This window comes from Microchirus variegatus (assembly GCF_963457635.1).
Source record: "Microchirus variegatus genome assembly, chromosome: 8".
NCBI classification, from domain to species: Eukaryota; Metazoa; Chordata; class Actinopteri; order Pleuronectiformes; family Soleidae; genus Microchirus; species Microchirus variegatus.
The window spans coordinates 3,931,546-3,992,087 of NC_139809.1; the positions used below are offsets into that span (position 1 = coordinate 3,931,546).

At 41.1% G+C, this 60,542-nt stretch overlaps 6 protein-coding genes across 7 annotated transcripts; 3 read left to right on the forward strand and 3 right to left on the reverse strand.

Moving 5' to 3' along the window:
* Positions 1 to 1,318: 1,318 nt before the first annotated feature.
* stra6 (signaling receptor and transporter of retinol STRA6) lies at positions 1,319 to 22,302 on the forward strand (the record flags this gene model as incomplete). Its single annotated transcript, XM_083893687.1, is given in 19 exon segments — positions 1,319 to 1,389; positions 2,401 to 2,467; positions 3,344 to 3,426; positions 4,681 to 4,814; positions 5,174 to 5,340; positions 6,698 to 6,823; positions 7,427 to 7,497; positions 8,794 to 8,873; positions 8,974 to 9,035; positions 9,244 to 9,406; positions 10,610 to 10,685; positions 11,099 to 11,232; positions 11,938 to 12,055; positions 12,198 to 12,299; positions 12,394 to 12,557; positions 15,782 to 15,919; positions 20,300 to 20,469; positions 20,472 to 20,512; positions 22,254 to 22,302. Coding segments are annotated over 19 exon segments (2,016 nt in total).
* A 719-nt stretch (positions 22,303 to 23,021) lies between these two features.
* islr2 (immunoglobulin superfamily containing leucine-rich repeat 2) lies at positions 23,022 to 26,002 on the reverse strand (the record flags this gene model as incomplete). Its single annotated transcript, XM_083893456.1, has 2 exons — positions 25,881 to 26,002; positions 23,022 to 25,172 (listed from the first exon to the last, which is right to left on the reverse strand). Exon 2 carries the CDS (start codon positions 25,161 to 25,163, stop codon positions 23,022 to 23,024), a length of 2,142 nt encoding a protein of 713 aa, XP_083749582.1. The 5' UTR covers positions 25,164 to 25,172; positions 25,881 to 26,002.
* A 4,381-nt stretch (positions 26,003 to 30,383) lies between these two features.
* Positions 30,384 to 40,490, reverse strand: sema7a (semaphorin 7A (JohnMiltonHagen blood group)). The gene is made up of 14 exons (XM_083893628.1): positions 40,375 to 40,490; positions 39,960 to 40,099; positions 39,342 to 39,386; positions 36,225 to 36,320; positions 35,437 to 35,539; positions 35,196 to 35,306; positions 34,458 to 34,600; positions 33,306 to 33,484; positions 32,559 to 32,667; positions 31,810 to 32,005; positions 31,489 to 31,601; positions 31,241 to 31,386; positions 31,049 to 31,107; positions 30,384 to 30,951 (listed from the first exon to the last, which is right to left on the reverse strand). The coding sequence occupies exons 1-14, from the start codon at positions 40,484 to 40,486 to the stop codon at positions 30,533 to 30,535; spliced, it is 1,971 nt and encodes a 656-aa protein (XP_083749754.1). The 5' UTR covers positions 40,487 to 40,490; the 3' UTR covers positions 30,384 to 30,532.
* Positions 40,491 to 41,808: 1,318 nt separating this feature from the next.
* commd4 (COMM domain containing 4) lies at positions 41,809 to 44,705 on the forward strand. Its single transcript, XM_083894082.1, has 8 exons — positions 41,809 to 41,835; positions 42,101 to 42,172; positions 42,257 to 42,322; positions 42,425 to 42,464; positions 43,205 to 43,324; positions 43,731 to 43,811; positions 43,928 to 44,104; positions 44,206 to 44,705. Exons 1-8 carry the CDS (start codon positions 41,833 to 41,835, stop codon positions 44,244 to 44,246), a joined length of 600 nt encoding a protein of 199 aa, XP_083750208.1. The 5' UTR covers positions 41,809 to 41,832; the 3' UTR covers positions 44,247 to 44,705.
* Positions 44,706 to 45,020: 315 nt separating this feature from the next.
* On the forward strand, positions 45,021 to 49,374 carry neil1 (nei-like DNA glycosylase 1). The gene is made up of 10 exons (XM_083893175.1): positions 45,021 to 45,061; positions 46,156 to 46,636; positions 46,719 to 46,838; positions 47,725 to 47,833; positions 47,938 to 48,031; positions 48,135 to 48,256; positions 48,700 to 48,727; positions 48,820 to 48,890; positions 48,969 to 49,158; positions 49,256 to 49,374. The coding sequence occupies exons 2-10, from the start codon at positions 46,182 to 46,184 to the stop codon at positions 49,300 to 49,302; spliced, it is 1,236 nt and encodes a 411-aa protein (XP_083749301.1). The 5' UTR covers positions 45,021 to 45,061; positions 46,156 to 46,181; the 3' UTR covers positions 49,303 to 49,374.
* Positions 49,375 to 49,455: 81 nt separating this feature from the next.
* Positions 49,456 to 57,255, reverse strand: man2c1 (mannosidase, alpha, class 2C, member 1). 2 transcript variants are annotated; one of them, XM_083894053.1, is made up of 26 exons: positions 57,076 to 57,255; positions 56,002 to 56,127; positions 55,797 to 55,920; positions 55,642 to 55,712; positions 55,390 to 55,567; positions 55,111 to 55,300; positions 54,744 to 54,850; positions 54,542 to 54,652; positions 54,336 to 54,428; positions 54,140 to 54,256; positions 53,955 to 54,050; positions 53,726 to 53,871; positions 53,329 to 53,452; positions 52,873 to 52,994; positions 52,701 to 52,786; positions 52,451 to 52,597; positions 52,275 to 52,354; positions 51,152 to 51,246; positions 50,966 to 51,070; positions 50,726 to 50,882; positions 50,504 to 50,647; positions 50,303 to 50,412; positions 50,148 to 50,227; positions 49,930 to 50,072; positions 49,736 to 49,839; positions 49,456 to 49,661 (listed from the first exon to the last, which is right to left on the reverse strand). In XM_083894053.1, the coding sequence occupies exons 1-26, from the start codon at positions 57,174 to 57,176 to the stop codon at positions 49,550 to 49,552; spliced, it is 3,069 nt and encodes a 1,022-aa protein (XP_083750179.1). In that variant the 5' UTR covers positions 57,177 to 57,255; the 3' UTR covers positions 49,456 to 49,549. The 2 variants fall into 2 exon arrangements, with proteins under 2 accessions (XP_083750179.1, XP_083750180.1); XM_083894054.1 differs by lacking the exon at positions 57,076 to 57,255 and adding an exon at positions 56,484 to 56,597.
* Between the last annotated feature and the right edge of the window lie 3,287 nt (positions 57,256 to 60,542).

Below are 60,542 nucleotides of genomic sequence, written 5' to 3' on the forward strand. Positions count from 1 at the left end.
AAGGAAAGCCGTCGCTAATGTTAATAATCAGTAAAATGGCAGTCAACATTAAAACAAACAGTCAGTGATCAAATATCTATATCTTTTCTGACCAACAGGGCAAAAATCCAAAATTAGATCAGCAAGAATCAAGAAATGGGTATATATGTGACATCTTTTTCGTAACACATTAACATTGTAAGTGATCTGTTTTCTGCAGCTCAGTTCAACGACTAATTATTCTAGCAATTCTAGTCCAAATGGAAAGTGGAGAAACTTGTTCATCCATCAGTGGTGCAACAGGTCTTTGTTTTGTTTTGTCAATTTGCCTACTAATAGTTTAAAGGTATTCTTTGTGGGAGGTTTTGGAGAGAAGTAATTGTTTGTTGTCAGATATTATTTGCATTTCAAGAACTGCCAAAAGAAACCATTGATTTGAAACTCAGATTAAATTCCTTTCCTCCGGGCAGTGTTTCTCACCTATTGTTAATCCATTTCTTTCTCACCGATCATGTTTACGCTGCATAGATTTCCTCCCATCGCTCATCGTGTTTGTTTAATCTCGATCAGTTTTTTAGCAAACAACGACTCTTACTGCATTTCTGATATTTGTCTGTCGAGATATTAGAATAGATTGACTAAATATGCAGGTAAGTCATTTAAAACACAAGTTCCAATTTTTAAATGAAAAGATCTGAGGTCTGCTGTGTTGAACTGTAACCTTTTCTCATATGAATCATGAAAAGTTGGGAACAATGTGAGAATTTCCCTGTTATCAGGGTCTGATAGGGGGAAACCTTGTCGCTGCGGTTACACACACACACACACACACACACACACAGTTTTATAACTTTACACACCTAACCTAACGTTCACAGACCACAGGTTCGGTAACAAAACTCCAAACGTTGATGTAATCCCAGTGAGCCACAGGTGGTCTTACAGATTGGCTGCCCAGATCTCAACATTTTTCCCTCCTCTCTCACACACTAACCCCCCCCCCCCCCCTCTCTCTCTCTCTCTTTCTTCCCCAGGCTCCCAGTGTGGTGGTGGTAGCCTGCAGCTGAAATCGGGCCTTTGCAGGGTGGAGGCAACACACGCTGCAGCCAGGACACTGTCACATTACTCTACAGTGGGACCTGGGCACCTGAGTGCAGACTGTGAGAGAGGGAAAGAGAGAGGCAAAGGCAGAAAGTAGGACAAACGCACAGACACGACAAACACCTCCTGAAAGGAGGACAACTTGGGAGACAACGCGTGAAGGGGACTGCAACTCTGTGTCGCCATTGTGAGACTTTGAAACAAGTTTAAAGAACAAGTTTGAAGAAGAGGAAGCACCATGGATACGGATTCCTTCGTGGACTACGAGTACCCAGACCTGGAACCTTATCCATCCCAAACTGAAGTAGAGTAAGTACATGCTTTCAATTCTAAGCTATACTTATTTCTGCTTTAATTATCTGCCTTGAGACAATCAGTTCATTGTTTAAGGTGTATTATTATTATTATTATTATTATTGTTATTCCAAATCACATTAAAAAACAACTTTGAGCTGCACACTTCATTGAGATATCAAGTGATACTTGGCACGCTTCACTGAGGCCAGTGTCAGTGCGCTATCTTGTTTCTGTTGTTATTATTTGTAATATTATAGTAGACGCCGTATCATTGTCATGTGTTGAGAGTTCTGATTGGCTGTTATGGAAACTCTAAAAATAAACAATTGTGTTAAAAAAACTGCCCTTTCCCACAACGGAGCAGGGTGCACGCAAGGACGGCTTTTGCTTGTTAGGAAAAAAAAAAAGACTCCCCACGTTGCCAATGAATTATTGTGAGTAAAACTGCTCTGTTTGGTCGCTGCAAAATACGGAATAAGTCATTTATCATCAGCAGCCGTGTTTTAATGAACCCTCTGTGAATGTAATATAAATTAAAGTTTGTAAAAGCTTTTTTTGCAGCCATAACATTCAAATGTCCTGTCGTCAAAACTCTTTCCCAAGTTATAAATTCACACAGTTTGGACAAGAAAAAAAAACGACACATCTTTGCACTCACAGACACAAGCACATTATTTTTCTTTAATAGTCTCCAAACTTCTTCATGTACAAGGCCTCCTCTGAATGTCACAGATATAATTATTACCCCATGATCAGGCATTCTTGCTACTTTATTTTTCGAGGAACGTGAACGCGGGGATTTGTTGTTTTCTGGCGTCAGGCTTTCGCTAATCTGTTTAAATGCAAATCTCTTCTGCTGCAGGACTTTAGCCAAAGTTTCCAGCCTCAAATGGTTTGTGATAGTGATGTGTGACAGGTTTAGTGACGTAGACTTGAGATCAGCTGAGTGAATGAAAGCCTCACATTGATTGTTTTCCCTCACGAATAAAAGTTTTATTCCTGTTTTTTTTTTTTTTTTTTTAGAATAATCCCACCATGTGACCCTACTGCTGATGACAGGCTCTACCATATATCCATCACTGCCATATCTGTAAGTCCACTCTCCTGGAGGATAAACGTCACCGTGTTGCACTTTTCTGTCATCTATTGTCATTCAATCGTTAGGTTCATCAAGTCAAAACCTCCTGTTTGATATAAAGCGTCATGTAAAGATGTCAAAACGGGCACAGATGAGCCATCACCTCAAGGCCAATTACACTCTTAGAAATAAAAGTGCTAAGTAGAACCATATAAGGTTCTTCGGCTTGTCCTCATAGGAGAACCCTTTTTGGTGACAGGTAGAGCCTTTTTCTAAAGGTTCCACCTGGAACCCTTAGTGTTACAAAGAACCCCTTTAAAACCCTTTATTAGGGTTCCCTTTATCAAAATGGTTCTTACTGGAACCATAAGGGTGTTACCAAGAACCCTTGCTTCTGAAAAACCCTTTCTGATTCTACCAGGAATGGTTCCAGGTAGAATCTCAGCCCTTGTAGAAGAACGCTTTTGGAACCCTCATTTCTGAGAGTGTATAATCTGTCAATTATACTCCATATTGGCCTATTAATGTGCATTTCTAAAGGGATTTTATGTTGATTCCCATATTGACACAGTAATTTCCTCTAGATATTCTAAGAAATTGGTCCGTACCATTTTTGCATTCCTCCCAACCTCGTGTTTCCTAAAACGTGTGTCACAGGTCACGACAGGTCATTGAACTCTCACTGGTCAGTGATCCTGAGTGACCACGCATTCATTCATTCAAACCACATCTATGCGGCTGCACTAATGAGACACCAATGTTTGGCCTTTTGTGGCCTCGGTTTCCCTCTCATTATTAGTCAGGAGCCGCGTGACGGCTGAACCCTGCGAGCCCCACAGCTGCTCACTGCTGTGCCGCTCATGCTAACTGTCGCATTTCCTCTCGTAGCTCGTTATCATGCTGGTCCTTGCAATCTTAGCCAGACGGACGAGGGTGGACAACAGTAAGAAAGGACTCCCGGGTTTGCTCAGGTGAGGCTCTGAACATGGTGACACTATTCATACAGAAACATATATATGTATATATAACTTTGTATTTACATTGCACCTTGCATTTCCATTGATAATTGTTCAATCTTCTGTTTGAAGATGAGCATGCAAACACTTTAAGTTATCAGTTACAGTGTTACATTTCAATATGTGAGAGCATAAGTGTGAACTTGACAATGTGTCGAAGCAAAGGCACAATACGCAATTTCTGCTGCTAGGATTCTCTCTCCCTCTCTCTCCCTTAAAGGTGCCATATTATGCAAAATCAACGTTTTTAATAATTTAAATCCTTATATTTGGGTCTCTGGAGGTCCTATCAGTCGGCAAAGTGTGAACAAAGATGTTTTTGTGGTCCTCCTCAGTCTAAGTACAGGAGATGAAACACGTGATGTTGACTTCCGCGCTCATTGGGACGTCACAATGCGCTAAATTCCTGGAATTGTTGTCTCGCGGTGCTCCTCTTTGTCCGTAAAACCTACGAGAGTGCTGGCGAGGGCAACGGTAACTGAAAACTAGAAGTTCGGGAAGTCCGCAAAAAGTTCTATTCTTGGCTCCACAGTGCAGCACAGAGTCCTCCACAAACTTCCAGCCTCAGAGGATTTATCTGTCCAGTGGATACATGTTATATATGACATCAATGTGCCTGCTAGAGCCTGCAAATTATCACTTTTACAAATGCTAACTGCTGTTAGCTTCCAGTAGCCTCTATTGCTGATGTCATTTCCTGTCCCTTAAGTTTCGTTTGACTTTACTTAAATGGAAACACTTCATCGATCACTACATTGATCCAAAAGGTGCATCTTTAACATTAGTCTTTTAATTTTTTTATTTACTTGATGCAGAAATGTTACATACTATATCTTTAATTTGCGATACCACAAAGTTATCAGAACTTTAGTTTCATCTTTTGGGTGGGTGCCAATGAAAAACAGCTTTCAAGCATGCTGAAGCTTCCGTGCATTAACAGTCTGTAACTGTAATTGATTTTTCTGTTGCAAACAGTCGAGGCATGCTGGGCCACGCTGACATGGACTGAGGCAGAAAAAGTATTTTTATTTAATTAGCACAGGAAAAAAACAACCATATTTGTGGAAAATGCTGAACAGGCTTAAAATAGAAGCTGAAATGTGTGGGATAAGACTTAAACAAAAAACCTTGCTTGTTCCGTTTTAAGTGTGATCATCTCTGCTCACTAAGGCCGCTCACGTGTGTGCTCTAAATACCTTGATTTCACAGTCCAGTCAACTTCCTGGACCATACTCAGCACAAGGGCTTGGCAGTAGCTGTGTTTGGAGTGCTCTTGTGCAAACTGTGGGGCCTGGTCATCTCACCACATCCCCTCCCCTTCACGACAGACACCGAGAACAAACGTGAGGAGGTCATCTTGGTTCATCTGACTGTAAATCTTCTCTAGCTGCAATGCCGTAATAATGTTGTTTTTTTTCCATCAATGTGATTTTTGTTAAATACAGATTGTGTCATTCTGTATAATTGGATTATTTCATTCCCCTGGCTGTTCAACTCAGGAGTAAGATTCACATGAAGCTTTTCCTTTCCCTGAAATTACCTTACATAAGTGTTGACTGTGAGGACTCGTTCCCCTGCTACTTTACACAATACCCAAATAGTAAGAGGTGGAAATAGCAGTTGTTTAGCACTGTGTGGATTTAAATCCCCTAAAACAGAAGTTATATCCCCTGTGATGCTCACACACTTGTTGCCTTTGCAGAAAACTGGGTGATTCTTGGAGTCTTCTACTATCCCGTGCTATACTACCCTCTCCTGGCATGCGGCACCTTGCATAATAAAGTTGGCTATGTTCTTGGCAGCCTCTTGTCATGGACACACTTTTCAGTTCTGGTCTGGCAGAAAATCGACTGTCCCAAAACACCTCTGGTAAGAAAAAGATAGTGTTTTATAAAAATAATATAAAAAGATCCAATTATTTATATAGCTTATATTTTTGATAGAGCAACAGATTGGTGAACAATCCAGAGTCTTGTCTGTCTGAGTTTTTTGGGGATTATTTCCCAGAGAAAGCTCACATTGTTTTGCTGTGTAAACCCATTGATTACCCAACAAAGCAGCTCTGTTGTAGGTGTATGAGATGTGATTAAAAAAAAACATATCAGGCCTTTCAGCTGGATTCATATGGATGAGGCTTTAAATCTTTCTCTGTCCCAGATTTTGTGTCAAATCCTCATTGTTCGGGTTTCCCCGTGCACTGAATACACGCGACTTATAATCATTAGTTCCACTGTCTGTTGGTCTTAATTAAGACGTTTTGTCACAGTTAATCAGTTTAGTGTGACAGGAAAAAAAAAAAGAGAGAGGCATCCGGGGCTCTATAGCACATTGTGTCATGGTTGTCTTATTCGTTTTAAATCTGCTGATTCAGGTGTTTTTATTTGGCTGTGAGAAGACACACTACACACTGCACAGGGACATTTCAGCTGACGTGTAGACAGATAGGGACACTTTCACGGAACGAAAAGAAAAATCACACGATAAAATATTTGCATTCGGTGCACAACATAACACAAGATTAACACATTTTGGCTGATATGAGGTCATCTATCTATAAAGCAAGTTGCGTGTGTCTGTCTGTGACAGGCATATCTCGCTGACCGTTAGTCAGATCGCCATAAGACTTTGGATATGGGTTGAGCATGGTCCGATGGTGTGCATCCTTTATTTTCATTTTTTTTTTGGAGGAATTTTGATTTTCGCTGATTTATCACGCTACACCAGGCAGGCAGCGGCTCATCAGCAGCAGCTGCGCTGTCTGGAGGTGTGAGTGAAGAGGCTGTCCTCGCGGTGGGTGAGACATTTTCACACGGTTCACCGCAGAACACGGTGTTATACTGAAACGACGAAGTCGGTGTCCGTTCACCAATACGAGAGCGCATATTTATTTCGCGTTAGCATACTACTACTTTGCGGCTAACTTGGCGAACCTGTTTCCAAAGGTAAGCTAGCGAGGCTAGGATTCGCATTGGCATCGGGCTAGATTGTCAGCCACGTTGGTGGCCAGTCAAAAAACAGCTAACTGCGCTAATGCTAGTCGAAAATTTTAAAAATTGAGTTGTGCCTAATGAGGTTGCACAGTGTTTGTAGTGAATACATACTTCCTACAAACACTGCACTAGTCTCAACAAAAGGGGAAAAGTAATTAGAGTCCACTTAACGTGTCAAACCAATGTGCTCTCCTTGTGACTTCTTTGGTTATTTAAAGTCTTTTATTCTTTTGCAGATATACAAATACTACTCCCTTTTCACCTCGCTGCCCCAAATAGCCTGCTTGGCCTTTCTTAGTTTCCAGTATCCACTTCTACTGTTCAAGGGCTTTAAGAGCAATGAGAAAGACGGCGTTACAGAGGTAAGTTTTGTTCTTACTGCACTTCCAGCCTGTGTGTTTCAGGATGAATGGCCCCGTTAGCACCAACTGTTCTGACTGTTTATATAAACGGTATTAATTAGCGACCTTTTGTGAATGTGAGCCTAAAATAGTTTATAAAAAGAGTTCTTACTATGATGCAAATTTCCCCTGAACCTTGTGCCTGTGAGAAACCTTTGTAAACTCGCTGCACATTAAGGGGCTTATTGTGGCCGTTCAATCTATTCTGAGGGAAAATCTGAAGTCCAACACAGCACATGCTGCTGGCTTAATCATGTTAAGTAGATTTGATGTAATTGGTTTATGTTATGTTCTTGATCAGATTATGAAATGGTTGCCTTGTTTTTTTTTCACGGCGGACGCACAATGCTGCGCTTATTCGACGACGATAATCTCAGAATGGGTGTGACAAAGCTGGATGTTTGATTTACCCCCACTCTCCTTATTATATTAATTTAAGTTTACACTTAAACGGTATCTAATCGCATAAAGGTGTTCAAGAGTGTGGACGCTGAAACATCTGTGACCCCCAACATTCGACAGTTATTATTTAGTTCCTCATGTGGTGATTGTTCTTTTTTTTAGGATCTAAACAGCAGCTACTACAACGACTATGTGAGGAAACTGTTCAAGAAGAAGAAGCCTGCTAAAATCAGGTGAGACTTGTGAATGGTCTGTATTTATATAGTGCTTTTCTAGTCCTAATAATCACCCAATCAGTTTTTACTATTCACCCGTTCACTCATACCGACTCATAGACTAGCAGAACTGGGGATTGAACCTCTACCACTGATCCACAGCTGCATATTATGCAGATTATGCTTTTATTTTTTGCTGTTTTTCATTCAGACCAGTTCTGTGTTTAAACACAGCTCATGGTGATTCTAACTCACTTTTATCAACATTGTAGCTGGGATTGAAAAGAAGCAAGACTCAGAGCAGGGATGTTGTATTCACAATCAGCAGCTTTTGTTTTTGGTTTTCATTTTTTGAGCCTTAAGCCCAATTTATACTCCTGCGTAAAGTGCTCTGCGTCGACGCAGAACCTGTCGAAGAGCCTCTGCGTCGTCTCCGGCTGCACGGAATATTTTTTAAGTGTCCGTCACTCCGTCAAGGGACAACGGAGACGGCAAGAGCTGCGATTGGTCCTCAGGACAGGCCGAGCTAAGCTGCTCTGTGCCGGCTCACAGTGAGCACCGAGCGTCCACAGAGGGCGGAGCTGAATACCGCCGACTTTGTCGCTGCCGAACTATAAATACGTCATATCTTAACACACACAGCACATGTTTAGACTCTAAATGGCCAATTTCTTGCCTCAAATTATCTTAAAACTGCGTTCCGGGACACAGAAAAGTGACAAACGGCCACTGTTTCAACAACAACAGTCTTTCTCCCTCGGACGCCATTGCTCACTGTAGCCAAAAGCACAACAACCTTGCGCAGCGACCCCTACTGATCGGGCGGGAAAATTGCAGCGCCTATCCGTAACCACGACGCAGAAGTATAAAGGCTCGAGTGGTCTACGTGGTGACGCAGACGGATAACGCATTACGCAGTCGGAGAAGTATAATGTGGCCTTTAACCTACAGAACAGGCTGTTGTTGGTGTGAAAATCTCCCACCTTCCTTTGTCTCTTTATTCCACACATAAAAGAAACTTTCATCGAAGGCCAGTGATGTGCAAAAAAAATACTCATTTCGATGACACAATCTGCTTGAAGGTGGCATTGAGAGGAGCTACAGGAAACAGATTGCGTTCTCTCTTCCTGTTAATAATGATTGGCACTTCATTTTAAGAACTCACTCACTTCCTGTCTTCTAAATATTTCCCTGTATTCTTAAAGCAGACTCTGTGAATAAGCACGCTGAAATAAGGCATTTTTCCTTTTTTCTTTTTCACTGCACGTTTGACTATCTTTTTGATGACGATTTGTTTACCTTTCACCTCACCAGCACGTCGAGCACCGAAACGCCCTCGCTCCCTCGAAGAATGATTGATGCTGTTAAATCATACATTTATACGCCAGAGGAAGGTAAACACTGGATTCTGGTTTCTTTCATGTCGCATCACACCTCCATCGTGTACGCTTTTCCTCAACACTTATTTTTCTTCTCTTTTTTTTTTTGGAGCAGCTTTCCGTTTCCCTCTGAAGTTGGCCATATCTGTTTTTGTGTCATGCATTACACTGTATCAGGTGAACATCATTTTGATCTTTATAATCTATAAATAAATATGCACTGTAAATGCATGTAGTAGTAGAGAAGGTACCTGGAACCAACCTGACCGTACATTTTGACACTTAGCATCATGCTAAGTGTCGCATAATTGATATTGCCAGGAAAATAACTTTTCCGGTAAGAAATGACTGATAATGACTTATTTGTCTTCTTGTTTGCTGACAGGTGGGTCTTCTCCTGATCTCAGCTGTGGTGCCTACGCTCCAGATCGCCCGCTTAGGAGTGGACGAAAACATTGCAAACGTTTTGGCCGGTTTCAAGATAGTTCTGTCTCCAGACAAACACGAGGTGGTCAGGATCGTGGTTTATTACATGTGGTGTGTAGAGGGTGAGTGAACATCGGCCGTGTGATAACATACAGGACATCTAGTGCAGGGGTGTCAATCTCATTTTAGTTCATGGGCCCACAAACAGCGCAAATTTGATCTCAAGTGGGCTCACTGGTGCGTCACAGTGCGCTAAATTCCTGTAATTGTTGTCTCACGGAGCTCCGCTTTGTCCGTAAAACACGCGAGAGTGCTGGCGAGGGGAAACGGTATCCGAAAACCGGAAGTCCGCGATAAGTTCGAATTATTGGCTGCACAGTGCAGCACAGAGTTCTACACAAACTTCCAGGATTTATACTAGAGAGATACTACTAGACAGAGTGTTCTGAACAGGGCTGTTTTGGCAGGGTGATTGAACTGCTGTGGTGCTTCATCCTTAAGGTACTTTGACCAAAGCATGTCACAAACATGTTCATTAGGACACCAGGGAACTAGTTTAACTTGGAGAAATAGGGTATAATATGGGACCTTTAAAGGGACAATGTGTAGTATTTATGGGTTTATATAACCCAAAATCCACTTTTTTATACATATTATGCTCCTGCATTGTCTAGTCGCTGTATAATAGTTGTTGTTTCATTTTCGTAGTGTTTCAAAAAGTCATGTAAAATAACATGGTCGCGGGCCGCGGTTGCATAGCCACTGTTAGCAGCGAGACGCCATGTTTCTACCGGAGCCTGTAAGGACAAACGCGAGAGAACAAATCAAGCGTCGCTTTACATGTAGCGGAAGTCCCGCCTCCTCTCTCTCCGCTTCGTCTGCTACGGCCGCGGTAGCTCCGCCCTCTCCCTCGCCTCACGAACCTCATCTGCTGACACGGAGAAAGACGACGAGGACGACATTTGACCGGCTGAGGATACCGTAGCGCTCAGGGAAGGGAGGGGGTGAGCAGAGCAGCAGGTCTTTGTTGTAAATTTCAGCCTCTCCTCTAGATGGCACTATAAACTACTTACTTCACCTTTAAATGAATTAATAACCTGAAATCTTCAGAAAAAAATTATGATTAGGTTCTAATCATAATGTGAAATTTCCACAATCTTGCGAGCCAGATTGGACTCCCTGGTGTACCAGTTCTTGCCCGCGGACTGTATGTTGGACACCCCTGATCAAGTGTATATCACTAAATATAAGCTGCACCTGTGGCATTGTTTTTAATCTCATAAAAAATACCTGTATCTCTCTAAAGTGCTGTATTTTCCTGGCAGTTTGCTACATCTCAGCGATGACCCTGTCTACCATCGTCAACCTGGTTTTGCTCATGCGGTCTATGGTTCTGCACCGGTACGTTCGACAACAATTTTCTATTGTAGCTTTGTTTTTTTGTTTTTTTTTAGAATAGTGAATGTGATTTGAATTCTGGTTGCTTCATTATAATGTGCTGTTGCACACAGGAGTTATTATAACGTAATGGAGTACTAATCATCCCGACAAAAAGAGCAGCATTCTCTCGGCGGTAACTGCTGCAAGAACTGAAAATGGTTATTAAGATAAGACATGAAATACTGTCCCATTACCATAAATTATGTCATATTAAAATAAATTGTTGTCCAAGTCGAGTATTGAATTTCATTTGTCTGTATCCCGGCTAAATTGCTTCTATAATTTACTATCTAATTTGTGCGTTTAGTGATAAATCAGTTTGTGTATTGCTCAGTCCTACATTTATTTTCTCTACTGTGTGTTTTATTTCATAGGTCAAACCTGAAGGGGCTGTACAGAGGAGATATCTATAATGTTTATAACTGCCAGAGAAGTATCAGGGCTTCACGGCCAGCACTTGTCTGCTGGATGGGATTCACCAGCTTTACGGCTGCTCATATCTGCGTCGGTACGATGACATACTGATTGGTTATTTTTGTTTGTTTTTTTTCAAAAGAGGTTCACGTTATTGGCCCCTTTTGTCACATATGTTTTATTTTGTACAGGTATAAATAAAGTGCCGCCCCTAAACACATACATCACATAATAGATCAGTCATTCCCAAAGACTGTGTAGGAGGAGATTTTTTTATTTTCTTACATTATGTGCTAACATGTAATATGTTGTCAGATTAATTTCTATGTGTTTTATATTAGATATAAGATGCAAAAAATACATTTCTTTCTGATTACCTATTCATAATATTATTTGGCTGAAATGGCATAGATGTTTTTCTTATGCACAGCTTTGCTCTTGACAAGACCATTTTTAAAAATGGGCCCAAATATAACATTTTGAAACGACCTGTATCCATAAGCTTCTGTTTTCTTTTCCATGTTCAAATTGGGTTGGTTTTTTCATAAATGTACTTAAATGCAGTGGAAAGTGGACACATTATGCAAAATCAACTTTTTAATCATTTAAATCCTTATATTTGAGACCCTATCTGTTGCCAAAGTGTGAAAAAAGATGACTCACTCATGTTTCTGTGGTCTGAAAACTGGAAGTCCACAAAAAGTTCTATTTTTGGCTCCACAGTGCAGCACAGAGTTCTACACAAACATCCAGCCTCAGTCAGAGAGTAATCCTTGAAGCTGTGATTCTTTCCCTGCAGGCATGATTGTCCAGACCATGGTGTTCTTCCTCTGTCTTCTAATTGCTGTCTTCCTCATCATCATACCTGTGCTGCACAGACAGAATCTGATTCTCTTTCACATCCTGTGGAGCATGTGGTAAGCAGCATCTCGTCTGTCTCTCTCTCGTTACCCTCCTTTATTTAAGGACTACATGACCAATGAGATCTGTCTCCTGTCATAAGAGCTCTGTTGCCATGTTATTGCATTCATTGTCTGACTGTTGACTCTGTCCTTTCAGGCCCTTCTGGCTGATGATTCTTTTGGCCGTGTTGATTCAACATATTACAGCCAGGTTTTGCTTCATCAAAAAAACAGCAGGCACTCGAGACTTACGCAACAGGTCATTTTTACCTTTCATTTTTGATACATGTTGCGTGCAGTGATAATTGCATCATCAAATCTGTATCTCTGATGCGTTTAATGCTCTCTAACAGGGGTAATCTGTTCCTGCTCACCTACCTGCTGTTTCCTGTCAACGTTCTGATCGGTGTGATCCTGGCACTCTGGCGCATGGCCATCACAGCCTTGTTCAACATTGTTCACTTGGGGCGTATAGATATCAGTCTTCTTAACCGCAATGTGGAGGCGTTTGACCCAGGTGAGCGAGATGTTCTGAAGCTGTCTAAAGGCCACATTATACTTCTCCGACTGCGTAATGCGTTATCCGTCTGCGTCACCACGTAGACCACTCGAGCCTTTATACTTCTGTGTCGTGGTGACGGATAGGCGCTGCAATTTCCCGCCCGATCAGTAGGGGTCGCTGCGCAAGGTTGTTGTGCTTTTGGCTACAGTGAGCAATGGCGTCCGAGGAAGAAAGACTGTTGTTATTGAAACAGTGGCCGTTTCTCACTTTTCTGTGTCCCAGAACGCAGTTTTAAGATGATTTGAGGCGAGAAATTGGCCATTTAGAGTCTAAACATGTGCTGTGTGTGTTAAGATATGACGTATTTATAGTTCGGCAGTGGCGTTATCGGCGGGGATCAGCTCCACCTTCTGTGGTCGCTCGGTGCTCACTGTGAGCCGGCACAGAGCAGCTTCGCTCGGCCTGTCCTGAGGACCAATCGCAGCTCTTGCCGTCTCCGTTGTCCCTTGACGGAGTGACGGACACTTAAAAAATATTCCGTGCAGCCGGAGACGACGCAGAGACTCTACAACAGGTTCTGCGTCGACGCAGAGGACTCTGCGTAGCCTACGCAGAGCACTTTACGCAGGAGTATAAATTGGGCTTAATGGTGCTTTTCCACTACATAGTACCGCCTCGCCTCGGCTCGACTCTATGTGGTTTGGTTGTTTTTCCATTACAATAAAGTACCTCCTCAATGTGGGGAGGGATCATCACAGCACGGCTGCATGAAACTGCTGTGAATTAGTTTGCTACAAGACACATACAAACTAGTGACTTGTAAAACAGTTGTTTCTATGTACTGAATCAATAGAATCAGTTAATTCAAAAGATTTGTTCAGTACTTCCTCCGTGACCAGAGCACACAGTCACTGAACTGAAATACAGCGGCAGGGTTTGTGATGCAGGTCGAAGCGTGTGTACGCAGGCTTTCAGCAGTGCTGTTGCTAAATAAACCAGACTCTTCTGTTAAATGATGAGATTTCTGACATTTCCTTCCTTGCTGTTTGAAATAACGCACGTTTTCAAGATTGTTAAAGGTACAATATACAACAAAATCCACTTTTTTATACATATTATGTGCTCCTGCATTGTCTAGTCGCTGTATAATAGTTTTTGTTTCATTTTCGTAGTGTTTCAAAAAGTCATGTAAAATAACATGACCGCGGACCGCGGTTGCATAGCCACTGTTAGCAGCGAGACGCCATGTTTCTACCGGAGCCTGTAAGGACAAACGCGAGAGAACAAATCAAGCGTCTCTTTACTTGTAGCGGAAGTCCCGCCTCCTCTCTCTCCGCTTCGTCTGCTACGGCCGCGGTAGCTCCGCCCTCTCCCTCACCTCACGAACCTCATCTGCTGACACGGAGAAAGACAACGAGGACGACACTTGACCAGCTGCGGATACCGTAGCGCTCAGGGAAGGGAGGGGGTGAGCAGAGCAGCAGGTCTTTGTTGTAAATTTCAGCCTCTCCTCTAGATGGCACTATAAACTACTTATTTCCCCTTTAAGTCTTTTTAACTGACCTTCAATTTTGGCATTGTTCGCTCTGCGAGGGCACTCTGACCAATCAACGGACAGCAGTCTGACAACATCACGAATAGTAATCAGCTCAGCTCACTTGGAACCGCACCTGAGCAGGTGCTAAAAAAAAAGTACCAGGTATACCAGGTACTATCGTTAATGGAAAAGCAAAATAGCAGTGCCGTGGTGAGGCGAGTCGCACTAGTGGAAAAGCACCATTAGAAGACCTCCTCCTCCTCCTCCTCCTCCTCCTCCTCCTCCTCCTCCTCCTCCTCCTGGCTCAGCTTTGGTGTAAGAGTAAATGAAAAATGCAAACCTACTATGATTCCATACAAACGGCAGCATGTAACCAGGTGATGAAGAGATATGGAAGAGAGTATTGAAAGAATATCATGCAAAGGCTACATTCAGAATTCCAGCCACAGTGAAGCTTGTGATATGTTAGATAAGACGATACAAGGCCTGGATGTGTGGCATGTGCGTAGAGTGACTGCTGCTGCTGATTTATCTCTGACAGGAAACATCATGTGATTGAGAGAGAGAGAAAGAGAGAGAGAGTGAATTTGCCCTTCACCTGATGTAATTATGGTTCTCCGGTCTTTGAAGCCCCCACTTTCTCCACAAACAACTGTTTTGAAAAATAGAATATTTATGCATTCAGATTCAGCGTTTATGTAATTTTGGCAGTAGATTGTCAATGTCATTATACCATAGATCTTTTCTAAATATATTTTTGCTGGGGAACCGCGGCTGTCGTGTGAAAAATAGGCGAGACGGACCACATATTGAAGTGAAAAATCGGATTTGAAAGTTGACAATTGGATTTTTATGTCCACACAGCTCTGAAAAAAACCTCACATGCGAGTCACATCAATTGAAAGAATTCACTTCAGCCAGGTACACAGCTATATATATTAACTATATATATATAATTATATATATATATTAATATATATAAGCTCTAAAAGGAAGGAGCTGATTTTTTGGGCCAGTTTTTGACAGAGTTTGCATCTTATTATGTATTGTTTTCATACAGTAATGGCATAATTAAGTATTTGGTATTGGTACTTGATAATGATGAGAACCAGAATGTAAGTTCTTGAACCTGTTCTGAAAAAAGCTTAAATCAGCATAAGAATGTACAGTGTTTTAGTATTTGTTCTGGGTGCATTGTGTATGTGTTCAGAATAACAAAAGGAAGTCACTGTCTTACATGATATGTTTATTTATTTCACATTCTTGTTGTTTTTTTTGCCTGTTGACATCTCCATTATTCATTGGTAGTAACGTTGTGCTTTTATCTTTGTAGACGTCGCTGTGACTATGTTTTTTACTCTCGCTGTGGAGTCTTAAGAAGGAACAATTTTCTAAGTGCAAGTGCACTTTTACTTATCCCACTTAAAGGCCAGAAATCGCTATCATATCCACTTTAGCCTGGTAGCGACTCTCTGCCTCTCAAATGATATCTCTATTCTGTGCCGTGCGAAGGACTCTAATTGCTCGTCCACCTCTGAAGCGGCTGCAGATTTAAGGCGTCTGTTGTCATGATAAGCAGGTGGTTGAAAAAAAAAAAAAATGCTGTGAGATTGTATGACCATTATGTGTGATTGCCTCAAAGCCAACATAGGGTGCAGTCCTATGTGTTTATTGCTTTTTCCCCCCCTGTGTCTGTCTGCAGCCTACCGCTGCTATGCTCATTATCTGAAGATTGAGGTGAGCCAGTCTCATCCTGTGATGAAGGCCTTCTGCGGGATGTTGCTCCAGTCTGTGAGCCAGGAGGGGAACAGTGCACAGAGGTCGAGGGATGCTGAAGAAGGTCTGTACTGCAAAACTTACTCCAGATCGTAGGCTACACACTCATTAATTCATGCATCGGTCCATGGTTTAGTTTAGTTTATTTTTGTCTGCACAAAGATTTACATTGCTGCTTTTCTATATTACTATGTTAAAATGTACAGTATATACAAATGCAATAAGAATGTGCAATATAGAGTGTCTTACATCCTTAGTTCAGCACAACCTATAGGTAATCAGATAAAAACAGAAAAAAACAATCCACCAACTATTTAAACACACCTGAGCAAAAAGTACTTAAAATGTTTCAAATAAGATTGAATTTGTGAAATTAGTTTTTATGAACAAAAAGAAAAAACGTCTATTTTGTGACCTCTGCACAATTAGTGCTACTTTATATCACTACTAAACGTGTGATATATAAAACGAATCATAACTTTGACTCAGCAACAACAAGATGGGAAAAAAAAACATTTTTAAAAGCCTGAATATGTGACCTATAAACACACATCCCCAGGATGTCCATATAAGGAGTTGTGTATTATTCCCATGGCAAATTACCATGGGTGCACGTGTGGCACAGATCTGTGCCACGTGAGCACTGAGGGTTAAGCACACTAACCCATTAGGCATAGGGATAAGGAAATGTGTCAAGTGAATAAACAAATTAAAATACTAGGAGCAGGAGAAATTTCCCAAGGATGCCCTCTCCAGTGACACTCAAAGAATTTTAAAAATCCGTTAAGGGAATCAAACTGGACAGCTTGAGACTCCAGGTTGAGGGGGCAGAGTAACAAAATCTCTCTTTGCAAAGCTCTGTGCCGACAGAGTTGACAGTAAAAGTGATGAAGCCCTGGGAACATAGGCTATGACTGCACTGAGTATGTAACATGTGGGAAGATAAAGATGTGGGCAGCAGGCCGAGGACAGATTTGTAAATGAAACTGCTGACCAGAGAACACAAAGGGCAATGGTGTGTGAGCGACCAACAGCCTGTAATGAATCTTAGTGCAGCACGATAGACGGCGTCCAACAAGAGAAGACATTGAGGCATTCATGTCGACAATATCTCCATAATCGAGAAGAGACGAGAAGGAGGCAGCAACAACATGCTTCCTCCTTTGTTTCTGAAGAAGAAACCTAATTTCACTTTCAATTTCCTTAAAGCGGAACTAGACCGGAAGTTCCTATTATCGCTGTTTTTTTTGGTGTGTATCTGCGTCATTACCTTGTTTATGAAGCCTGACGGTTCGAAACAAACAGTTCAGCCATTGCTGAGAACGTTGTGTTTTATTGTAATCTCGGGGCTCAACGAGATCACTGAAAATCCCGTAATAGTTACGTAAGCAGCGGTTCTCCTGAACAACCGATCGTCCTGCTCCGGGCACTAGTCCGGGCACATCCGGTTGCGTACATTGAACCGCAGAAGAAGAATAACGTCCGTTGTGGAGGTGTTTCACGAGCAACAGTGTCTTCTGACTCTGGGTCTGACTCCGGTTTAAAGTCATAAAGGGACTGCGGCGGGGAGTCGTGACGAAGCTATTTTTAAACAGTGTTAAAAACAGTGTTTAAAACAATGTTTTGATAATGAGGAGCAGTGCATCCGCCGTTCCAGAGGGGGGCGCTGCACTTCTGAGAATGGATGTGCTGGATAGTACTGGCCAATCACAAGACTCTGTCTTCTGGGGGTGAAAGTTCACTCTGAAATCTTGCAGCAGAAAAACACTGTCAGAAAAGAGGATTTCTATCGGCTAGTTTACAGCAACTAGGAGGTTTTTGACCATAAAAACAAGTTAATATATGTAAGTAGACCTCCATAACTAACATTTATGTGCAACAGGACCACTCTATGTCACCTTTAAAAGATAATCAATGTTTTTAAATGAGAGGAAAAGCTTTCATCAATTGTCATGTGGAGGTTTTCATAAGAGGCCACAAGCTGAAGATAGGTTTTCTAAGCAGATGCAAAGGAAAGGAAGAATTGCTGGCACCTTCCTCTTTACCAGAAAACAACGTTATCTTGGTTTTGTCAGCTCATCTAAGACGGAACAGTTGAGACTGAATGATGTCAAAAGCTGACTGCAGACGTTCAAATACAGGGGCGACGGTGCTTGCGCACTATTGACACAAACAGTGAAAAGAGTGGGTCCTACGACTGAATCCTGTGGCACAACCTTTAGTAATGTTGAGAAGGCTAAAGAAAGACCAGAAAGACTGCACACATTGTTTTTACGATTGGAGCGATCGTTTGACAACAGCAGCTCATATCTTGCATCTTCTGACATAAGATCTCAAAAACAACATATCACAAAACATGGCAAACTTCTTACTGACCAACAGCATTTTAAACATCTGGAGCAGGACATTCTTAGTCCTACTATTGCACTATTGTCTTATCTTACATACTGCACTACTGTCCCCCCTGATATTTCCCTAAATGTTTTTTCCTACCACATTTATTGTATATATTCTCCTCCCCTTTCAACAAATCACATTGTTTGCTTAGTTTGTTAAAAAAAAAAAAAAAATTGACATTAACATTTTGACAAAAACATAGAAAGATAAACAATTGAAAGATGGTATTGAATAACCATGTTTATGATAGTGTATGTGTTGCTCACTGCTTTAGGTCTATGTCTTTGCCAGGCCTTCACAGCACATGAATTCATTTGTTTCGCAGATCAATTTGTTGATTTTATTTCATTATTTTAATCACAATAATCAAAGAAATTGATATTGTTAGTCCTTTGCTTGAAAAGGTCGATCACATTCCACATTAAAGCCAGTGAGGCAGCTTTAATTTCTCTTGAGAGGTTTGGCGCTCAGCCGCGGGGTCACAGTAATCATATCATAACAATTCGTTCTCTCATGAAAGAAATAAAAGCTCGACTCCGCTGATTTAATATGTCAGGGGCAAATTGAGTTTTTGTAGAATAATTTACAGACGCACTGCTGGTCTCCAATCTGTCCAGTGTGTCATAAACACATCAGCTGCCTGTGCTCACCTGAGCCTCTGTCACCAAGAGACAGTGGAGTCCTATAGTGTAGAATAAATGTTGTTGAAACAACACAAATTATAGAAATGATAAAGAAAGTTGCCTAAAGTATAAACATTGGCTTTAAGTCTGGTCACTGAACCTCGTGGTGAAGCGCTAAACTGTGGTGACCTTCACATTCTACAAAGTATGTTAGTCGTGTTTGTTTGCGCAGTTAAGCTTCCACTTCTAAATCCAAAACGCACACCCTGGCTTATTTGAAGGTTAAAAAAACAAAACCACTTTTATTTGTAAGCGATAATACACTTACATAAATGTCGCATTTTAGACACTGGACCTTTAAAGTAACCCAATATCTCTTGTTATTATCACAGTGGTGATTAGAGGGAGCTAAGCAGCACCTTGTTGCATCTGTGTTGCCAGTATTGTTTATGTCCAGTATTTGTGCGCAGTATCATAACACAGTGGGTTTATGGGTTAAAACACTTCTGTTCTTGGCTGAAATGCCTGACAAACAAATACTTGATTTTTAGGACAGACCTCAGCAGTAATCTATACATCGTCTTCAGTAGGGAAGTCACATGTCGTCTCTGGTGTTGTGTCAGGACAGCAAACATCCAGTTTTTGTTGACGCGCTCTGCTGCAGAACCATCGATAACAGACAAATGAAAGGGCAGCCTTTGCAATTTACTAATTGCATTGTTTCAAATTGCAATTTTGAGCCCTAAACATCGCTGTAAACAACCTGAAGGTCCTGGAGGAGAGACCTCTACTCCACCTCCACCACGTATTTGTCCTGCTAACGTCACAGATGCACATTTATCACGAAATAAGCACCATGTAAGCGCAATGTACTAAATGTATCGTCATGACGATATCATTGTATTGCATTTTGAATTATTTTATTTATTTATATTAGTACACACCATTTATATTTGAATGTACTGTTTTTCTATATATTTTGTTTTAAACCATGCAAAGCAAATGAATCTGTGTACATTACAGTCAAAGCTTAGGCTACTGTAATTACAAATGCACAGGAGACGTTGCTTGTTTGCCTGTAAAGAACAACACATTATCTGCAATAATGTATTATAACGATTAGTTCTGTAGCTGAAGCTGATTCCACTGGTTATCTTATAATAGCCTGTTTCATATTCATGCAGCCCAAGGGGCTTAAACATCATGTGTGTTAATAGGGAGCCCAATGTGCTCCAACCACGCTCTGAGGATTAGAAACGTGATTGCTGTTCTATTCTAATGCTGTCATTAGTATGGAGCAGGTCCTGGGTGGCCATTCCTGCTACAGTTTTTTTTTTTATAAACTGTTTCTGTTCTTGAGAATACACATGACTAATAATGTATATGTGTGACATACCTTTGTGGCTCTCATGAAATGTCCCCAGGGATCCAGCTGGTCCAACAGGAGAAGATACACTACAAAATGTCCAGTGCCAAGAGAGCCCGCGGGCACTGGCGTCTGCTCTACACCCTGGTCAACAACCCGTCTCTGGTGGGTACCAGGAAGCACTTCCAGCGTCAGACCGCAGAGAGCTTCCTGAATGGAAGCCTGAACCGCGGTGCCCAAAAGGATCCAGCAACCAAGGAAGCAGCTGCCAGTATTTGAACATGAATGTGACTCTGACGATTAAGGATTTTACTCTAAAGTCTCTTGGGAGAATTCTGCAGCCACAGTATTTGTCCCACGTCACCTACTGCAGATGTGTGTGTGCATTTTGGCAAAATTGAGTGCACCCACAGCTCAGTGTCTCATGTGCAACAAGCCTTTTGTTTCCTGTTTGTCTGTGTGGAGATTGTGTGTTTACTTTGTGCTGTTGTTTTCCCCCCTGGCTGTTTTCTGTATGAGAGCCACAGACTCGTGTGTGTGTGTGTGTGTGTGTGGGGATCTGCTCTCCCAACTAAAAAACACTCACCATTAAATCCTTTGTTTACATCATGTTATATATTTAAATCTATGGGATAATCACAGATGTTTTCCAACGTGCGGTAATTATCGTATCGCGCTAATGATGCAGAACGGCTGCTGGACACATGGATGTGCAGTCAGTATTTATATATGTAGACCCTTTCACTATCCATCCATGACTTCAAAGAACTAACTGTGTTCATCTAGTGGATGAATTTTAATTTTGCGTAATTAAAACAATAACCTGTGGATTCGGAACTGTCGGATTATTTGTGTTCTGTTTTATGTGTAGCTGCTATATACTGTCTGGTTTTGTGATATTTGCCATATCACATATTTTGGATGTGCACTGGCATTTTTTTTTTTTTTTTTTTTTTTTTTGCTTTTAAGTGATAATATAAATCAAGATAACACTGAAATGTACTCTTCTTACAGTTCTATTATTATGGGATATATTTAATGTACTGCAGTGTCGACCACGTGATCTGAACAGGGCCGAAAATAAAATAGAGGGGGGGAAAAAAATGACTTCATCTTTAGAGGAGGAGTTTTCACGATTTAGATCTGACTGTGTCAAAAACATTTTTGATAAAGACGAACCGGAAGAGAGTCAGTTACATGTCACTCATTCTGAAACTGTGGATTTTAAAGATTAGACTGTGATATTGTGAAATATGGCCTAAATTATCTCACCCTTAAATGATGTAATGCGCCACACAAAGAGAACGCATAGGAAAAGGAGCAGATATTATTTTTTTCGACAACCACACGTATATCAGTTTCTAATGTTTTTACAGAATTATTTTACCCGGATTATATTTTCCCCCAGATTAGTCTCTTAATTCCTGGGAGTAGCGATCAATGACAAATCCACTCTGTATAGTTTAATTTCTTTTATTAATTCCACTTACATAAAATGATATCAAAAAATCTGTAAAGGTCACTGTTTTTTTTTTCTCGTTTTACATCGTATTTCACAAAAAAACTCACTACGCATCAGATTACAAAGACAGTGAAGCCCGTTTTTTTTGACGCACACGCGCGTCCTCAGTGTCGAAGCTTCGTTTCATTTACCAGTCGTAAAAATAATAATTTTAAAAAAGACGATCATTTAAATTCACGTAGCTTTACATCACATCAGGTCGACAGCAACATCTAAAGTTACCTAGACACTACACTAAGAAACAAAAACACACATGGAAATACGCGTGACATGCCATGGACACGTTCATTGGAAGAAAAAAAAAAGGCGAGAATAAAGCAAGCACCCGTTAATAATACAATAGGTTGGAATAATCGCACGTTTTAAAGCCTTAACATTACGTGAAACGACAGTGTGTTGTTGGCAAATAACTCGGGTTAATCCGGGTTATTCGGTCAAAAAAAACAATACAGCTGAGAATAAAAGTCCCGGTTTTTTTGTTTTTTTTTAGGACTTGCAAGGACATCGGGCAGGACGCAGCTGTGTGCCATGATGAGTAAAATATCATCGCTGATATCATCATTAATAGTATGTCAGTCTGCTGCTTCAGTGCCGCGGCTGAGTGGAGTCGGAGCGCTCGACACCTGAGAGGATGCTGGCCTGTGTGAGATTTTAAAAAAGGCTCATCCACAGCCTGGCGCGCACACACACACATACATCCACACGCGTGCGCACGCAGAGAGAGATTACAAATAGTGCTTTTCCCTGATGTTTATTGTAATGGCGTTAAAATACATGGCACCTTTTTTTGTGTCTCGTTGCCTTTTGTGCTCTCAAAGACTGTGATTCAAAAAAAATGTCTAATGCCACGCGTGTCTGTGATTACGCGCGCCTTCACCGTATAATACACGCACATTTTTGCGCTGATGCCCGGTGCGCGTCCCCCGCAGAGAAGGAGCGACTCTTTTTTCCCGCTTTTGTGTCCGTCTCGAGGTATGATTAACTACACATTTGTGCTTCAACATCATGTCACTCGGTTTAACCTTATACAGTAGACTACAAATGTTACATGAATCCACTTCCTCAGTATTTGTGAGGTGATAAAAAAATAAAGGAAAAAAGTATTCATAAAGAAAAAAAACAAAAAAAAACAACCTTCGGTTATATCAGGCGCAATGTAATTCACGTGTGGTGATGGTGGTTGGGTGAGTTACCTGCTTTATTAAAAAGTAAAGTATTTTACAGTAAACCCGCAGACGTCAGCGGCGGCGCTCACAGCTCAGCGGCTCGGCTGCTTGTAGTTGCCGTTGATCTCCTCCGAGATGTTGACCGCCTCTGCTCCCAGAGGTAACCTGTCACTGTACTCCGAGCCCACCTCGAACTCCTCCGGGTTGGTTTTGGACGAGGACCCGGGGATGGACTCGGTCACCACGCTCCCCTCCGCCTCCCCCTCCCCGTCTCCCTCCCCTCCCTCCGCCTCTCCTTCCCCCTCGCCAGACTCGCTGGGGTCGAAGGTTTTCTCTGACTCCACAAAAGACGCCCTGGGATCGAAATCTCCGCCCATTTGTTTCTCCATCTGATCCGGATTCTGAGCCTTCATGATCAGCTTGTAGGTCTTCCCTTGATACTTGTATAACAAATGGCAGCACGTGGCGCCCAGTAAGGGAACAGTGGCCAGACCCAGTAGGAAAATGCTGACGACGACGATGATAAGCAGGGAGGGAATCTTCTTCCTGGTTGTGAAGACTACTTGGACTTGGCAGTCCTGCCCCCCATAGGTGAGACAGAGTGTGTAATTGGTGCCAGGCTTCAAACCGTGGAAGTGATAGGCATTCACCCCCTCCTCTATGTTGGACCACTGAACAATAGAGTGTCCACTTCCTGTGTTGATGCAGAGGTAGAGCATGTCCAGGGTGGATTTAGCAGACGAGGGCTGGTACAAACCTACAGTCTCTTTATTCACTGTTTGCTCATTTTCACTTTGACTCAGGTGAAGGTTAGATTTGCTGCTGGGAAGCTGCAGGGGATTCAGCTGCACTTTGGCCTCCGTCTCCGACACTTCCAACGCAATGACGCCAAAATCAAACGTGTACTGCTTCAGGTCGTCCAGGCTCAGGTTGAAGGCGTGGTTGGAGATGTATTCACTGCTGTCTCTCACGCCACACTTACTCGCAAACGTGGGGTGTTTGGAAACGGTGCCGACCTGCTCCGTGTCGTCACTTTTGCCCGATGAAGCGTCAGGACTGTTCTTAGTTTTTTCGTCAGGTTTGCCCCAGTTGACCACGTTGTTTCTCGTCTTGGACTCTGTGGGCTTCTTACCAAACGGAGCGATTCTGTCCAGAGTAGAATCCGGCACTGAGTTGCTTTTATGTTTTTGGGTGGCTGCCATAGCCACTCTAACACTGCTCTCTGCTTTACCTAAATCATTGACCGCAGAGCAGCTATAATTCCCGTCCTCCCTTTTACTCATTCGTGGTATGATGAGAGTGCCGTTTCTAAAGACGAGGAATTGGTTATTGGTTGTTTTATCATTAATAGGCTGATCATTTATCTCTCCAGACGTTGGCAGGGGGAAGAGATAGTTTTGATTTCCTGCAATCACCTCCCAGTTGACTTGCGGTGCCGGGCTCCCCTGTGTCTCACAGTTTAAGACGACCATGACGCCCTCATTAACCTCTGTGTTCTCGGTGTTGGGCTGGTAGGTGATAGTGACAGTGGGGGCTCTACAGTCCAGTTTGGGAATCTTCGTAACCATCGTACCCTTCAGGCTCTCCGGAGCCTCGCACAGGACTGAGTTTGGCTCGGGGACGGAAATCTTAGTTGTTGAGATCCAGTCACTCAGCCACTCCAGGCTGCAGGAGCACGTGAAAGGGTTGTTGTAAATCTGAAGGTGGGACATGGCGGCGAGAGCACTGAAGGTGCCCTGCACAATGGTGGTGAACTTGTTATTGTTGATGCGCAGCGACCTCAGGTCCTTGAGAGTGGAGAAGGCGTCCTTTGGAAGGGTCACCATTTCGTTGTTGTTCATCTTCAGCAGCTGCAGGGCAGTGAGGTTGCGCAAATCCTCCCATGGAAAGTGCACAATTTTGTTGTAGCTGATGTCCAGGTTGCGGAGCTGAATCAGGGGAGCCAAGGTGTCCGTCTCTATGGTAACGATTTCATTGTGAGCCAGCCACAGAGAGGTCACCTGAGTGATATTCACGAAGCTTTTGCTTTTCAGTAGTTTGATCTTATTGGCAGACAGGCTCACGGTGGTAACGTTGGAAGGGAGACCCACGGGAACCGCCAGCAGGTCCTTGTAGGCACAGTCAGCAAACTGATGGGCAAATTTATCCTGGCAGCTGCAGAGCTCTGGACAGCACTGCACCATGCCAATCACGGCCGTCCACAAAGCCAGAAGCACCAGGAGCCTTCTCGCCATTTTCTGCACCTGCAAGTAACAGTGACTGAGACATTAGCCAAATATATGGTTTAATCTGATGTTTACATGTCCATTATGTGCATTAGAGCAGCAGGGAATGCACTATGCACATTTTTTTTTTTTTTTTTTTAATCTCATATCAACCAAAATGTGTTTTTCAAAAGCACCGTGGAAACCATGCATGTTATAAACTAATGCACACAAAGAGAGCAGAAAACAACAACAACAACAACAACAACAACACAAGATGAATAAAATTACACAAAAGCATCATGTGCAAAAGTTTGGATTTCCGCACAACCACCACCTCTGCTTATTCTGGTTCACGTGCACTTTACAAAGCGTGCACATACAATATGATGTGTCTCATATTCGCAGGAGCGCCTTTTCACATGAATATCACTTCACAGTGCAGACAAACTGACGCTGTGCGTCACGATAAAAGCTTTCATTTTTGTTCCATTTTTTCCCCTTTCTTTATTAAATTAAACGAAACAGTTAAAACTATATTATTATTATTATTATTATGCATCAATGCCCTCAGTATCAGTTTGCACAGCACTGCAGTTTTCCGCACTTGTTCAGATGTCCTTGCGACTCTGCCCTTCAGCTCAGATATGACTTATGTCCTAGATCTGTGTCCAATGCATCTATTTATTAATACAGATTTTTATTCCGCTGTATTAAACGCCTCATTGATCGTAAACATCGTCTTACCTGTGTTTGTGATTACTTCAATTCCTGTGTCTTTTAAACGGAGTTGACAATCCTCTGAAACAAGTTCGATAATAGGAGGAGGAGGGAAAAAAAGTCCAATCTTCATATGTGGTGGATCCTTTCACATGACATGTGCAGTCGTGGGCAGCGTGGGTGAATCAAGGGCGGTGGAGGGAACATATTTTTTCCCGAAGAGTCGCTGTTGCAAACGAGCGGCGCTTCTTTCTTTTTTTTCACCCTCCTCCTCCTCCTCCTCAGTAGCAGCAGCGAGTGTGGGCTCCACTGCGCGTCCACGCCGCCGTGGAGCGAGAAAACTAAACCGTGAACGCGCAGCCTCTCCCATCTCTCCCCTCACTATTAAAGATACAGAAGCTCCGGCTCGTCCTCCGCCCTCAAAGAAAATTCATAATTGAGCAGCCCATGTTTAATTTAATAACCCGACCAGAGTCTTTGACCTCATTCGGTTTGTCTGCTGTGTGCATTGTCTTTAATTACACTATTTAATAGTTTACAAACGCACTGGCGCACACAGTTGCAACAGTTTTCTGCAACAGCCTGGATTAGAACTAACATATGTGTAATAGCAGATATGTTATTGCAACAATATGTGACACTTTATTCATTTTAACTCAGTGAATGATTGAAAATAATCTAAAAAAAAAAATGTTTCTGGTAAAACACCAATTCTGTGACACATTATGTTGTGGATACAAGTGTGTACATTTCTATTGTTATTTCTAATGCACGTGTTCAGTTTCATTTAAAATTGCCTATATAGATGAGGGTTTTTATTATTTTATTGGTCATTATAATTCCTTGAGTGTGAACGTTGGTGTTTGAGGAGACGTTTCCTGCTGAAATGCTGCCATCGTGTGGTGTGTCCAAGTATGTGCTCATTGTGTCCTTTCATTCAAGGCAAAAACTCAAAAGTATTTAGCTGTTTGCCCCAAGAAATATATGGAAAACCTGGTATTTCACGCAATATTCAGTGATTACAACCTCAGCAGGAGCAACCCTTTTCCAATTAATGTACATACGATCAGGTACGGTAGCCTTTTTTTTATAGCATTTTATGCAAATATGATGACGTTGTTTATTATTATTATTGTTTTGTATTGTATTGTATTCTTGTTTATTAGACATGAAAACTAAGCCAGGGGTTGTGGGGACATAAAGTAGTAGAATTTGGCAGGGGTGCCAATCACCAAGTTGGTGCACTCTCCAAATTAACTGTTAAAAAGAAAACTCAAAATGTCAAGGCAACTTGCTGCAATCAATTTTTTTTGTTTACAGCCCAATAAAAGATTGCGAGTTCATTAAAAGTTCCGTCATCTAATATCATTTTGTTAGACAAGTTGAGTTGTTGCGCCAACAATTTTCAATACATTTTTTTAATTATCCGAACAAGATTAGTTAGGCAGACTGTTTGAAAAGAGAATTTTGAGTTGGCACAACTCTAACTTACAAGTTTGTCTAACAAAATAATATTAGTTGATGGAACTGTTTTAAAAACTTGCAATCTTTTGCTCAAAAATTAATTGCATCAAGTTGCCTTGGAATTTTGAGCTTTTTTTACAGTGTTTTTTACAGTGTTGTTGACCGTTGTAGACATTGGTCGTGGTGATGGTGACCTCTGCTGTTGAAATAGTGAATTACAGGCATATGCATCATTATTTTATGATCCAATGCCCTACATGAGCATAAATAACACATTTAAGATTGTTGATTTCCTATGTGATGCAGTTTTAGTTTATATCGTTATTTATATTTTATTTACTTGTGGTGGTTTTATTTCATTATAACTTTGTTGTTAAAGTTGTATTATTGTCCTTATCATTATTGCATATGTCTTATAAGAGCCATGACCTTGATTTCTTTGCTTAGGAAGGAATGATTTTGTTCAGTGTTTGTGTTATTTGGCCTTTCCGTCCACTAATTGTTATGTCATAGAAGCACAACAGGAACTGTTTTCGAGGTTGAATTGTTCCCTTATCACACGACATACTAACAATAGCTCACAGTTAATAATACAGTTAACCCTACAACAGTTGTGTTATAAGCTGCTGACAGCCTCAAAGTATTTTAAAGTAGGCCTAAGGAAAAAAAATCAAATCCACGATATGATATGAAGCCGAATGTTGCCATGGGAACCTTGTTGTTTTTGTTGTGTTTCACACTGTGCAGACACCACAGCAGATTGCAGCATCTGCAGAGACATCACTAACACGTTTTTACAGCTCCACCCGAACTACAAGCCAGGCAGACGCTTAACCGCAGGTGTCAGGTGTCATTTCAGCTGCCTGTCAGAGACTTCACAGTACTAATTAACCCAGAGGCTGACCACAAACACAGCAGATAGTTGTACTGTGCATAACAAACAGGGACACCTCCCTCTCATTACATGCGGAACATGTGAGGTCATTGTTGTGCCGAACAAAAATATTTACCCAAAGGCAGGATGGCTGACTCAAACAGGCCTCCATCACAACCCTGCACAGTAACGTTGTGAGTAGAGCTGCACGCAGATGCGTCGCTAAACATGAGGAATAAACACGAGGATTCTCACAATTAGTTTATCTGAAAGAAAATCTTGCAAGAATGCAGGATTTCCTCGTGGTGTGTGTGTGCGTGCGTGTGTGTGCGTGCGCGTGCGTGTGTTTCCTTCTTCCTTGTGCAAGTCCTTGGCAAGTTGAGATTTTTGGCTCTATAGAACAAGACAGATTACACTTGTGAATCTTACAGGGTTTTACTATTACCAGGAATGAATATTCCTCCTTTAAATGATCCATATTCAATTCAATCTATGAAGAGAGAAAATGAAATGAAATATAGCTCATTTTTATATATACAAAGTCCTTTTTTTTTTAAAAGCAATGATTATGCAAAAATAAACAATCCTGGAGCGTCAAAGAAAACAGTGATTTTATTGACAAAAAAATATACAATATGAATAAATAAATTCATAAATATACATATATATCTTACTTTGTAGGTTTTAACATGTTTTCTTCAGTGAAATTATGGAGACAGTAAAGTAACAGTGTCTTACAATGAAAAGATGAAATAATAATATACAGTTAGCGAAAGTACCCAATCTTACAAATTTGACTTCTTATTTCAGTTTCTCCCTCTAGGTGTCGCCACAGCAGCTAATTTGCTTCCATATTCACAACATCCATGAACCTTCTCTGAGGTCTTCCTCTTTTCCTCTTGCTCGGCAGATCCATCTTCAACACCCTTTGTCCAATATGATCACCATCCCTCTACACTCTTAGAAATAAAAGTGCTAAGTAGAACCATAGAAGGTTCTTCGACTTGTCCTCATAGGAGAACCCTTTTTGGCCAAGGAACCATTTCGGAGGGTTCCACCAAGAACCCTTTTTTTAAATCCTCAATTCAGGAAAGGGGTTTTAAAGGGTTCTCTGGATCGAAGATTCTTACTGGAAATTGTTAGTGTTACCAAGAACCCTTGGAAACCCCTTTCAGGGTAGAAGATCCCTTTTGGAACACTTATTTCTAAGAGTGTATCACTATATGTCAAACTTGACTCTGTTACTTCACTTCCAAACTTCTCAACTCAACAAAATAAAGTGCGTCACAGCTCACTTTTTTTTTACACTCAGGCGTTTTATTGCTACAGTCTCACCTGTGCGGTTTGTCCAGTGGCCTTTTTTCAATAAATGTCAAGATGGCCTATTGTGAAATTGCCGACTCGTCTCTACATTTTGTTAACATCATTAGAGTACTCGTCAACCAAAGTACTATCTATAGTAGTCGCATATTGCAAATGTATGATAATAATAATAATAAGGAAATTCAGTGAGACACAAATTCTTATAGCAGTTCTACACGAACATGTATGCCAGTGCCTTACAGCAGCAGCAGTATCTGTGTCATCAAACAGTGTTCATTGCACTTTAATTTTCCCCAGGCACTTAGGGAGGGGCTAGGAAATACAAGGACATTGAGTTAAGGTCTCTGGGGGTGCCTCCACCCTTCCCTATAGTGGACCACAGACAAAAGTCACACAGGACTGGCGCAATAATTCCTGAGCTGCAATGACACAAAGGCCTGCAAATAGTCCTCTACGTGTGCAGGGGCGGAGAACGACACCGCGCCTAGCGACTGCATGACATGAGTTTCTCTGTGGTTGTCTGGCTTTTTCGCTCATTTCACCACAGCATCTTCAATAATGTGCCTGGTTTGAGTGTTGCATTCAGATCACGTCACTTAACTTCACTTTCAGGAGAGAAACACGCTAAAGGGGAACATAGCAGTGCTTCGCGCAAGGTGCTAAATATCAAGAGCTCTCTCATTTGGAAGTGGCATCCTGTTGCTGGCCACTTTTGTTTTGTTTTCTCCTTCCATCACACCAGCCTTTTCCTGCTCTGGCTTCTCTTCAAAAATCCACCATCCAACCTGACTTACTCAACTTGAAAAGTGTCTTTTCTGCCAAACAAATCTATTGCTGCGCTGAAAAGGTTTTAAGTTCAGTGTTCCAGCCTGAGTCATTGAGCTTTGTTGGTGTAACAGTGGATTTCCTTTCGTGCTGCCTGCATCCTGACCCGAACTGTGGCAGAGACAAAGAGTCTCAGAAAGTGGATGCTACATTTTAGCTTTTGCAGAAAGCAGTAGAATTAGTGGCTAAGAAGTTACGAGCACAGCACTGCAACGACCAATGCAAGAAGGCCCAACGCTATCTGCGGCAAAACAGTTGATGTATTATTTCGTTTGAACTCTGTGTTGTCCCTGTGCTTTGTCTCTGGGATCTTTTGCTCTGTAAGCTGATATTGTTTCACCACCTTTGTGAAGTCTCTCTCTTTGGAGACACACTCATAGAGGCCGTAGCTTTCTCGTGCCATTGCTGGGATGAGGTGCAGGCAGTTTGACTGCATTTGGAGACAAGGGCTGCTCTGGCCTCCGTGCTCCCACGTGTAGACAGCGTGGTAAGAGTCTATAGGACACGTCAGGTAGAAGGGGACACCGAGGGAAACCGAATGCACTGCCCTCAAATTCCCTGGTGACGCTGTTGTTTCTATCTCCCGTTTGGACCGGTTTACTAACTTTTGTTCTAAGAGAAAGAAAAAATGTTAAGTACAGATTACCATCATTTTGTGGTTCTATAGCAAACGTGTAATTTGAATAATTACAGTGTAATCATTAGTTACCTTCTGCTGATGAAGAGCACACTGCTGTTGTTCCATCCCCGACATTCTGAATACTGCCACTGTATGAAAAAAAACAAAAAAAAACACTATGTTTTAATATGAGAGATACTGGACTTTATTAGTCTGTTTTATACGGTAAATTGATCTCTCGTGGTCTCAAGACTCTTGTTAGGAAACAGCATTTCTGCTTACGGGACAGTGGGTGTGCATCCAAACTTAGTCCAGGCACAGTATGGGTCCCGGGCCAGAACACACTCTGCACAGGAGTTGTTGTAGTTCTTGCACATCTGGAGATCCACGGTGGAGACTTTCTCGGAGGAACCCACAACTAACTTTTTCTGAGCAAAGGAAAGCAAAGACACAGTTTCCTGTTAAGTCCCCTTTTTTTCTGTTAAATCTGGACTTTTGCTTTTAATAGTATAAAATCACCAGAGCTGTACCTTTTCAGAGTCAAGTTTCATCGACTGTATGGCTGAAGTGTTGGACAGTTGGGTTTCAGAGATGATGAAAGGCTCAGATCCAGACTCCAAGATTTTATGGATCTTCCCGGAATCTGTAGGAGCGTCGAACAAACAGAAAGTTGGCAAATGGGACATTTTTTTCTTATTCTGGGAGGCCTACTCATAGACAATATTTTTAGCCCATTGTTTCCAACAGCTATTATAAACAATACATGGTTATGAAGTAGGTCAGTGGGGGAAAAGTGAGACAGAAAATGCAGATGGAAATATTTCAGATTGTCTCTATAATGGACTGTTTACCAGTGGCTAAAAGCAGAACGTTGTGCATGCGCTGGTCCGCTCCTAGAACTTGGTCCACAGCTATCTTGGTGTAGTTGTTGCAGCTTGTATAAAATGGCGCTTTGGAGTGATTGGAGTGAACCCAGTCAGTCATTTCTGGGTAATCCCTCACCACATTGACTGTGGCCAGTGGGAGGCGTTTGCTGTCTTTTACACACTATATGAGATACAGGAGCACATTATTTTTTATTCAGAAGTAATCCGCACAGGTAAGAAATAAAACCACACAGGACTGTGATCAAGGTGCACAACACCAAAGACATTTAAACTGTATAATAAAGACATTTTCTTCTAGTCAGTAAGATCAAGACATGGAACACAATTGGTGTTTCTCTTTGTAAGACATAGCAACACGTACTCCGACAAGAGAATGTAGCCGCTGCATCTGTGCATAATTAAATTCTTTGTAGCATAGAGTAGAAATTCTGAAGATTTATGTTTATGGGCCCCTTTAGTTCCTTAGCAACAAACTGAACACAACTAGACTCATCTCTAAAACTAGACGTGGAAACATTGAACAATGTGGACATGAAACATGGGTGTTGTTTTCCATGTTTCTGCCCATTTATGCAACACGCCTGTTTATTTCTACTCAGGCACAAGTGCTTCACTCAGACTGCCCAAAACAAACGCACTATAAAAAGAAGTCAACGCTCAAAGAGGAAGTTTTTGTGACTGCAAAGCGACATAATAATGAAACAAATCCTTACTGTTCCCGGTCTTGGTCTGGGGATCTCTTTGTCATAGCCTTTGAAGGTTGAGCTCTCAAATGTGTTTTCAATCATTTCCATAGTATAGATGCAAACTGCTGTGGAGTTCCTTTAAGTGAAAAAAAAAAGACAAAAGAGGTTAAAATTGCGCTGTTAATATCCTGACAATGCTGATTTTTTTTAGCTAACACAGCCCAAAAAACAACTCAATATCCCCCCAGGAAATGGCAAAACATGTTGACATTGCTTATTCTAAAAAACCTATTTATATTGGATGGCTTTTAATACCGAGTAGTATGGTGACACTTTTTTATCTTCTTATCTTTTATCTGATTCTATCTTATTTTATGTTGCACTATTTTATTGTTTTTACTGTTTTTAATTACTTTTATTTGTTTCCTCTTTATTTATTTAATTGTTGTAAAGCACTTTGGATCACCGAAAGGATTGTCGTAAAGGGCTGTATAAATAGAGTACATTTACATTTACATAATCATTGCAAAATGAATATAGCACAGACAGAGGAAGCAGCAAATGTGTCCACACTGACGCGTAAATCATCACAGTGACCACCTCAGTGGTTAATGTCACCCTAAATATTTTCGCCCAGTTTTCTCTGAACATGTGGCAAACCCACCTCCTTAGTGTTCATGATAAAACTAGGTTAAATCTCACAGTTGTCCCCAAACTATTGTGTGTTGCCTCACTATTAGATACTGATACTGATTATAAATGAGAATGACCAACCAGCTGCTTGAGAAAAGGGCATAGACCCTTGTGTTGTGCCAGTCTTTGGCGTGCATGATATAGATGTCCTGGAGATGGTTAAAATACAGCGACTCCTCTGGAAATCCACAACCAAGACGGGCTTTGAGAAATGATGTCCACTTGTTTTGCAATAATCTTTTTGATCCCCCTTCATCTACCTGCAAAATTATGGAAAAAGGGGGGAAAAAGAAAAAGTTTTCACCTGCTTTACAACACGTCTTGTTCTGCACAAAAAGTGAAATTACAATCAAAGAAGACCCATGTCTGATTCTTTGGGTGAGGTCGTGGGATTAGGGTCAAGTCAAGCTTGGTGTTACATTTACAAAACCATGGCACATCACCTTCTATCACCTTTTGTTTTGTAGTGCAGTCAAAACAATTTGTTTCCTACATAGTTATCACAGAGTATTATCCGTGATGTCAGCATGAACCAGTGATATGAGCTTATCTACACGCCACACTCGACTGATAAACATGTAAATAGTGGCTGACCTTAACCACTGTTCCTGGAAGAAACAAAGGATCACGTCAACATCGGTCAACACAGGTCTGATAGATGGTGGCCTGTATTTAATGTCTTTTGTCTGCAAACGCAAGCCGATTATTGTGGGAAACACAAGCGAAACGCTGAGAGAGCTAAAAATGATGACAGCTCAAGTATGTACAACCACCACCTAATATCGCAGGTATGCCAGGGACACTTGTGACGTCATGTGACTCTATGTCTTTAGAATGTTCTAGATTGGGATTGTTTTGTTTTTACAGTTAGCAGTCGCCTTCCTGAGTATCCAGTCATCCAAAATGAGGTTCATGGTCAGGCTGTCTGCATGTGTACAGATCTATTGACAAACAGGTTTCTTTTTTGACTTGACACTGACGTGTGTCCTGGTCTCAGTATCAGATCAATAATAGACTCAAAAGCTGTGACATCTATTGCTAAAACTAGAAACAATACAACCCTTTTCTCCAGTGTGGTCACACTGAACAACAACTTCACTACTTGCAAGACTGTCTACTTGACCTTCAGTGTTCCTTGAAGACTTGGCTGCTATCGGCTTGATTACTGAAGTGGTGCTTACAAAGATTTGGACGGCTTAGCAGTCTAGAAATATAACACAGTGTCCAGCATACCTTACACACTCTGGCAACCCTCGATATCCAGGGGTCAGCCTCTGGACTGGGGTCCGAGTTCTTTTCACGGAAAAAGATGTAAATTTTATCGTTGTCGGGGTCTTCCTCTCGCTTTACCCAGGACGCAGAAATAAACGTGGGCTCTGTGAGAAGAGGAGGATAATGTTATCAAGACAACTCTGTTTACAGTACAGTGAAAGGTCAGCCTGACGCATGAGAAAAGCTTGGACAAGGTAAACAAGGTAGTTAATTTGCACTGGAGGAGTAAACTAAACAAAATGAGATGACGGTCAAACAGTTCATATGTGAAACAGTAATGTTAAAGGTGCCATATGTAAGAATGTGGCCAAAAACGGTTACTACATTCAAATTCAAAATACCGAGGTCTTTTAGGTTTCGTTTTCTGATGTAACTGCCAACCCGTGGTTGCTCGACAGCTGAAACTCTACTGACTGCAATGATTGGTAGACAGCGGTAGGTGGCGCCACATGCCAAAACATGATTTCAAAACATAAACATGATTTGCAGTCTGCAAAATATTTTTTTTGAATGCAAATATTTTGTCTGTACTGTTGTTGTTGGTGAGTTCAGTTTGTTATATGAACATTATTCCTGAGTCTCTGTGACATATCAGGAATATTTTATGGCCGGTTGCTTTCTATTTATTACATAATGCACCTTTAATTCTCACATGTTCCTGTTTATATGTTTGTATTTATGTGATGAATATGAACTCACCTAAGACCAATTTTTTTTCCATCCACAATTTGCTCCTGCTGCCGGCTTTCCTTCTGAATTGCAATGAACTTTTGTCCGCATCCATAGGTGCTGCAGCATACAGGTCTCCCTCTAAAGATAGCAGGAAACATCACATTAAAATGTTCAATTATTGAGTTTATTCCTGTGAAAAAGCTTCAGCTTACCAACCTCAGAAACGTTCCAAAACACGGGGCAAGAAGGTTCGGTAAGCTGTACGTACCTACAGTGAGCGTTAGGGAATTCTGTGTGTACGTGGGGGGAGCGATGCCTTCCCCGTCATGACTCTCCACTATTTGATGAGATTGCCCGTTTTCTGATGAAACCTATGGAACCACAGGCAGAATATTAGAGTAGTTGGCTCTAGATATCTGTGACGAGAAACAACCCAACACCACCCAGCCATCACCCTGCCTAAATTATAAAACAGGGTTGCTCAATTAAAGTTTAATGAGTAGCCACTTCAACAACTCCATGCTTTAAAGGTCCAGTATTTTACACTTTGTTTTAATGGAAGCTGTGAAATCCGTATTCATATTAAATTGTGAGTGCATTTCAGTTCACACACAGGCAAACTTTTCATTCTAAATCATATCTGTGAGGACACTCATCGACATCATTCCTTCCCTAGCCCCTTAACCTAATCATCTCAAGTCACTCCAGTCCTTACTATAACCCTAACTAACCACATTTCTATCCCTAAGCTGAAAACTAAGTCTTTACCTTGTTGTAAAAAGCCCCTTTCAGTAATGAGGACCTGCTTAAATATCCTCTCAAATTCCACACGCCCTCAAAACCAAATAAAAACACACAGACATGTGAAACAGTGTTATAATTTAAAAAAAAGAGGCTGAATTTAAATGTGTATCCTTGTAAAATGGCGATGATTTACAGATGTAGTCTATTTGTATAGCATCTAGTCCTGCTTTATAATCAAAATAGACATAAAAAAAAACAATTTTCTACAATAGCATAAAGAAACGTCAAGTAAAAACAAATAAAAACACTCACTAGTTTCCAACACTGTTGTTTTTGTCCATTAGTTCCACAAATTAACAGGCTGCCCTCAAACTTCTCAATGGCAGTGATGACATTTTCACACGTGCTCTACAACACAGAGGTTATTGGCGTCAAGTCGTTACACATTTCATTTAAACAAAATAAAAAAAAACACTGATTATTATCACCCTTGTTGGTAACACTTTACAACAAGGGTCCCTCAATTAACGTTAGTACATTATTAAGCGTTAATTAACTGTTTAATAATATATTAACAATCATTAGTATATATTACTTAGCATTAGTTAACATAATAAGTTAGTTAATAAATTATTAAGCATTAACAACAGTTTCATATTCTAATTACTTAATATATTGTATATTAATAATGTTGCTAGTATTGTGATTATAGCAGTATGAGCGTTTTTGTCTTATTTCCCCCCTCGCTCTTTTTGTTTACATTAGTTGCTATTAATTGAATCATTGAGGTGAGCCGGTACAAAAGCCGTACTCCGCCGACAGCACCGGTTCTTCGTCGGTGTTCCCATCGTCACCTGCGTCACTTCCGGGCTAGAGGTCGCGGTCCCTACAGGTATGGCCGCACGCTGCTTCACCTCACTGGTCGTTTCCTTTGGTCATTCTTTCTCAAGGCATTTGCGTTGTGTTGTAGGGTGACTGGTTGTGGTTCTGCTCCGTCCGTGCTCCCCGTGTGCGCTGCTGTGGTTGTTTTCGCGGTGGCGTGTGTCATCAATCTCTCTCTGCGTTGTGGTTGGAGCTACTAGGCTAGGTGGCTAATGCTAGTGTGGTCACAGGTAAACCCTGGCGGCTGCTGCCTGGAGCCATTTTCCCCTTCCTCTCGTGAGCGTGAGTGTCGGTTGCTGCTAAGAAGTTATGTTGGTATATTGTAAAATTCAACCGCTTCAATTTTAGTGAACTTAGCCGATGCTAATGTTTTTCTTGATTATGTGTTACTGTGACCACCTCATTGGGCCGCTGCTGCCTTGTCTGGGTTGAACCTGGATTCTGCTTATGTTTCCATGTTGTTAATCCAGTTAATTCAGGGATTTGTTTTGTAATTAAGTAATTGAGTTTTGATTTTTCTTCAACGTCCTCCTCCTGTTATATTGGGCAGTTATTATTGTTTGAACATTTGACCTGCCCATTCTTACTATGCTGAAGTTGGCTTCTGATTCGGTACTTAAAGGGACAATGTGTAGTATTTATGGGTTTATATTACCCAAAATGCACATTTTTTTATACATATTATGTGCTCCTGCATTGTCTAGTCGCTGTATAATAGTTTTTGTTTCATTTTCGTAGTGTTTCAAAAAGTCATGTAAGATAACATGGTCACGGGCCGCGGTTGCATAGCCACTGTTAGCAGCGAGACACCATGTTTCTACGGGAGCCTGTAAGGACAAACGCGAGAGAACAAAACAAGCGTCTCTTTACTTGTAGCGGAAGTCCCGCCTCCACTCTCTCCGCTTCGTCTGCTATGGCCGCGGTAGCTCGCCCTCTCCCTCGCCTCACGAACCTCATCTGCTGACACGGAGAAAGAGGACGACATTTGACCGGCTGAGGATACCGTAGCGCTCAGGGAAGGGAGGGGGTGAGCAGAGGAGCAGTTCTTTGTTGTAAATTTCAGCCTCTCCTCTAGATGGCACTATAAACTACTTACTTCACCTTTAAGGGGAAATTAACTTAATAAGCAGTGCTGTTTGTTCGTCTGTGAAAACATTTTAGACATTTTAGGCAAGACATTAACTATCCCCGACACCCACTATTGTATTTGTGAAACTTTTATTTTATTTGTGAAAATGCTAAAGGGGCAAGATTTCCCCGTTTTTGTTTTGTACCTAGACCTCATTGGTCCAGGTCAAAACAACGCTGTACCTGGCCTTCTCAAATCTGAATTAGGTTAATCTACACAGTATCTGATTTGTGAAACTTTTATTCTGTTTGTGTCTAACTCCTCCAAACTGTGTCATCATATCGTAGTGTCCTCTTTAGGCAAGACACTGAACCCATTGCCCACTTGCCCCCCAATGATGTATGATAATAGTCTTGGCTAAAGTCATACAATTTTGTGAAATCATCCCTTTTTGAATTTTCACAAATACAATAAAGGTTTCGCAAATCAGAGACTGTTTTTATGAATCTTCAGGGTCTGTAGGATGATGTAGCGTTTTTGATCCTGACCTGGTCTAATCAGGTGTATGTGCTGAACGCTGCCATATGCCTTCATTGCGTTTTCACAAATACAATAGTGGGTGTCAGGCAAAGTTGTTGTCTTACTTAAAATGTTTTCACATCAAGAAGTGTCACTAAAAACAGGTGGTGTACAAACAGTCGCACTGCACATTAAGTTAATTTCCCCTTAACGTTCCCCTTAAGTGGCGAATCTGAAGCCAACTTGAGCATCGTCTCATTATTAGTTTTTCTTTCGTTTTTTGAGTGTGCAACTTTTTTCGCTCATGTTTGCTCAAAGTTCTCCTCTATGCAAGTTGATGTATTATTTGTAAATATCTGTTTTAATGTGTTTTAAATAAAATGTGTAAAATGCTTTACGTGATTTCTTCAACTGCATTTCAACTAATAGTGATCAAGTTGTGCTTATTTACCACTGTTATGCGTTAACCTAAGGGATAAATGTTTACACTTCACAATAAGGGTCCAAATAGCATTTAGTAATGGTTAATTGTTGTTAATTAATGCTTATGGGGCACTTATTAAAGGTTAGGTCAGGTTAGTAATGTTACGTAATACCTTACATAAGGTTAGGAAGGGCTACCTGATGACAAGCACAGCATTAGTAAATTATTAATTAAGACCTAAATGAATTGTTTATGCTCATCCAGGTAACGTACACCATGTAGTGAATGATTAGTAGATGCATTAACGTCTTATTAAAATGCGTAGTGCATACATGATAACTAATTACAATATTAAACTTTTATTAATACTTAATCATTTATTAACTGATAAGTGAACATTAACTGCTTATTAAAACCCCAAATAATACAAAATGATTGTTAATATATTATTGAATAGTTAATTAATTCTTAATGTAGAAACTTATTGTAAAGTGTTAACAACTTAAAAGCTATTTCAGATAAGAGACATAATTACCGTTTCTTCGCACGTCTGCTGCCCTGTTGTGTTCAGATGAAATTTCTGCAAGAGAAATGAATTGACAGTGTAAAAGCTTTGAGACGTTACAAACGGTAAATTAACATTTTAGTCCTTAGAAGTTCCTGTTTGTTATGGAATGTTGCTCTGCCCAAAACTGTCAAAAAGAACAGATAAGCATGAAAAGAAATCTGGCACCCGGCTTAAATTTTTCCTCGTTTACTTCATGTTCTTCACTTAAGATAATGAGTCGACTGATGCACTTTGTCTGCTCCTGCCACAGACTGTTATCCATCAGTCAAATGAAGGTTTATGTGAAGTTTGACCGTCTGAGCCATCACTTGCTATAGTTTAAAGGGCAACTATGAATTGCCCACATGTTGGAAACTCTGTATATTATACTGTGCATCACGGGTTCATGTGTTCATCACCAGCTTGAAACCACATAATAGGTTGATTCACAGCTGTTACAGTGGGCGCTGACTGAACAATGCTGTGGGTGCCATCTGTTACTGTATGCTCAGCTGTGCACTTACTGTAATCAAGATAAAATAATGAATTATGTATTGGGTACAAACACTCTGTATCATAAACAAAGTTCATATAAAAACCACCAACCTCTATGACGTGATGATCGTCCCTGTCAAGTTTGATTAAAAAGTCAGTAACTCCAACAAACATCTCTCCAGAGTCTTCGTCCAAGAAGAACACACTGTGTTTCTGGATGTTTGGGTGTTCAAATCCAATCGTGACTGAACCTGAGAGGGGGGAAAAAAAACAAGGATTGTTACTAAAGTGTGCTAGTTTCAGACTGAACAATGCCAATGAAATTGGAAATTTCCCCACTGCGGGACGAATAAAGGACTATTTTATCTTAAACATCAAGGGGTCAACAATCAGTGTGAGCTTTTCCTTTGAAAGAGGATAGATGGGTTGAAAACAGGAGTCACTTTTGCAACGGCAGCTACACAACAGTAATATGAGCAATCTCTGTCTAAAACAGCTGAACTTGCATAGAGAGGTGCATTGATACCTGGGCGCAGAAGCCGAGGAGAAGCGGGTCCAAGAGTCGGTGCGTCCTTCAAGCCAGCACCGAGGACCAGCTGTAATCCGGGAAGGAAAATATAAATCCATATAAATCCCATCCAATCCATTTTTGAGCACTTGTGATTTCCTCCAGTCGTGATAAAAGCGGGCTGCTCGCGGCTGGTTTAGTTTGAGCGGTGTTATCGCAGCAGAACCCTCCTCCTCTTTCCTCCATATAAACCCGCAGCATATAAAGACGTTCGGCTTTGTAAGCTCCAGAAACGGTGGTTTCCTCAAGAATGAGGGGGAATAAAAAAAACGATCCTTACAGTATGTTCACCCAAAACGAGAGCGCTAGAATGTCGGTGGAGGTGAGGATCTGTGGATACACCTGCACACAGCGCTGAGCCAGGGATTATAGTCCGGTGTTATTTTGGGATCAGCTCTATGGGAAGGGAAGGGTCGTTGTTTTAGTGCAGACTCGCCCAGTCTTTTGATGCACCAGAAAAGTTATTTTTTTTGGGGAGTAGTTCAAAGCTTCAGTGAGATCAAAGACAAGCAGCAGCAGCAGCGAACCAAAGAGTGCTGTAAGCTTTGGATCATAGTGCATATAATGTTAACGGATATGCAAATTAATGACGATTTAAAGATGAAAGGTAAAAAAAAAAAAAATGTGATCATAAAAAGAAGAAAGCATAGAACACACAGCATTTAGGCTCATGTATATAAAACTAAGAATATACAATATAGAGTGCATTATGTCTCTATTTCAGCACAACCTATCACAACACAATCTGATAAAAGATCATTTTCACCAACAAAATGCTTAAATAAAATATGTCAACGTTCCTTTGGCTCGTTTTTATGAACAAAAAGAAAAGAAAAACGGTCTATTTTTGTGACTTCTGCACAAGTAGTGCTGCTTTATATCACTACTAACGGTTCGATATAAAACACTTATTACTTTGACTCGACAACACATACGAAGAGCACATTTTTACGCATTTTTTAAAGCCTCAATACACCCCAGGATGTGTATATATGAGGAAAAATGTGTACAATTTACCAACGGTGCCTTAAGATACTACCATGTTATTCAACTCTGCATTGTATTTATTTATTTATTTTATTAAAGTCTGCATTGTTCATTAAATTAAGTAAATTAAAGAAAAGGCAGTAAGAGATCACAGTCATTTTAGTAGACGCATTCACAGTGAAGTCCCCACAACTGTTGTGTTACATGAGCTTCTGACCTGAATACACACGTGAAACGGTTATTTATGTTCACTTCTCTTTTTTGTTTTTTATTTTTTCCTCCGTTTTTTTGTACGATTTTATGCCGTTTTATTATTTTTGTGCTATTTTCCAGTCATATATGGGAAACGCCCCGTCCCTCATTCCTCCAATCAGAAAAAGGGTCAGAGGAACTTCTTCCGGTTCAGGGTTGCTCAGCTGACTCGCAGTCATGGTAAACACAGCTAATTATCGCATTTTTATCATTAGTTTACTGATGTGGGACTATTATTATTTAGAGGGTTTGTTATTGTTGTGATATATGACGGTGTTACTTACCAATGTGGCTCTGCTCTGTCAACATTTAGTCCGGCTTACAGTACAGTTTAGCTCGTAGGCTAAAGCTAGTAGCCTATTTCAATGGATGGCTAATGTGAACGCTGTCGTTTGTTGTTTCTCTGACGCTGTAAAGTAAATACATGATATGCTTTCTGTTGTAGCGGTTCCGTTTCTGTGGGGATCTGGACTGTCCGGACTGGGTACTCGCTGAAATTAGCACATTAGCAAAACTTGTGAGTAGTTCCACCAGTCTTGTACATGTCCTTTTTTTTTTTAACACTATGGAGATATATAATGTTGAATGTCATTTTTGACAGTCAAGTGTCAAGATGAAACTCCTGTGTGCTCAAGTGCTTAAGGATTTGCTTGGAGAGGGAATAGATGTAAGAGTTTAACTTATAATAATGAATCTCATATCCTCTTATTTCACACTGAAACCACACTGATCAGTGATCTGTGCTCTCTGTCCCTCTCTGTTTTTCCAGTATGACAAAGTTACAAAGCTTACAGCCGATGCAAAGTTTGGTAAGTGCCCCTTCAACTGGCTCTTTGCAGTTTTTACCATCAGTAAGACTGAAGATTAAAAAGAAGATTTAATAAGGTGTTTATGAGTCCAGGACTCAATTACAACTCAAACTCTTGCCTGGACTTGTGACTGCATATTATTCTTATTACGTTGTATTGTATTTTATCATCTTTGATTCTGACTTGTCCCCGAATTCCAGTATATAGGTTCTCCATATTGTATTGAATTGTATTGTATATTCTAAGTATTGCATTCAAAATCATACTTGAGTTGAATTAAAAGCACAGATATACAAGGCAAATTCATTAGACCACCTGTCATAAAAATGCAAAAACATAAAAACATTTCAAAAACTTGTTTAAAACTAAAAGTGTTCTTGTTATGTATTTGGCAAATAACAAACTGAATTCACCTTAATTTAAGCCATTTCACTGAGACTCTCTGAGAAGTCAGAAATTAATAAAGCATGCATCCAATAATTACCAATGCTGTTAATTTACGGCAGCTGTGACTTTGGGTGTAATAATGTTTAAGCCCTTAATATTTTCTTTCTGTGTTACTGTAGAAAGTCAATTGAAAACAACTTTTTAATACAATATAAACTGTTCTATAGTCATGCAGTACAAGTTGCTCAAATGTCTCCTCATATAATAAGATAAAATAATGAATGTTCTTTTGGTGCTGTCTTGCTTTGTAATGCTTGTAACGTAAAGCGCATTATGACTCATCTGTTCTGCAGAGAGTGGAGATATCAAAGCCAGTGTGGCAGTGCTCAGCTTCATATTCTCCAGTGCAGCAAAGCATGATGTCGACAGTGAATCTCTGTCCAGTGAGCTGCAGCAGCTCGGTCTTCCTAAAGGTTTGTCTCCTGGACTTTGTGTGTTTGGTATGAACGGGCTGATTCAATTGCATAATCTGTGATCAACAATTGCCTTATTTCACAAACACCTGAGAGAGATAGATATACTGTGTAATATCCTCATCTGGAAATATGCCCTGGGTCATAGCCATGGGAGCCCATGTCACCAGCACAGCTGCACCTATTGTTTTATTGTCAAAGCTTATTGCACCGTATAATTTTCTATTGTGTAAATGATATGTGGTAAAACTAATGTTCCAGATGGTATTGAAGGGAACAATGGCCAGTTTGATCTTGATGGTGGGGAAGGCATTTTTTCATGTTGATGTGGTTTTATTGTTGAGACCTTTTTTGACTATGCTTAAAATAAATCTTGACCATTCCCAACACTCTCTTGTGCTTTTAGAACACACAACAGGGCTCTGCAAATCATATGAAGACAAGCACTCTGTACTGCAAGACAAACTACGAGAGACAAGTCTCAGATGTAAGTATTTCTGTCTGTACTGCCCTTGTTACAGGAAAGGAAAATAAAGACAGATGATGAGCAATGTCCATTTGAGACTGAAGCAGCCATTGATTCTGCTCTGTAATGCATTCTAGTGGGACAGTTTGAGGATGTGTCATGGCGCGTCGATTACACACTTAGCTCAAGTGAGCTGAGAGAGGTGAATGAGCCAGTGGTTCAGCTGAAACTCCAGCTAAAAGGAGCAGAGTCAGGCTCCAGTGAGACCACGGTTGTTTCCATTTCTGCTGACAAATTCAGAGTCTTGCTCGCAGGTCAGTTTTGGATCTTGTTGAATCATGTATTTTCCTTTTTCAAACGACTTTCACTTGCTTAAATTGTGCTGTGGTAAACCGCTCTCATGTATTTTCTGCAGAGCTCAAGCAAGGCCAGACCATGATGAACGCATTACAATGAAGTCTGACCTCGGTGTCTGAATAAGAGCTTGAAAAGAAAAAAAATCAACGGAGAGACTGTCGAAAGTGCCATTAATCAACTTAAGACAAAATAATCAATAGATCACTGTTTTGTAAAATAATAAATATCATGTAACATTTTTTTCTATATATGATTGCTCACACATAATGATTTATTGCAATTATCATTATTTATATTAGTATTATATCAATTTAAACACCCTTTAACAGCCCTGGAGTGTGTTATATTCAATGTATGTGCTTTTTTTTTTTTTTTTTTTTTACTGTTTCCTGTCTACCTGATGTTGCTGTTTTATAAATTCACGATCATCATGTATAATTTTCTCTATGTATTAACTTTGTTATATGTTAAATTAAATTTTGCAGAGCGAATTTTCGCAACATGTTGTTCACTCAATGGCCCTTACGTTTTCAATTAAATATGATTATGATGAACAAATATCAACCACTTCCGTGATTGTGTCCCGTTTCCGGTTTCAGGGTGCCTACATCGCCCATCATGCATCGCGCAGCACCCTCGCGTGTTTACTTTTGTTTCTATGGTTTAACCACGCAAACGTCCTTGTGTTTATTAATGTGTCATGGACACGAGAAGTCGTGTTTTGCCTCAAATTACGAGTACGAAAAACACGGAGATCTCGCCCCACTTCCGGTTGAATGAATCGTCTAATTAACATGTTACACAACGTCTTTGATGACACGCGTGTTGTGTAAAGCTTTTCGTTCACAGCGCCGATCATTCAGTGTGAGGAGTGAGAGGAGGAGCAGCTGGATATATTTTTAATTTGACCAAAGGTGAGGTCCGTTTCCTGTTTTTGTTGTTGTTGTTGTTTTTTAATCAAACCCCAGACTCGGTTTCCTTGATGTGGCTTAAGCACTGGACTAACACACACTACGAGTTTTCACACTGAGTCACATGGTCAAACATACACACATGGTCTGTGTTTGGGTCTACACATGTGAGCGTTGGCCTTTGTGTACATTATGTCTGAGTAGTACGGTTTTGTTGAGTCAGTATCAAAGAATGTGTTGTAGCAAACTGCTAAATGTATTGTTGTGTTGAATCGTAACATATTTAGACGATGAAACAGAGTGGGGGGGTTTAGAACAGAGAAGTGAAGTCATTTTAAGTTTCAGAGTGTAACAATTAAGAGGGTTTATTAATAGAACTTGACGTGTTTGTATATGTGTATAGTTGCTATAACGTAAAGTTGCTTGGTTTGTTTGCAGCCTTAGAATGAGCCTTTTTATATTTACTTTAGACAAGGGCCTTGCTTTACGGTGGCCGCCATCTTGTGCTGCCCTGTTTCTACAGTAGCCCAAATGGACAAACCAGCTAGCATGTGCGTTTTGCATTTTAAAGTGGAAGCTCATCACCACACAAACAAAGAACAACATCTTTGTCACTATAGTTTCTCACTGCGTTTTGGAACCTAGTTCTGTGAGAATTATGTTCACCCTTGATAATCATTACAGTCCTTTTCGCTTTAAAAACAAATAAACAAACACAATCTTGCTTTTGCAGCCCAACATGCCACTATTTACCTTTTCTTTGTTTAGACTTTGTGCAGCTCTATAACTCATAAGCCACTTAAAAGCTGCAATTGGCTGGATCACTGGAAAAATAGTTGATTGTTGGGTTTCATCAGAAGATTGTTATAATGCTCACATTGTGATATCACTCGTCTATGTCCTCATCAGACTCGAGACAGTCTCTCCATTTCAGAAACTCCGCCCATATTGACACACATTTTGTTGTCTTTTTATTTGTACGTCTTTTTTAAGGTTCCTTGCAGTCGCTACGTTTTGATGGGATTTGTCTCGGCTTTATGTGAAATGTTAAAATGACATGGCGCCAACTTGACTCTGACCCTTTTATATTTGTACAGTTATACCTTCATCTCTTCCAACAAAAATGCCTGAGGGACCAGAGCTCCACCTCGCCAGCCTCTACGTGAACAAAATGTGCGATGGAGTGGTTTTTACTGGACCAGTCAGAAAGTCTGAGGTCAGCAAAAGCCCTGATGTGCCCTTCACCTGTGAGGCCTACCGCGTCGCAGCTGCTTCCAGAGGGAAGGAAGTGAAGCTCACACTGACGCCCATCAAGAGTGACGCTCCGAAACAGAGGGTGAAAGCGGGACAAGCAGACCAACCCATGGACATCGTCTTTCGTTTTGGGATGTCGGGTTATTTCCGCTTCACCTCAGAGAATGAGGTTCCCAAACATGCCCATTTGCGTTTTTATTCCAAAGAGAAGCCCTGCAGAGTGCTGAGCTTCGTGGATACGCGTCGGTTTGGCAGCTGGCAGCCCAATGGGACATGGCAGCCTGTCAGAGGGCCCTGCATCATGTTCGATTACAAAAGCTTCAGGTTAGTCATTCCGAGTGTCACATTCTGAGTCCCCCCCCCCCCATTTTCAATCCGTATCACTGACGTGTTAATCGTTTTGCAGGGAGAATGTGGTGTCTCATCTGTCTGACCGAGCCTTTGACAGACCCATCTGTGAAGTTCTCCTCAACCAGAAATACTTCAATGGCATCGGCAACTACCTGAGGGCTGAAATCCTTTACAGGTGATTGACACACACAACCCACAGAAACGTGCAAAAACACGTCATTCAGTTCTGTATTAAGAATGCACCGATGCACTATTGACACTTTTAGATGAGGTTAAAAAAATTCAGGTCAGGTGCAACAATCCGGTTAAAACATAGTGATGTATAACAATTTTATTTACAGGTGATTCTGCTGCATCTTATTGAGATTACTCTATTTCAAAATGCCATACATTTAAGAAAACATTTTTTTCAAGGGCTGAAAGTGTCACCCTGACAGCATGATATGTTTGACAAATGATTTTAAAAATCCAACGTATTATATTGACAATTATATAAGAGAAAATTTGCAAAATCTGCCAGTCTTTTGGCTGCAGAAAGTACCTGGTGAAATCCCAATGCAGCACACGTGAGGAGAAGAACATGTTTACAGCTCAGAGAGGCTCCAGTCAAACTGGGTTTCAAAACAATAACGTTCTCACTGTAAGGTGAAAGTGAGGTGAAAGTGAAAGAATTAGAAAGAAGTATTTGAAAAGAAGTTCGAACTGTGCATCCTCAGTGGTGATATCTGCTTTTTTAAACGATGAAAACAAATATATTTCTGAAGATGAAACATGACCAGCGGTGCAGCTGGATGGTTAGCAGTTGAAAGAAACCACAGGCAGAGTTGTTTTAGTGCTGGTTTATGTGAGGAGTCGTGGTTGAACTATAAATGATCTTGATATTCCAGTATACTGCTAGAAAAAAAACAGAAACAATTCTCAAGAAATGAAAAAATTATTCAAAAATGAATGACTTCTTTCACCACTGATGGTGTGGGAGTGTCATTATGATTCAGACACTGAAGACAGAGTCTTTTTGTTTTACAAGAGAACAAGGTCATATATTGAGTTCCTCTTTCAAGGTTGAACATTCCGCCCTTCGTGTCAGCCAGGACCGCCCTGGAAGGCCTCCATTCAGAAGATATATGCGAAAGTAACAAGGACGTGAAAGAAGAGATCGAACGCTCGAAGGTGAACGAGACCAAAGAGACCGACACATTTTTTGAGATTATCAGACATTCAAAACAGTATCGACTTCCATTTCCTAACACAAATTCTCTGTATCTTTACTCCAGACGACGGACACAACAAAAAGGAAAGTGGTGAAAGAGGAGATGGGCGACCTGCTCAGACTCTGTCATACAGTACCGCTGGAGGTGGTGCACATGGGTAGGTCAACTCAAAGAGTCCGTTAGTCTGGGGTGAAAAGCTTAAACGGTTTCTCGGAGATGACGTGGTCTCATTTGCCTGTGAAATGTTTTCTTGGTTTAAGGCGGAAAGGGCTATGACCCCGAGAAGGCAGACCACTCGGACTTTCAGGCGTGGCTGAGGTGTTACTATGTGGATGGAATGAAGTCCATCCGGGATCACAATGGCAGAACTATGTGGTTCGAAGTGAGTTAAAGGAGATTTCTGTGGAGATTAGCATTAGTTAAGCATTAATAAATATTGAATTGATCATTTATAACGCATGGATACTCATTAGTCTGTAGTTTATAAACGGTTATAAATGTGTTGGTGTCCAAATAGCTGCTGTACTCAAGCAGCCAATCAGCATCCACCTCCAACAAACAAGCTCTTTGATCGACAAACAAAGGACTGCTCTCTCACCTCGCTCTGTGTCCAGCAGTCGCTCAGTACATGCCAACACTTCAGCATAGAGTAAAACATTTATAAATGTTTTTATAAACTACTTACTAATGAGTATTCATGTGTTATAAATGATGAATTCAATATTTATTAATGCACTAACTAACACTAATAGTGTGTACTTATTATAAAGTGTTACTGATTGTTTTTCTATGTCGCAAATAATAACTGTACCATTCTAACTTCAGGGAGATCCAGGCCCCATGGCACCTAAAGGTATGAAGTACTTTGAATACATAACTGATAATCTGAGCAGAGCTATGTCTGACAACATTCAGTGCATCTAACTTCCATGTCATCCCTGTAAGATTCAAAGTCAAAGAAGACAAACAAGAGAACGAAAACAGACGACGACCATGATTACACAAACAAGAAAAAGGTACTTGTAGATCCTTAGTCTTTCTATGCTTGGACTAAAATGATCTTAAAAGCTGTAACTCTGGTTTGATTTCATTAGTTGGCCAGGTGCCGCTCTGGAGGCACCACAAAGAAAAGGGAGGTAAAAAAGGAAATTGTGACCAATACGCCAAAGAATGACAAGGGTGCCTATTCAAAGGAAGCCAGACCCAAGAGGACGCAGCCTACAAAAGTAAACGGAAGTCAGCGTGAAATAAGCCGGAAGAGCAGCAGTGTTGAGTCAACAGCAGGTGGGCTTTTTGCTATTCTCTCCAAGTGAAAGAAGAAAGTCTACTATGGTAATTTGAATATTTCAATAAATATACACATTTTTGCATTTTGTTGCAGGGTCACAGAGGCGGAGCAGCAGAGTTACCAGACAGAGCAGCAAATAACAATTCACCATTGTGTATATATACATATATATATTTTTTTTTTTTACATAAAATCACGTGTTTCTACCGACGTTCTGCAAGTGTTTGATTTGGAAAGAAGTCCAGTGAAAGATCTGACACCACAGCCACTGATTTTACCTTCTTTACTGGAATGTTCATCGTCACGTTGTCTTGAATACATGATGTGTACTTCACAACGCATACATTTTATCACTATTGATCACATGATTACCCTGAGTCTGGGTGTTCACAGGATGAGGAGCAGTGACACGATTTGAAAGGGGCTGAATTTCAGAGTGATTTGCCCCGATGTGATGTCTGCTGGCTGTGTGGGATCCTGTCTCTCCAGGAGGTCACAACTGAAAGAGGAGAATAGGATTAGCAGACGATGACGACCTGTCGGAGAGCATTTAATACAGAACAGAATACTCACTGCCAGGCTTCCCTCACTGGAAGGGTGGTGGAGAGAATTGCTGCGACGCTGCTCCCATGTGACTCATAGAGTCGGACTACAAGTCCTCCCTCCCTGTCCTCGGCCTGTTACAGCAAATGGAGAAATCAACACTTGACAGAGTAGAAAGTGGAGTAAGTGACACCAGAGGGTCAAGGCCAGTGTTAATTGGATACCTGTTTAATGGTTTCCAGGATTACTGCTTCAGCACTGACAGAAAAGGCACTCCAGGGCACAGCGTCAGGAGTGCACTTCATTAACCTTAAAGGGAAATTGAGGTTGTATGCGCACTGGATTACAGAGGCATCCTGGAAGGATCCTGTATAAGACACATTTGTGTTAAGAGTTGCACTGTCACACTGTTAAAGGATCCAAAAATATATGATAGTGAAACCTGCGTGTGGCATGATCGCATAGGTGAACTGGTGAGTTCCCATGTCAGCGTTGGCATCTGGGGCCTTGGTTGCTCTCAGTCTAAGACAAAGAAGACCTTTGTGAGATGGACTCATGATTTAACAGACTTACACTGTAACTGTGTATGAACCTCACAGGGAAAGTGTCATCGTGTTCTTGTGGACCGAGTAGCCGTATTTGCAGTCGTTCAGCAGCGCAACTCCAAAGTTATGCTCTGACAAGTCGGCCCACTTGTGCCCCCAAACCTGAGAGAGAGAGAGAAAACCAAACCATAACTTTAATTTCTAACAGCGTCTCTGACATTTGCAGATGATGTTAAAATCAGAAGTGCTGTACCTCAAATCTGGCCCAGTCCCATGAAGTGTTTCTGTGCGTGGGTCTCTGCAGATGTCCAAACTGTATCTCGTACGTAGCGTCGGGGCTGTGCACTCGCACCGGGAACTCCACCTTCAGAAACTTGTGCGACTCTGCCCACTTCACCTGAAAGTGGATCGTGTAACATATGGGTTATTTTTTGGGCGGGCGTCGCAGAATTGACCTCGGGGTGTAGTCGAGTACCTCTGTTGTGAATTTGATGAAAGGACACATGGCGTCCACGACGATGTTCTGCGTGATGGTGCTTTTGTCACTGATCCTGAGCGTGAAGCTGACGACGCCTCTTAGTCCACCTGAGGACACCACATGAACGGGCTCCACCACCTCCACCACAGGCTTTCTGTAGGGCCACAGTTTGACACATTTGACACACTGACATGCTTTAAGGTGGTATAATATAGACGAAAGAGCACGGAGTGACACCTTGTCTGAAGATGGTAGTCCATTACATCCCAGGCGTCCCAGTACAGAGGGACGTCATCAAACATGACAAACTGGTTCCCAGAGCAGTCGTCGGAGATGGACTCTCTGAAAACCGACACAGCGTGAGACAGGTGTAGGACGTGTTTATGTGTGTGTGTGTTGCGGCAGGTGTTTCGTGTGGGTTACCTGTTTGCTTCGATCAAACACAGTGATGCCAAAGTCCCATCTTCGTTGACAACAGCCCTTACAATCCCGTTCTCCATGACAACAGTGCCGTGCGTCTGTAATGTCAGACAAAAGGAAAGACACATCCAATTAAATCAGTTCAAAGGATGGATCAATCAAACATCTTGATAACAGGAAAAAGGGAAGGATCAGCACACTTCAGAGCTCCCACTCAAAGGACCTTTTTTTACCAGTACCTTTTCAAGCACAGAAGTCTCAGACTGTAAAAAATGTTTTTAATCAAAATACACATGTATTTTTCTAATAACACTGCAATGTACATACCTGCTGTCTTGCCAAAATGTGTTTCTGTTATTATTGACTGAATGAATATCATCGTTGGATGTATGGTGTCAGTCCCTTATTAAATCAATATCCTGGAAACGCCACTTATAGTTGCGTGAGAGAAACTTATTATTCGGCCTTCTTTAAATTATCAACTTGCATTCCAAAGCACAAGCTTATCAACTCGGTGTAGACCAGCCGAAACTGGCAAATAACAAAAAACCTCTGTGTAATCCTGGCACCCATACTTTGTCTACAGAGTGTTCCTCCCCAAGGTCGACTCTAGGTATCAGCAGAGGAAGGTGCCAGGCATTTTGATCCGACTCCTCCCCTCTCCTCTCCTCCTCCAAACCAAAGATATACATTAACTCCCAACTGTTAACATCTCGTTGTTCATGTTTGGCATTGTCTCAGTTCTCGGATCTGAGAAGAACTTATTTTATCTCTCATCTTTACTCATCACCGACTGCAAAAACTCCATCTTTGGTCGTCTCACCTGATGCAACAATACGTATATATATATCTATCTATATCTTTATCTACACTACTCACAAATTCAAACCGTCTTCTTCATCATGATGTTCAAATGTTGACATCATGAGACCAAGACAACACTTTAAAATTGATCAAGTTATTGAGACATTGATATTTTTTGTTGTGGTATTGCCACCACTATAGGTATATCTATATGTATGCTTTTAATGTTCCTCTAATACTGCCAAGCAAATGTTTTATAGCAATATTGTCGAAATAAGTCAAATATTTATATGAAATATATGAAATTTCCCACAGGAAGCACCTGAACAGTGACGGAGACTGGAGTCACAGGCTGTGTGTCTTTGATGAGAGACAGACCAACACTTGGAACTGTTACCAGAGCTGCAGGGACACAGATACAAACACATCAGCATCAGACGTAAGTTGTGTACTTTTATAAATGACATATAAACAACACACAAACTAATAATAACATACCGAGATCAGGTTTACCAGCACCGTCTTCAAACTGGATGACTTCATGTCGTTGCCAGGGCAGTGAGTTGAACACACCGGTGCTGTTTCCTTTTGAGCCCAGGACTCCACACGCTTCACGCAGCAGTGCAGTGCCATCACGACTGATGTCTGAAACATATTTTCATGTTAGTTTTAAAAAAAATACAAAATAAAAACCTGATATCAATGCGGCTCTGGTTTGAATGGACAGCTGCTGTGATGAGAACAGTACCTTCATAATACCGTAAAGCATCCTGCACAACCATCTCTATACAGCTGCCGGGGATCACATCATGGAACTGGTTTAGAAGCAGCAGCCTGAAAGAGAAAAATAAAATGTATATTAAGTTAATAACATGGATATTTATTTATTCTAATCATGAAACTATAATGGGTGTTTGGACCTCCACAGCTCTTGCAGTTTTTCCCCGGGATACTCAAAGGCGTTGTCCCGACACCGTGCCAAGCTGCTGGCTACCTCGACATCATGAAGGAGTGTCTCGCATCGACGGTTGCCACGTTTAATCTGGAAACATCAAAGCAAAGGCAAGCACAACTGCAGTTTAAACATCACACACCTTTAATATAGTTGTGAAGCATCACTTTTAACTCGGTTTTATGCACATTTCTCTCCTTTTACTACTCGTATATGAACAATATCAAGACATCTAAATCAATATGTCCCAGTCAGTCTGACTATTGCTGTAACAATTCAATTTATGCATTTTATATAGCTGTCCAATGTTGACAAACTGATGTTTTTTTTTCATATTTCTCTGAGAAATCCCATAAGTTTTTGTTCAAAGTATTTTTTTTATTATTATTTTACAACGAGGACTGTGACCAGGCCTTTGTTCTACCTGTGCCTGTGTGGTGTAGGTGCCATTGTGCAGCTCCAGAAAGAGCTCTCCAGTCCAAGTGCACAGCAGAGCCGAGTCAGCCTGGAGCTGTGAGAATAGCTTGTCGGGACATGACGTCAGGACTCTGAGACACACACACACACAAGAAGAATGGTAGACGGAAGTGGGCAATATCCTCTCTGGCATCACTCCTTTTGCTTTTCTTTCTGACTAACACGATTGTAGTAACATATTGTAGACATGACATCAGTAGACGTACAGTAACTCGTTACATATTTGGATGTTTCCTGTCTTGTGTATGTGCTTGAATTTAATTGTGGGAAGTGTTTCCTGCCCAGTGTGGGCTTGGTCATTCTTGCTGAGTGATGCCGAGTGTGAAGATAAAACCAGAACTGACTTTGGTAGCCCATCTGTATCCTTGACCCGTTGCAGTCTGTTTAACATCAGTTGTGTGGGTCCACCGCCACCGTCGCCAAAACCAAACAACAGCGCACTGTGATTGGCTCTGCCTTTATCTTTGTTGTTCTTTAATGTTTTGACAAGCTGTAGGTAGAGAAAGAAAACAGTGATCTCTTCCCAGACATCGACCTTTCAAACTATCACGATGCACAAAAAACAAAACTCACGTCTTCGACCTTGCCCTTCATTTCATAGGAATTCCCAGGTGGGAAGTGTGTTAAAACCTTGGACCCGTCCAGACCTTCCCAGAAAAACGTGTTGTGCTTTCGGAAAAAAAGAGAAATCAAAACTGAAAACCGAGACGTTTTTCAACCTGTTAAAGAGTGAGGGCGTGCAAACCCACATCACTCACAGGAAATGTGTTGACCAGATTCCAGCTGAGCTTCTGCGTCAAAAAGTTGGCAATTCCGCAACCCTGCATGATCTGAGGAAGCTGGGCGGAGTAGCCAAATGTGTCTGGAAGCCAGAACTAAAACGAAAAAGAAGAGGCATCTATATCACATACTCATCAGGGAGGATACTAAGTTATACGTTTTATGATTCCTCACCTCTTTGCAATGGATCCCAAACTCTTGGTTAAAGAAGCGTTGGCCTTGCAAGAACTGCCTGACCATGGACTCACCTGAGGGCAGATTTCCATCCTGAAAGGCAACTGTGTCATTAGAGCATGATGCAGAGGATCCAGGAAATGATATATGATTAGGTCATGAGACATGGATGATGATATGTGATTCATTTCTGAGATCACAGTTACCATTTCCACCCACGTTCCTCCAACCGGAATGAACTGGCCTCGCTTGACGTAATGTTGTATCTGGGAGAAGAGTCCTGGATACCAGCTCTTTACCCACTGAAACTGCTGGGCCTTGAAAAAATGAAAAAATAATTTTTAACTGCTCAGATCTGTACTGTATGTATGGCTTGTGTACAGCTATAGTGTGAATGTTTGAAATTACTTGAGAGCAGGTAAACACAAAGTCCGAGTTCCTCTCCATCAAACGGATCACTGTCACCCAACTCCGGCCACATTTACGAATGGTCTCTTCATACGGCCACAGCCAGGCTTTAAATGAAGGAAGGGCCATTTAAAATGAGCTCATACATGAGCTTCTTCAAGTTGTTTTCCCTAAATGAACAACTCAAGACTATGTAAACACAGAAACCAAAAGAGAGAGTAGACTCTCTTTCATCAGACGACGTCAACAGTGAACGGTTGTATTTGAATTGACATCATTGGCAGCCAATGAGTTAATACTGAGACACATTTCAGTCAGTGAACTGACATTCGGCTCTACATAATATCAACGTGGAATAAATGGAGACCTGAGTCTATGTGGCAGTGACCCATTGCATGGACAGTGTGCTGGCTGTCTCCGTTCCTTTGGCTGAAGAATTTGCGAGCCAGACCGTGTGCTTTGGCGAAAGAGCTGGAATCAGAAGGGTCACAGAGGTTGACCATCTCATTCACAGTGAAGAGCGCCTGGTAGCCTCGCTGCTCTCCTTCTCCTAGTTCCTGCGAGGGAAGAGTTTGAGAATCTCGATTAAACTCCCGAATTTCGTTAATTCTCAGACAAAGTGATGCATTGCGTCGCGCGTCGGTACCTTCACAATGTCGATCAGCATCTCAAAGTCAGTCAGCAGCTCCCGTACGTCTCGGTTAAACACCACCAGCTCAGCTTTCTGTACAGAAAACTTCTTGTTTGGGTCTGGCGCTGCGATAAAGGTCCCTTGACCAGCTCCAAAAAGCCCATTACAGGCCATCTCTATAAAGAGGGTGACACTAAGGAACAAGAAAGCTTAAATGAGATGTGCCCACGCATTGGTTACAGAAGTAGCAGTGAAATGTCAACCAACCTATGTGGCTCCTCATCTTTCAGACATTCAGAGAGGATGTAACTCGTCTTCTCGCCGTCTTTTGTCAGCCCCTGCAGTCCACACGGCATGTTATACATCACAATCAAATCTTTTTTAATTTTCTTAATCTGATGCATTATTGACTGCTACATTACCTGCACTGGCTGTCCATCTCTCCACACCATCGCTTCCCCATCACTTTCCCACAGAAGGTGAACCTCTTTCCCTCTCCAGGACTCTGGGATTTTCAGGTTCACCTCGAACCAACACGTCCACCACCTTGAACGAAGCATCGAGGTTGGATTATTGGATTAGTGCCAAGGTAATAAGGGTGATAAAATACAAGGTTGTAATCCTCACGTCGGCCCAAAGGTATCGCCCACTCGATGAGGCTCAAAGGTCTGCTGAGAGGCTTCTGTAAAAGTGATCCTTTTAGGAGATAAGAAGGAGGTGAGGGACTCCAGCGGCCAAGAGTCTCCATAAAGTCTACAGAGAACGTAAAGCAGAGTCAAGACGTCAATTCATCTTACTTTTACTCACAGGGGTGTAACAGTATGTCTCTCACACTGCACACGATGCTCTTAAAAACAGCAACACAGGGCTGTTTGTGCTGATGCAGTACCTCCATGCCATAACCAGCCAATTAAAAATGCTTAACAATGCTCCAACTAAACATTCTGCTGCCAATATAGGATTAAACAATGGCATGTGACTCGGTTTAAAATGCTGTTGATGCTTTTCGTGTACATGTTTACGTGCATTAAAAAGGGGAAATAAGTAGTTTATAGTGCCATCTAGAGGGGAGGCTGAAATTTACAACAAAGAACTGCTCCTCTGCTCACCCCCTCCCTTCCCTGAGCGCTACGGTATCCGCAGCTGGTCAAATGTCGTCCTCCTCGTCTTTCTCCGTGTCAGCAGATGAGGTTCGTGAGGTGAGGGAGAGGGCGAGCTACCGCGGCCGTAGCAGACGAAGCGGAGAGAGAGGAGGCGGGACTTCCGCTACAAGTAAAGAGACGCTTGATTTGTTCTCTCGCGTTTGTCCTTACAGGCTCCGGTAGAAACATGGCGTCTCGCTGCTAACAGTGGCTATGCAACCGCGGTCATGTTATTTTACATGACTTTTTGAAACACTACGAAAATGAAACAAAAACTATTATACAGCGACTAGACAATGCAGGAGCACATAATATGTATACAAAAGTGGATTTTGGGTTATATAAACCCATAAATACTACATAGTGTCCCTTTAAGTGAGGCATTCAAGTGATATTAAGCTACTTATAGTTAAATATTAACCCATTTTTACTAACATATGAGAGTCTAGACTTTATCTGAAGTATAATAATGCCTCCACAACACACTGGAAGCAGCACAGACATGTTTAGCTTTATATATATATATATAGTTCATAAATGTGTGTGTGTTGAGTCTTACCGTCCTCTTAGGTTGCAGTCAGTGAAATAAATATCAGAGACAAACTTCTCGGCTCTCTCGACGAGAGTGCGTCTGTTCTTCAGCACAGGCTGGTGATACATGACTTACACTGTAACACACACACACAACAGTGTGTGTCTGCAGCAACAATATCAACAACGTGTACATAAATCTCCTCCTCAGGTTCACTCCACTTCATATCTTCACGACCCCGGAAGTGAAAGAAATTATACATACTTGTTATTGTACTGCAGGCAGTGCACCACTAGATGGCAGCGCTGTTCCACAACGCTGCTTCAAACGTAAACAGAGAAATGATGTGTAGTAATAGTAGTAGTAGTTGTAGTAGCAGTAATTGTCTTGTATTCACCATTATGACATAATGAAGACAAGTCAGAGCCAAAAATTCTGTCTATAACGTGCATTAAAATTCAAAATGTAAATATGAAATATAAGAACATAAAAAAAACAAGAAAAAAAAACTTTATACACAAAAAAATATACACTTAATGTGATGGAAACGTACTTAACACTATCCCTAGGTGATAATAATACTACTGCTAATAATAATAATATGATCAAATAGAAAAATAAATAAAAAGCGAAACCTAAAATGACATTTTATTTTAATTGAGACAGAGGTCGTCCAGTTATTTACACACAACACTAGGGCATGAATGAAATAAAATAAATACATTATATGTACAAACATACAAGCATTATTGCTGTTAAATGATATCAACCGTGAAACCAGGCTGCGTTCAGAGCTGGTAAAAGGTTTGCAGTGACCACAGTCACTCCATCCTTTCTTTACAGTTCATGTTATCAGATAGTCTGTGTAATCGGTGTACGCCGTCTAATGTTCGAGTCAAAACAACATGTTCTGTGCCATAAGCGTGCAAATACAACAGAGTGGAGATATAAAAGAGGGTAAAACAGCCTCAGACCCTGTGGGAATGAAATGATGTAATAAATAGTGGTTAATTTCACAGGCTACAGTCCAACTGAGAAGGAGTGCAGGGGAGTTAATCTTGTGATCGGACTGGCAGAGGGAGGTCAAGGGCAAAGCCCACATGCAGCCTGCAAAGACAAGAGCCTTTCTTCTGACCACATTGTTCACAGGGAAGCAGCTGTGTGTTTCTGTGTTTATACCCAGCTTTTATTATAAAATCCACGGAGCAGCACTAAATACATGCTTGGTGGAAACGTGGTACAGCCCATCCCTCTCAGGCTCAACCTACCATCAAGAATGATGGTTGACTCCTTAGCCCCCTATTGTTTGGACTGTGGTTGGGGTTTCCACTGCACCAGGATGGCGCAAGTGAATGGGCTGCCACGGTCTGTCTTGTCCTGAAGTTCTCACCAGTGCAGTTTTGGCCTCGCTGTGTTGGCCTGGAAGAGTCATGGGTCTCCTCTTCAGAGACTGACCACATCACGAGCGATAAATGAAGAGGGATTAGAGAGTCAAGCTTTTCCTCTTGTTTTAAGGAAGTAGTTGTGGAGCAATTTCACAACCTTTTTTAACGTCCAGCATGAATGCCCATCAAGGTCTTCCTGCCACAACACAGCAAAGGAACTGCAGACTGTGGCTTGAGGGGGAAAAAAAGAGCTTCCAAAAACCAGAGCAGCATGCAAACCTTATAATGTGATCTAGTGAAAACTGGCCTGCTTTCACTGAATGTCCACACACTGACCCATGGGACAGATTTCACATGGCACGAGTGGTGCAAGAGTGAAGTGAGTTCCTTTGAGACAAAGTCCTGGACGATGAACTCATGAGCCGTACTCATCGCTCCATCACTTTGCCTTTGTCCTGTTCAGCAGCAGATCTAAAGAAATGATAGAACCATAAGGCAGTCAGAATGTTAAGAATTATCTAAAACATGCTGTTTTATTGCATGTTTCCATTGTGAATTTCATGGGTTATAGATGGTCTTGTTTGTTATTTATCTATAGGAAAAAGTTGGTTTATGTAGCTCAGGCTTTCACTCTTAGAAATAAGTGCTAAGTAGAATCATATAAGGTTCTTCAGCTTGTCCTCATAGGAGAACCCGTCTTGGCTCCAGGTGGAACGGAACCCTTTTGGAGGGTTCCACCAAGAACCCTTTTAAAACCTGTTATTCCGGGAAAGGGTATTTCAGGAGCAAATGGTTCCAGGTAGAACCTCAGCCCTTGTAGAAGGAACCTTTGGAATTTATTTCTAAGAGTGCAGGGTATCTTTTTCTTCCCCCCCATGATTTCTGTTTCAGCCGCTCATTTCATTTGCACAAGATATTAGCAGTTAAAAAGATAAAATTCTAAGCATAATACATCTGAATAATTAAAATAAAAAAACATGCAATTAGTCATGGTCAGTACATTATTGAAAGCAAAATATGGTAACGCTTTAGAGTAGGGTACACATATTCGCCTAGGTGTTTACTAACGTGCATATAAGCATATAAGTAAATATTAAGCACCTTATGTAGGAAAAATCTTAATTCGTGTCATAATAGATGTAGAATAAGGTTATGTAGAATAAGCTGTTAATACGTGCTTAATGAGTACTAATAAAGGTCTAGTATGCTACTTATATATGTTAGTAAGCACCTAGTTAATGGTGAATATGTGTTCCTTAATCCAAAGTGTTACCCAGAATACTTTTAGTGGCGTTTACTGACTGAAATAAGTGATATTAGCTCATGTAACTAACTTAGGTTTGTTAATTTTATCATTAGAAACAAGAATTGACCAAAGTCATCGTAACTAAGATGAAATTGTGTAACTTATGAATCCTTTCATCACAGGAGTCACTAAAGATTTGGTTACCTTTATCTCAGCTGATGTTATGTGCTGCAATCACAATCATGTAATTTCATCCACTTTTCTCCTGACCACGAAAATCATTCAAAAGCTTTTGCTCAGTTAGACGCAAACATTTTCCATATTCTGTTTTGTCTCGGATTCATTTGAACTATATTGTGCCTTCTTCAAAATCATTTCTAAAAAAGATTTTCATATGTGGTCTTCGCTGTGTCTTAATTACACAGCCACAACGCAAACTGAGGAAAATATTCTCCAAGGCACCACTCATCTTTTATAGAAAACCACAATTATACATAATGGGCTCATCATTAACACGTCATACTGTCATGGCTGACAAAGAAGGGCACGAGTGAGTCTAAAGTACATTGCTGACAACAGATAAGGACACAACCCCTGTAAAGTCCTTCATTCCTTTTGTGAACCTTAGATGTACAGCAGTTCAATTAAGGCTAACCAATCTCCAAATATCCACAGCATGGGTCCAATTCATACATATGTATACCTCGCCCTCTAAAATGTGTCATGGAAAGAGCACAATTTAGTATGATTTTAGTATTTCAGCTACATTTTTATGTGTCACATACCAGGTTGAAGCATATGTCAACAGTGACATGTTCTTTTCTCTATATTTAAAACAGTAGCCACAGACAGTAATAACAAGA

What these genes read in the sequence shown, in the direction of transcription:
- sema7a (XM_083893628.1), bottom strand. Translation starts at nt 40,486, where the DNA reads ATGGGATTTATATGGATTTATATTTTCCTTCCCGGATTACAGCTGGTC. An exon ending in CGTTCTGCTTTTAGCCACTG is followed by an intron (nt 31,602 to 31,809) that starts GTAAACAGTCCA and finishes ACGCTCCTACAG; the next exon opens with ATTCCGGGAAGATCCATAAA. An exon ending in GTGCTCTTCATCAGCAGAAG is followed by an intron (nt 30,952 to 31,048) that starts GTAACTAATGAT and finishes TCTTTCTCTTAG; the next exon opens with AACAAAAGTTAGTAAACCGG.
- man2c1 (XM_083894053.1), bottom strand. Translation starts at nt 57,176, where the DNA reads ATGTATCACCAGCCTGTGCTGAAGAACAGACGCACTCTCGTCGAGAGA. An exon ending in AAACTGCAAGAGCTGTGGAG is followed by an intron (nt 52,787 to 52,872) that starts GTCCAAACACCC and finishes TTTCTCTTTCAG; the next exon opens with GCTGCTGCTTCTAAACCAGT. An exon ending in CAGTCTCCGTCACTGTTCAG is followed by an intron (nt 51,247 to 52,274) that starts GTGCTTCCTGTG and finishes CTGACATTACAG; the next exon opens with ACGCACGGCACTGTTGTCAT.
- commd4 (XM_083894082.1), top strand. An exon ending in TGCTTGGAGAGGGAATAGAT is followed by an intron (nt 42,323 to 42,424) that starts GTAAGAGTTTAA and finishes CTGTTTTTCCAG; the next exon opens with TATGACAAAGTTACAAAGCT. An exon ending in ACGAGAGACAAGTCTCAGAT is followed by an intron (nt 43,812 to 43,927) that starts GTAAGTATTTCT and finishes AATGCATTCTAG; the next exon opens with TGGGACAGTTTGAGGATGTG.
- neil1 (XM_083893175.1), top strand. Translation starts at nt 46,182, where the DNA reads ATGCCTGAGGGACCAGAGCTCCACCTCGCCAGCCTCTACGTGAACAAA. An exon ending in AAGAGATCGAACGCTCGAAG is followed by an intron (nt 47,834 to 47,937) that starts GTGAACGAGACC and finishes TCTTTACTCCAG; the next exon opens with ACGACGGACACAACAAAAAG. An exon ending in GCAGAACTATGTGGTTCGAA is followed by an intron (nt 48,257 to 48,699) that starts GTGAGTTAAAGG and finishes TTCTAACTTCAG; the next exon opens with GGAGATCCAGGCCCCATGGC.